The following is a 72,089-nucleotide window of genomic DNA, read 5'->3' as shown; positions in this document are numbered from 1 at the left end:
TTTTATCCAAAGCGACTTACAATTGCTATATATGTCAGAGGTCGCACGCCTCTGGAGCAACTAGGGGTTAAGTGTCTTGCTCAGGGACACATTGGTGTCTCACAGTGGATTCGAACCCGGGTCTCTCACACCAAAGGCATGTGTCTTATCCATTGCGCCACACCACCCCCTACACTATTTACTATAGTAAAAGCATGGTTCATTTTCATTGGGGTATTTTTGAGCATTATACATAAGTATAAAATACGTTAAACAATAGTTATACTATAAACTTTAAATATTTTAGCTTTCGTTACACACATTGCACATGAACGTCAGAACCAGCCGCCTCACAAACGACCTGCGTTTGGTTGATCTACGACGACAGCCTGCTTCACTCCTCAATTTGGTAGGACACATTGTAAATGTATTTTGGAAAAAACTATGAGGAAAAAAAGATGGGAATAGTAAATACAGTTATATTGGACATAAGAATGAATGAAATGTAAACTGTTTTCTTAACAGTCATGGTGTGCGTATGCGTAACTAGGCAACCACGTTCTCGTTCACGTTGCATGACGTCATCGAAGTATGTCCCAGAATGTGCATACTCTTTTGCTACACACTCAAAAGTATGTACTTTTTCCTCACAAAAAAAGTACATACTTTTAGGTCGTAGTATAAGTAGGCGAATTGGGACTCAGCCAGAGAGATCCCTTCCCGAAACAGCAGACTCGTAGAGCGTAAGATAGATACAATCTTAAAGCTCATTCACTCAGAGAGGACACAATCGGTCGGCTCCGAAGCTAAAAGCACTATGCATGCGTTGCTTCCGCCTTTATACCCGCGCTGGTAGGCGGGCTGCGGAATGCAAGTCCTGCATGCCAATTTTCATTGGCTCGTTTTAATTCACTCGTAGGCAATTGGTCTCCCTAGCGTGATCCCAATTCGTCAGGGAACTCCCCTGACGACGTAAGCCATTTCATTAACAATAAATACAATAACTATAAAAAACAATACATACAATAACTGTAAATAACATACCTGAGCAGCTTGCGGAATATAAATAACGGCGGAGATTGTGCTACGTGCGGTGATTGGTCTATGAAAAATGGACCTTGCCATTTCATTGGACGGGCAAAAATGGAGCTCGTAACGTAATTGGTTTTTAAAAGAAGGAACTCGTCATTGTATTGGATAGATTTTACAGACTTTTGGTTGTCAGGTACCGCCATCGAAGGCACACTGGTCGGGGACAGAACCTCAACCCATCAGGTTACTGAAGCTCCGCCGCTGGCTAAAAGTGCTAGTGGCACAGACAGACGTCCTGCTAGGCACTACGTGGTAGGATTTAAGTGGACCGCTATGCGCCGCCCCCTTTTTCGGGGCCCGGCCGACCACGACCAGCGCACGTGCCTCCCCCTGACCGCCTTTTTGCGAATTTCCCTGACCGCCCCCCTGACCACGCTCACTGACGCGAACGGCCTATTCGTTCCCCTGACTTAAACATTTAACAAAGTAGGAAAAAGCATCACAATTAAATCATTTTCATCTTACAGCAATGTATATTTCCATTACAAATTATTTTAGCAACTATAAATTGGGGAAAAAAATGAACATTTTAACCACTGAAAAGTAAACCCCTATTGATACTGCATCTACACATGGTTTACAACACTGAACATTTAATGAGGTAGACATGAAAGGAGACAAAATACAAGTTATCCAGACTGTATAGGCTTATCACAAGTTTTTTTTTTTTTTACATGAATGTTTGGTTTCTGTTACAGGTGTTTTTTGCCGGATGAAAACTGCGGCAGGTTCTTGTGAGGATTCATTTTCTTCAATTTGAAGAAGTTCCTCATCAGTATCGTGGTTGGGTGTTGTTTGCATTTGTAGAACCTGCATGTTGTGTGTAAATGTTACGGTTGAACTGTTCATGGCCAGGAACATCTGTTCGATGTCCTGGGCATCGGTGTGGTTCAGGTCAAGTAGTGGTGCTAAAAATCTCTTCAAAATGGAATCTGACACTGTTAAAGAGAGCTCCGTTTGGTTTCTTTAAACTCCAAAATGCCACCGAGTTTTGTGACGTAAGCGGTGCCGCTCCTGAACATTTTGCACTTTGTGCAGCGGTGGAAATTCTTGCTGAAGAGTGGCACACTTTGGCCAGTGTTTACTAATGTTTATTTGGACACCTTGCAAAGCAGAGGTGATGCTTTTGTGAGAAGTAATTTCGTCTTCAGACATTTGGTGAAGTGGTCCAGTAGATATTTGGATGGTTGGTGTAGTGTAATTGTCGTGTGTCTGGTTGATTGTAAAAAGGTTTTTTGTTGGTACCTTTTGTCGTCAAGTTCGTCAAGTCATTTACGGTTCCCTTGATAGACGTCATTAATAAAGTTGTCCCACAAGGCAATTTGAATTCCTCCTGTTTCATCGATTATCCAACAGTTCATTACCTCTCCTTCAGTCTAGTTAAAAAACACATTTTTAACAGATCTTTCTCACTGTGGCTTATAGTGTGGGTATCTGTACACAAAGAGAGAGCGAGAGAGAAATTAACAGTCATGACATTTGTTTTCAATGTACTTCAACTTTTTAATTTGTATGGAAAAATGTTGTGCAACTTACATGATGCCGTGCATCTAGGGTTTTCCTTTCGGCAATGGTTGAGGGGTGCACTTGCTTCGGGGGTTTATGGGGGAATGGTCCTTGAGTCACTGTGTTGTAGTAGAGCTGGTACTCTGGATGTCATATTTTGTGTCATTGCTGTCTGGAAAATGAAAGAAACATTTAAAAAAATTAGATGACAAGGAGGCACATGTGCAATCACTTACTTTTACTTAAAATACCATGTCATTTTTCTGTAATACTGATAATAACAACAAACAAAGCATTGTGAGTTTGTAATAAATAAATGTTGACCACGTCACAAAAGTGAACCGAAACTGTGTATACAAGTCTATAGTTGCCTTACAGACATGAGAAATGTATTAATGGAAAGTTTGAAATGTCTACTTTAAAAAACATGAACTGATTCAAATCAAACACTTTCAGATTATGTAATCTGCATGAAACGTTTTTTTCAAGACACATTCATTATTATGTTTGCCGGTGCACCACAGCAAGCTTTATGCGTTTGAGCACTGATTAGGCGGTTATGTATATAGGGGATTAAAGGCTTATTATGATTTATTAATATAAATGTGCTATCCAAAAATGGCTTTGGTCAGAGTGCCTAAAGATTAAATAATATTTGTATATGTGGGCTGAAAACAGAAATGAAATATGGCTCCTACAAAAAAAGATCAAACATAATAATTACAGTTGACAGTATATGCTTGAACACTCTTAACTATGGGTGCCAAATCCCAGAATCCCATTGTAGAGCAGTGTGCTGCATGCTGTTAATACAAACAGGGCTCAATCAACTTACAATCTACATGCCTGAGTATCTGCAGTTGCAAGAAACTACCGGTTTGAAACACATTTTACTTAACAATTCCCGTAATAATTTTTTTGCATCTACATTACATGTGACATGATATTATTGTGTTGGTAGAGACGTTACATAGAGGAGCCTACGATCATACAAGCATTCAGCAGCAGAAAAAAAGTGATGTATTCATTTCTCTAACATTTCTTCATAATGGTCCCATTTTGTTCAGCATTTATGTGTGACAATCATAATGTGTGACTGTCTCCAGTGTGCACGCTGATTACACTGAATGTAAAATTAAACACTGACTTAAACACTTGCTTACAATCATAGAAATACACAATGTTAGTAAACAAGAGCCAAACTGCAAAAGTGGTAAGCTGGAATTTGACATACATGTGTTGTGCCCTTCCCATCACTCTCAAAAGCTTGCTCTCTTTTGGGTATTGATTAAGGAAATTGTTTAATGGATGGTTCACCCTAAAACTACATTTCAGTTATCAATGACTCACCTCTTTGACAGGATAAACTTTAGCGCTTGCCATTTTCATTCAACACATTGAGTTGGCGTAACACTGCGTGAACGTTTTTACAAACAGAAGTAAAAGGTGGCCACTTCTTTCCAGATCAATAACAGTTACATGTCCTACAAGTCCCCCATGCAGTATTATCCATGTCTCATTAATCTACATGATCAATCACAAAATCAGTGGTTCGCTATTGCTATCAAAATAAACAGTAATATTTCCTCATCCCAAAACATTGTGCAATTGCTTTCAAACCTCCCAATACTACAGATAAAAACATTGGCAGTGGACAGGTTGGTAGAAAAGGTTTTAGAGTCAGTTGTAGTTTGCCAAATCTTACTAAATGGTTTGAGGGAGTGCTGTTTGGCTGTGTCTAAGGCTAGATAAATATTGAAATAATTTAATTGTTTTGAAAAGATCTAGTGTTGTGCTAACAAACTCTGTGTTGGTTATATAAAAATGGAAACCTCTCCCAAGTATCTACTGTCAAGGAGGTTAGGAGTTGATGACTGAATTTAAGTTTTAGGGGTGAGCCATCCCTTTAAGATTTAAACATTGATAAATTATTTTGCGCACTCAACACAAGATGTGAACTGTGACTTTAAAAATACAGTGCATGCATCTCATCTTCACAGAGGTATTCATAAAATGAACCCATCTTCTGAAGGTAGTCCTGGGCATAGGCGGAGAGTGTGCAGCGAGGGGTTAATATCTCACACTTGTTGTCTTTCTTTTTGGTCTCCTTTCCAAGAAGCAGAACTGGCGTGTATCCAATGGCATGGAGTTGCTCAAGCTGCAATGACAACATCATGTATTTTCTGTTTAATACAGAAAGTATAAAAGAGAATAAAGAAACAACATGAATTAAGATGTTTGTGACTGCTATCCAGATGTCACGCCAAAGGTGTGTAATCGCAATGGGTGCTCATAAAAATAGGTCTATTCACTATTTAAAGAACAATCTCGATGAGGCCAGTGCTTAGAGAGCTAAATGAACCGATCACACTGCACATACTCCGGCTGAGCCATAACATGAACTGTGGTCGAAAGCTGATGACGTACAGGTAGGCATGCCCTCAAAGAGGTGGCCAGGAAGAAAAGGAGTAAAGCAAGAAGAAGTGCTAGATTGTTCAATAAGAGTTTGATTCAGAATAAAAATGAAATTGAGTATTCCAAATTAGTGTCGGTGTGTTTTGATTTTCAGAATTTCATTTTACTTCATGTGTCTATAGGGGTGGGCCGGGGATGGCAGGGGTTGCTGGCAATGTATGTATTAGGGTGGTCCTTATCAAGTCCAATTTTTTTTTTGTGCAAAATGTTAGTGTCTTAACCTCTTAAACTGTTGCTTTTAACTTCAAAATTGGAAATATGCAAAAAAGTTGAAATTTTTTTTTTTATATTTAGAGGTAGCTCAATCATGTGGAAGATTGCCTGTGTTAAGCTGTGCGGCGTTATTGTGATATGCATGTAATATTAAAAGTTGCTGCAAATGAACTACATTTTATTGAAATCAGAGCAACACTGACATGACAACAATGACAACAATCTCAGAAAAAAGCACAAAGTTTTCAACAATCCCTCATTTCTGATGCTCAGCAGCCAGTCTGGATAGATCCGTCGGGGATCTTCCACCACATGAAGGAGACACTGCTGTTGTTCTTCAGAGTGTGTGAGATAGCCACTGTATTCTTGAATCAGAGCCACTCCTCTCTCGGCTACTTTCATTGCATGTATGGTTGCCTGTGCCTCCTGATAATCTGCTTGATTCGGCCAAAGTTCCGGGTCAATTTCAAGGAACGTAATGTAATTTTTTTAAACCAAAAAATGTGCTCTAAACCCAAACAATAACCAAGGTGATCATCAATAGAAATATGTATTGATTCCACCAGGAAAGGTACATCTGCTAAACCAGGTCATAGATGGATTAATTTGGATTTAGTTTCTACAATAAGTAATATGCATCTAAAATACATATTCAGGAATATATGGAGCATATGGAATATGTGGAGATTTCTTTGGAATTTTACTAGCCAGGTACAATACCAATACCAATACCAATACAAATGATCGTTTTTTACGAAAATCATCAAAATCTCAGAAAGTTTAAAGCTATTGAGCTACCAGTAATTATTATGTTACTGCCATACAAATTGGCATGCTGTATTTTCTTATATAAAGGAACAATTTGAAGGGTTAAGAGCATGACAATTGGAGACTTTAAAAATAAGGACCACCCTAGTATGTATCTGGATATTTTGCCGCGGGGCGAGGGCTTCGATTACCTCTCTCTTTTGACCATACATGTGTTTGCATCCCTGATTGATGATCGGCCAATTGATAAGCTTAAATCTGATTGGCTCAAGAGTACGACTGATTCGGGTGGGAGAAGAGCGCTGCCAGGAAAGTCTCGGCTGTGTCTGAAATCGCCCCTTAAATAGGGCATTATTTGAGTGAACAGCCATTTATAATGGTGTCCGAAAGCATAGTGGACGTTATTAAGTGCACTCATTCAATTTCACAATGCTCCGCAATAACGAGTGTATAATTGATGTACGCTTAACGGCTAAAGAATACCCATAATGCATTGTGAGAGTCGCTTGCTGAATGAATTCCCGTGTCTGACCAGAAGATGGCGCCGCAGCTGAATCATCTATCCATCCATTTTCCAAACCGCGCTGGTCCAGCGTAATATCATACAGGTATAAATTCCTTTTTAATTGATTAATAAATTGTTTAATTAAGGTTTATATGCTAGCTTCCATAGCAGAGTTCAGGATAAATCTTTTCATTACTACTGGAGCTGCCAGTGAATTCAGGTTGATTGGGACACTTTTGTCCAGTCATCTCAACCTGAATTCACCCTTATTATTAAACGGCACAATCTATGCAGAAACAGCAGCCCTTCCGGCTCTCAGTGTCTGAATTCACTCGCTTTCATCAACTCCTTCAGTGGACTATAGTAGTGGAGTAATGTAGGGGATAGTGGATGAGGGTATAGGGGGCGATTTCAGACACAGTAACACACACAAATCCAAGGCGATTCTCACGAAAAGCGACGATTTGCACATTCAAGAATCATTTTTATGTACAGTTGTATATCTAATAATTGTGTTTTGCATTTGTGAAATGTATTTAATGAATTTCATTTTGCGCACGTGAATTGCTTTTTTTCACGCACATGAATTTGGTTTCATGTATGTGAAATTGGCTACGCAAGTGTGCATCGTGTTTTTTGCGTGAATTATTAATGAAACTGTCAGGATTCATGGGAAGTAACAGGACCAGCAGTCAGTGGAGTCTCAGGGTTGGCCAGGACAGGAAGGGACGAGGAAGGAGGCAAATAAACATAATGGTAGTATTGAAAATGGTTTTAATTCTAATTCTAATAAATATTATATTAATATTAAATTATTATAATGGTGCCTCTGATCCCCCCATTGCCACAGCAAAGGCTAATACCCAGTTGCAGGGCCACCACCACATCTCCCCACCCCACGACGCCGCTCACATGCCAAGCTTCCCCTTTTCATTTTGATGTGTAGATGTGCAATTTAGAACCAGCCCAGGGCATAGGCCAGGCCAACACACAAGTCACACTTACCCTGTGTGTGTGTGTGTGTGTGTGTGTGTGTGTGTGTTCTTTTTTAAGGTTTTTTTTTAAGGAGCATATGTATCTCAACTAAAATGTGATGCATTGAGGCTATACAGATAAATGTGAAATGAGACTTGAATTAACATTGATTCTTGGGCTGAATGTCAAGCGTAGGGCATCTATCGAGTAGTGTAATGTCTGTGCATTCGCTTTATTAATGTCTATGGGCACATGAGCGTGGATAGAGTTTGAATTGTTCTTCATGAAAATCCACATCGTTGTTCTTCGAGGTTTGTGTATATGTGCATTAATGAGATAGCCTGGCTCCGCCCTCCTACGTACTTCCGCTCAATTTCATTTTCCTTCAGTACTACGTCTGGGACTGCTGTATATTAGGTTTCCAGAACCAAATTTTTTGTAGGACCAATCAGCGAATAGAGGGAGTGGCTGAGAACGATGACGTTGATGTGATCACACACATGACTAGCGTCGGCCAATAGTGAGCCTACGTGTGACGTACAACACACAGACGCGCTGCTTTATCAAGACTCGAAGAACAGAGAGAAGGAAATGAATAGTGGAATAAAGTCGTTTTTTTTTTTTTTTTCGCACAAAAAGTATTCTCGTCGCTTTATAAACTTTATAAAAGACAGACATCTTATTCTAAACATAATCCTCTGATCATTTGGACGACCACACGTTAGCGATTGGTTATGGCAGATCCTGAGTGACTCTGGGCAGATCCAATAGTTTTGAACTTTAACAGAGAACCCGCCTTCAAGGAAGTAAACGTTTCTCAATGGAGCGAGGCCAGACTCTCTGTACAAATGAAATGTACGAGAGTCTGGTAGAACCAGGCTATTAATGAGAGTCTACAGTCAAAAATGTCAGAGATTTGTCTAACTGAAAACAAAGTATTATATATATTCATAGATGTTTTTATTAAGCTTTTTGTTTTTGCATACATTTACTCAAGTAAAAATACATTTTAAGCTGCTGTTAATTTCAGAAGCACATATGAGAGAGTTTATTTTTTATGTTAGATAGTTTGTAGGTTAGTAAGAGCTCCAAGTACAATGACAATCATCTTTGCAAAGTCATACTTTAGTATTAATTGTAATAAACATTGTAAACCACCTACTGGCTACACTTTTTGCAACATTCAGCCCAGTTGTTGTTATCAACCGTATAGCACCACAGGTAATTGTAATTGTAGTAGCCACAGGGGTGATCAGACCTGCAGGTTTGGCCGTTCACAGCAGAGAAGCAGTCATCAGAAGTACAGCAATCAGCATAGTTGTCTTTCTCATCCGTGTAGCACCACATATAACTGTAACCATAGTTGGCACAGGCATGGTTGCTGCGGCAGTACTTCCCGCTTACGGCTTTACTTCTCCAGAGCGGAGGGCTGCAGTAATCCCAGCCGCCAGAGACGAGGTAACACCCGTATGTGCCGCAGGGGTGATCATCCTTGCACCTCTCTCCTTTAGCCGTGATGAGCACGGTATCTGTGTCTTCTCTGATTTACACCAGTAGCCCTTGAGTTTGTGCTCATACAGGCAGGGAGAGGAGCAGCAGGGCTTGGTTTGGCCTCCTGTCGTGCACTGACAGCTGTAAACAGAGTCACTGAAGCTTAAGCACTGCGATCCATCAGCTGCAGTCTTCTGATACTCTGGGACCAACAGGCATTCAACAGCATCCGACCCCACAGATACGTCCGTCTTTCTGAGCTCATAACGCCCAATATTAATTTCTTGTGGTGTGGCATTAATTATAAGACAAGCACTTCCAGCAAAACCCTTCAGATCCTCTGTCATAGTATAGTAACTGTCCATGCTTTCAAAGGCTAATTCTGCTCTCAACTTGCTCACCTTGAGTTTATTTTCAGATGAGGTGATGTCACTGCTGGTGGCCCTTTTCAATGCACCAAGTGTGTTCTGCGCATCTGCGGTCATCTGGACTCCTGGGAGATTAACTCATTTCTTAAATGCTTCCATGTTTAGTTGATTATCGTCACCAAAACAGTCATCCTCAAAAATCTTAATTGACCTTTGTGTATATGAGAGCTCAGTATAGCGTTCACTGAGCCGATCGTTCAGGTCCGAGACACTCATCAGGCTTATGCCAGTCTCTTCTGGCTTGTTTTCCCCCATATAGCCGAAGGAGAAAGACTTTATGTCATCAGTGTGGTGTTTATAACAGATAGCCGTCCAGATGTGTATGACCGTTAACTCCGTGTTGCCTCCTTTTGTATCAACAGTCATCAGATTGGTTAGATTAGATTCAACTTTATTGTCAATGAACAAAGTAACAGGTTCTTGGACAACAAAATGTAATTCATCTTCTGTAAATTATTTACAAATGGCCATCTCTAACATATCTGGTTGCACGCCTGTCTGAACTTTCATAAACCAATATAAGTCATCAATAAATAATAATAAAACAAGCTTCACATCAAGAGAAAAAAAGAAAAAAAGAAAAAAAAGAAAGAAGGTAAAACCAAAAAGTCCAAAATATCCAGATTATTTACAGAGGTCCTGAAAATACTTAGAAAGTAAAGATATAAAAAAAGAAAGAGAGGGAAATCTTTGAAGTACTTCCCCTGAATCCCCATTTGGCTCTACTTTAGGAGAGTTCATCTATGTCGCCGCACTTTGAGGGTGGCAAACCTGTCAATGACCCTCCTCAATAGACATCACAGCTAGGTGCTGGAGTCTGCTTTGGCCTGTGGTCCTCCTGAGCCATGTATGGAGCCGACGCAAGGCACTAAAAGACCGCTCACATGTACAGCTGCTAACTGGTATTGTCAAGGCAACCTGCATAACAGCTTTCAGTGAAGGGAACATTTCTGAATCTAGGAGTCTGTACACTGCTACACAGTAAAAAATGGGGTGTTAATATTTCAGAGTAAAGTTATTTTAACCCAGATAGAGTATTTTCAACATTTTGGAGAGTAAAGTTGCTCTATTAGTGGAGTTAAAAGTGAGTGTAAAAATCTGCAGAAACGCAGTGACAATTTCAACTCTAAAGCAGTGATGATCAGATGCCCGCCATTCTGCTGTGCTTTTCAAACGTTTGGCACGCATTTCGTCGGAGGAAGATTTCGAAGGAGTAAAATCAGGAGGCCACTGATATTACTAGGTAAGTAACGTTAACATCCTGTGTTGTCAACACCAAAATGCTATTTTTTATCTTTAGATAATTTTAGAGGTGTGCTGATATTAGTTGAGGTCATATTACAAGTTATAGCAATCCGTATCGGTAACTGCGTTTCTCTGTTGTGTTGCAATATTTTCACGACACGAATGTTCGAAGTAGCCTATGCGTAAAATAAGGTTAACTCGGTCACTATTTAACAACAAAAGATTTAATACAGTTAATAGCTATTCTTAACTAACGTATTTTTTAGCTTCCCATGCAACGTTAATCTAGTTTTATATATATATATATATACACATACACACACTGGTAATGTTAGCTTGCATCTGATAGTTAATGTTGGTCTTATAAAACGATTAACGTTACTTAGATCACCGATTGGATGACGTGTTTGTTTAACATAGCTTAACAATTTTAACGGGTTAAGTTACTGTTCGAACTAGAATAGCTAACGTAATGAGCTAGCTAACTTTGGCATAGTTATTTGGTAGCTAATGGGAGACAGTGCGTCTTAACTTTAACTAACGTTAGCCTAATTTACTGCAGAAAATAGCCTAACGTTATATTCAAACAGCACAACTTTGTCTTCTGCCGCCAGTGTAACATCTAAGTATTAGCATAGTGCATTGCCACTACTGAGATAGTTAAGTTAAAGTTAACTCTTAGTTGAACCAGCCCTAAATTATGATTTTTAATGTATATTTTCTTTGTTAACAGAGACAAAATGCTGTTGCGTGTTCAATTTGGAGAAGAGCAGAAATACGTCAAGCTGTCTGAACTGACATACGATGCTTTCTTGAAAGAAGGTGGGTACATTAGGTTAAACTACAATATACATCACACAATGACAAAATAATACAGCTTTAACCTATTATGTTATGATATCTAGTTAGGTCAATAATCATTTCTGTTGTGCTTTATATTTTCAGTTAGGCCTACATAAAATCGGCTGCAGATACTTGTCTTTTATCATTTAGTAACCCAACCCTTCACCTACAGATCAACTCTTCGACTGTCCTGCACAGTTCATCTCCAACCCTAATCAAACGCAGCTGCCTTTAATTTTCAAGTGATGCTGAAGACCTTAATTGTTTGCTTCAGGGGTGTTTAATTAGGGTTCGAGATGAATTGTGCAGGACAGTCGATCGGCAGGAGCAGGGTTGGGCACAACATGATATAAAAATATGAACTTTGATTCTTGTGTGAAGGGAATGCATTTTTTATTTTATTTTTTCTAAACAGCGTGTCTAAAATTCAACATACCAGAAAGCAGGCAGCCAGACATTAAAGTGTATGACCAGTCAGACACGGAAGTTGACTCAGAGGTTTTTGAAGAAATAGTGAAGGAGTCACCTGGAACTTTGAGAATCATGCTGGGCAATGGAGGACTTGGTATTCATTCAGACAATTCACAAACTAGTTTGTTTAGTTTAAAGACTGGACTGAGAACATTTATTGTCTTAAAAAAAAAAAACTTGTAATATGTTTCTAATTTTATAATGAACAGGTGTCTCTCAATCATCATCATCATCATGCTCGGGTACATCTGATGACACCATCATCCTGAATTTTACGATGTGTGACACTGTTGAAGAAGAAGCCGCTGCTGAAGGAAGCCAGCCTAAAAGGCCATGCCACATAAATTATGAGGCAAAAGTGGTAAGTGGTGGAAATTGCTGTTAAGTCCAATCTGAATGTTGTTTCACCATGAGAAGTGCTCTTTAGATTTAAAGGTATTTAAATCATTATTACGTATGGTTTTACAATAACGGAAAGCACGTTTTATTCCACCTATAGTTGATTGAGAAAATCCTAACTTCCAAGCCTGGTGGTGAACGCATTATGCAAGAGTATGGAAAAACCAAATCGCTGACAGATGCCACCAGAAGACAGATGATTAACATACTTGCTGCTGAGATGACAGAAACGCATGGGTAAGTATTAAAGGAGAACTCCGGTCAATTTTAACATTGAGCTCATTTTTTTTTGTAAATTTGGAGTGCTGTCAATACAGAGAACATCGACAAAAATCTGTGTTGCCTACACCGTGTTATCCTATTTTTTTAAATTTGCACCCTGTTGACTTCAATGGGGCAAATTTTAAACCTGCTTTTAGCCTCTTAACATCCTTGATGTGTCATTACAAGTGCCCAGCCATGTGAGTGATTCCTTCAAGAGTGAACACGAGTGAATCTGACTGCAGTAGATGTGAAAGATCTGAATAAAAGTGATGTTATTTCAGCCAGCTTACATGCCTGTATTTTCTTCCTGTTTTCGGTCGAAGTCCACAGTAGTCGATTGTTGAGCGTGACTAAGCAACGGTGGAGACTCAGACGCGCACAAACTCGACAATCGACTACTGTGGACTTCGACTGAAAACAGGATGTAAATACAGGCATGTACGCTGGCTGAATTAACATCACTTTTATTCAGATCTTTCACATCTACTGCAGTCAGATTCACCATGTTCACTCTTGAAGGAATCACTCACATGGCTGGGCACTTGTAATGACACATCAAGGATATTAAGAGGCTAAAAGCAGGTTTAAAATTTGCCCCATTGAAGTCATCAGGGTGCAAATTTTAAAAAGAGGATAACACGGTGTAGGCAACACCGATTTTTGTCATTGTTCTCTGTATTGACAGCACTCCAAATGTACAAAAAAATGAGCTCAATGTTAAAATTGACCGGAGTTCTCCTTAAGCATATAGATGGGCTGTAAAGAAACATTATTACTTTACAAATATTATGTAAATTGTGTTGTGCAATGTCAATTGAGTGTGATGTTAACTTTGAATTTATATGCTAGGACATCTCCCCCCAAAAGTGTCAGAGTGATGTATGCACAGGGGATAGTAGCTTTGTTTCCCTATCTAGAAGACCCATACTCACAACATGGATATGTAAGTAAATGGGTTACTGCAACATTATGCACATATATTCACTCTATGAAATGTTAATAGTACTCCTTTATAATTGATTTATAATCACTTAGGAACATTACTACGATCCAGAGAGTGGTTCGGGATACCTTGCATGGCGATTGAAGACCATACAAAGAAAAACAGCAGAGGAAAGAGGTGCCTCAGTCAGCAAATCTCCTAAAGGTATGTTTACTGATCAGTGACGTGATTATAATGGTGACCTGTGAATTGTACAGAAATGAGTTTTTAACATTGTATTTTGTCTTAAGTTGGTGGGCCAGGTCGTGGTCGTCAGCCCTTCACCTTTGACAAAGAGCCATCTGATGAGGATGTGGAAGCAGCTATTGCTGTTTTGAGACACACTGCTGATGAAAAGACTGTCCGTGAGAAGATGAAAGTGACCTTCATGTATCGGCAAGCCATGGTCAACGATGAAGCCAAATCATCAGATGTCTTCTTGGTCTTCCCACGATTTCTGGACACACCAGGACTGGTATGACATCTTAATTCACTGCATCACCAAAATATCCAATGTCGCATATTAGGTATCACTCATCACTTCTGTCTATGTGTGTTACATTGCAGATAGAACAAGATTTCAGATTTCTGTTTGGTGAGGCCACAGCCAACAAATTCTTGGAGAAGTGGCCAACCACTTTTAAAGCAAAAGTAATAAAGGAAAGCCATGGACTTGTACCCACTACAGAACTCTTGGATTTGATGCGCAATGCTGAGTCAGCTGCTGAAGTTGAGAATGGTATGAATGTAACTGTTTTACTTTTTATTGTGGGTTATATAGGTGTGTACATTTTGGTAATGGTGCAAGTTGTCATTTTGAATGCTATGCTATGGAATAATGTTAACCAGGTTTTTATTTACTTATTTGTAGGCTGGGACAGTGACATGTCTGCCATCTTGCTGCTGCTACATTTGCTACCACCATCTTCACAAGGTAGAAAAAGGCCGGGAAAGCTTTCTGCGTATCAAGCTGTAGATCAGCTCATCAGATTTCAAAAGGTATGCTTAAAGGCTTAGTTCACTTGTATATAAAAAAAAAATGCTGCTTATTTACTAACCCCCATGTCATCCAAGAGGTCCATATCTTTCTGTCTTCAGTCAAAAAAAAAAAAAGAATTTTTTGAGGAAAACATTGTCATGGTATTGGAATGGAAGCTGCATTGAGACAGACTTTGAACCCTCAAACCGTTGGTCACAATGGAAGTCCATTATATTGAGAAAATCATGGAATGTTTTCCTCAAAAACCTTTTTCTTTTTGACTGAAGAAAGACATGAACATCTTGGATGACATGGGGGTGAGTAAATTATCAGCAAAAACATTTTTCAAAGTGAACTAATCCTTTAACAGTAAACAGTATAGTTTAAAATATATCTTCCATCACCTCAATCTTGAGCACAGCTGGAGGTGATCTGATCTATTGTCAGAAGTTAGTCACTAAAACAATTCTGTTGAATGTGTTTTTGTTGTAGGTTGGAACCAGTGTGCAGCAGCATCTAGACAACATCACCCAAAGCAGTCAGCCCTACCTTCTCGCCCAGGGATCCACACAGAGCACCATTCACTCCTACTTCATTGTGGTTGACAAGCATGCACTTCCATGCAAGGCAACAGGTTCAGTTGGAGCTTTTGACGAACTCTTTAAAGCCCATTACGTCTTTGGTACGTCATACAGTTCTGCCCTGAGCAGCTTTTTCACTTTTGTGCAAACAACCATCTATAACATCGACATGGGGGAAACAAAGGAGACTCCTAGAGTTGCAGAGTTGCGGGCGAGAATGGTGAGATGAGACTATGAAGTGTTTTCTTTGCAAAAGTGACCATGGAAGTCCAAACAACCTTGTTAAGCACTTTAAGGTAATTCATGGGCTATGTACTGGCAAGACTCTTTTTCTGAAGTGTGGTCAAGAAGGATGCTCACGTTCTTTTGGTAGTTTTTCTGGTTTAAGAAAGCTTCTTAATAAGTGCCATGGAAGTAGTTTAGTTGATTCTGTAGAATATGATCTTTCCTCAAAGTACTGTCAATACAAGTAATGTTTCTCATGTTGAAGAGTCGACTGAATATTTAGTGGCTGAGTCACAGTTATCTTTGCCATACATTGTAAATAGTTGTTCAGCTGTAATTTCTGATCTAAAGGCAGCAGGTGTTGGTCAAAGTACACTGAATTCTGTAGTGATTTCCATGGAAGAGATTGTTCAAGATATCCATCAGCATGCTAAAGAGACAGTAATAAAGCATGTATTTAGTAATGAAAGAGAAACGGAAATGTGCAAGAAAGTTGAGGCGTGTTTTGAGGGGTTAGAGAATCCTTTCACAATTCTAAATTCGGAGTACAAGAGATCCAAATTTATGACTGACAAGTGGGAAATAGTAGAACCAGTTGAATGTGTGATTGGTTCAAGATTTGACACAAGACGAAATAAAAAGACTGGAACATACGATCAGGTAGTAGTTCAAGATAAATTCATGTATATTCCAATTTTATCTACACTGCAGTCAATATTTAAAAGTCAGTATGTTGCAGAAATGTTGCAAAGCTCAGCTGCCAGCGACTCTAGACTGAGAGATATTTGTGATGGATGTTTTTTAAAAACTCACCCCCTGTTCTCAACTGAGAAGCAGACAATACAGATCCAGATGTTCTATGATGACTTTGAGGTCGCCAACCCTCTGGGTCCTAAGCGAGGTATTCATAAATTGGGTGGAGTATATTTTACTTTAAGGTGATCAGATCAAAGCAGGATTTTGTTTTTTTTCATGTCGACAACCTGCATTACCCTAGGCCTTTTGACATACAAATGTCATATGGAGGGACTGACACAACTCTCCTTGTCGTGCCATATTGCTTTCTCTGGTAAGAGAAAAATGTTTGTAAAAAAAAACATTGTTGTACATGTTTCTGTCAGATACAAGGCATTGTAAATTCAATGTTCAACTCAATTCAATGTTATAATGCTTTTTCACAATAAATTGTGAGTTCTGTGATCTAGTGTTATTGTGCTTGTTTTTATTTGGATAGTATTGATAGTTCTATATAATTCAGTAACACTGCATCTTATGATTTATATATATATATATTTTAAAACACTGTAGAGAAATAAAGTAAACATTACACTTAAAGTGTCACTTTTTTAAGTAAAATTGTAGATAAATTAACTCTATACTGTGTAATCATATTACTCTTAACAGTGTGATTAAACTACAGTGTTAAATACTTTTACACAATTCATTGTTATTTTTTACTCAATATTGAGTAGAATTAACTCTAAAAACTTGACACTGACCAAAGAGTAAATTTTACACTGATTTCGAGTGGGACCAAATGTTATCTGAAACAGAGTCAAATTCAACTCTTTAGGAGTTAAATTAACACTTCTGTTTTTACTGTGTAGCATGTCCTTAACTGTACCAGCCTCACTCTTGCGCTTCAGAAAGTTTTTTGCAACTATCACTTCCTCTGACTTAAGTTCAATATGGTAATGCAGAGCCAGTGCTGTCAGATGAGGCTCAGGTTGGACTGCATGCCTGAATTCCATTGAGCACATCCTCATTCACACCAGAAAACACCTCTCAAGTTCACAGATCATTCGGTCCAGACAAGGAAACAAAAGTTTCCTCTTGAGATCTTCAGACTCTGAAGAGCCACAGGTTTCACTGCCCACACCACAAGTTGACTCAACAACATATTCATCCATTCTCTTTGTCTTCCGCCTCTGTCCTGAGGATGATTCTACTGCTATCTGGTTTGCCTCACACATAGCTATTGTTCTGGAGTACAGATCTGCAGCAGTGGTATCACTGCGTTTCTGCTTCATGGTGTCAGTCACTGCATTTTTGTATGTCACTGCTTGGGCAATGTCAATGGTCTCCTTCTGTAGGTATCTGTGTAAACCTGCTGTTACAGACAGGAGAGTGTGGAAAACCATCAGCAAATACACTGAGGAGAATTTACTGAGTTTTGCCCTCAATCCAACTGCTGTAGGTGTCTTGATTGTGGAGAGGCACTCAATGATAGCAGGGAAATTATCAATCACTGCAGTCACTGAATGAAGCTGGCATGCCCAGCGTGTAGTTGACAACTGCACAAGTTCTCTTGGCTGCAACCCTAACTTCTTTTGAGTGTCCACAAACTTATGGTGGTTTACAAGGGAGACACTAAAGAAAGAATGGAGACTTTCCAGCATGTTGAAGAACTCTGTGGCTTCAGAGACAGCTTTGCATTTAACTCATGTGCATAGCAATGCACATAAATTGCCTCAGGGTGCTTTTTTTTTTAAATGGGCTTGTACACCCCCAACATCCCCACTCATGACAGCTGCCCCATCGTAGGTCTGTGCCACACATTTCAACTGATCAATTCCCTTCTTTACCAACTGATTTTCAATTGCAGCTGTTATCGAAGTAGCATCAAACTGTGACACCTCTGTAAGGGCTAGGAACCTTTCTTTGACGGCACCCTCAACAGACACGTATCTAACACAGTGTGCCAACTGTTCTGTCTTTCCATCCCTGGCCTCATCAGCCATAATGGCATACATATTTACTCCCTTTATCTCACTGATGATATTTCCTGTTAGTTCTTGTGAACAGCACTCTATCATCTCATTTTGGCTATCAGATGAGAGGTACGTGGTGTTTGAAGGGGCTGTGTATCTCTGCAAGAAGGGATCAAATTTGGTCAAAAGTGACATGCACTCTAGGAAATTGCCTTTGTTGTGACTCTCATCTGTTTCATCATGACCTCTGAATGCTATGCCTTGCTTCCCCAAGAAGCAGGTTACTGCCATAATACGCTCTAGGTACTGCCTTCTTTCACTAATTTCAGTGGTACTTGCTGCCTCTATCTGCTCTACAACATTCCCTTTTGACAGGCTTGCTTTGTAGCTGTTCCAACAAACCACACTGTCCTTATGTGATTGTTTCATGTTTTTGAAACTTGCTAAGTGCCTTTTGCCAGTTATTAACTCCATCATTAACAAGTGCATCCTTTCTGACATTTTTGCCAAATACCCTATCAAGGAAAGCAGAAAGCAGCATTTTGTCTAGCTGAGTATTCCAACCATCTGAAACTTTTGAACCACTGTTCTTGAAAGGCTCTTTTTTGTGTGCCAAACTGAGTATGAGGGTATTGAGACAGCTTTAACTGTTTAGGACCAGTGTCCTTATCCCCTAAGTCTGAACAGCTCTCTGTCTCTGCTGCTTTGGCTTGGTGGTCTCTATGATGGACTCCATCTGTCTCTTCATTTCTTTCACTAGTCAATTCCCTCTCATCCCTTATGGACTCTCCCTGTTGTTTTCCTCCTCCTTTATTATGAAAAAATGTGGTGTAAAATAATGTTACAAAAAGTAAATGTAATATAGGCTACTTAATGCTAATAAGTTAGTATAGGAGTATGAGTAGTTACTGTTTTGCTTGCCACTATTCACTATATGTCAATTTATTGTTGTTGTTTCCTCACCTGGTTCTTCCTGCATGCTCTCCCTTTCCCTTTCTCCTTCTCCATCTCTTTCCCTAGGCACTGACAATCATACACAAATATATTGTAGGCAGGAGAGTTGAGGTCAGTTTGTCATGCCACAAAAATGTTATGGAGACCATTTACAGATTCTAAGGATATTATCAAAAGGCATTTTAAATGTCTTTATTATTATTATTATTGGGCTTAGAACCTTTTTTAAATCACAAATTCCTTTCACAAGAGAAGCTGTATTCTCCATTGTGGATTTGAAAAAAATAAAATAAAATAAAAGCAGGGGACCATTGCCTAGATAAGTAATTAGACCCGCTGGTCTAAAATAGTCCGAAAATAAACACTTATTATAGGTGTCCCATGGTGATTCAGGATACTGACTCCAGTACTCACCGATATGGTTTTGGAATCGGAACAACTCTAGGTAAAAGGAAAGAAGTGTGAGACACAGCTTTGGAGCAACTTAGTTGATTCACAACACTACATAACGGGTTCTCACTCTGCGTGTGTTTCGCGCTGGATGACGGTCGTGCTGAGCGGTGCAGGTACAGAGGAGAAGTAGAAGAAGAGAAGAGGATGACACCATTTGCTAAGCGGAGATGTTTTCATTTTCATCCTTAACACATACATTTTAAACCACAAACTACTGAGTATGTTTTGGACATTATTTAACCTTGTCAAAGACGAACAAAATTTTTAGAATAACATTTCTTACTCCAAGTTTTAGGGGTGCTGAGCTCCTTTTTAGGGGTGCTGAAGCTCCCCTGAAAAGAGGCTAGCCTCGCCCATGCTGTTTAGGCTTTTTAAAAATCTTTTCTACCTTTTCACTGCAATCTACCCAACTAACATGAATGTCCTCCTCCTGCGTTTAGACACTGAGACTGTGTTAAAGTGCCCCTATTATGCCATTTTAAAGTTGGTTTGGAGTCTCCTACAACAGGTTTACATGCATCATGCAAGGTAAAAAAAAACTGTTTTTCTCATAATATACATTTGCACATCATCACATTTTCAATGATTCTCAAACGACTCGTCTGATGAATCAATCTCTCTAAATCCCTCCTTTCCGCGAGCTTCTCTGCTCTGGTTGGCCAGACGGCTCAGTCTGTTGTGATCGGTTTACCGCGTACAGCGCGCGTCGAAAACAAAAATGCCCATTGCCATAACAACGTCAGCTGTCCTGAGGCTTCCTACAGCGTAAACTAAAGACAGTAACGAACAATGACGCCGATTTTACCATATCAATCCGAGAGCGAGTCCGATGATGAAACACTGGAAGATCTAGTTCCCTTTCGAGAACGGTCACTTCGTATTGCGTAGCTATATGCAGTGGGGAACTCCTCTCCTCAGACTATTGAAGCCTATATGTAAAATGCAGTGCAGCTGCACAGCGAGCACAGAGAGTGTCTAGCTCACTCATTGGCTGTGCTGCAGCAACTGCACACCCAATGGCGAGGCGCCTCAGAGAATGCCAAAATGGGCGTGGCTATGCCTATAAAAGAGCCCGTAATTCGCCATTATAGCAGATTTTCTCTCCTTCAGTGACACCGCCGTGGAAACAAGCCTTTTGCAGCTAGAACGAGCCATCTGTGAACAGCAGACAGCACCTTCACTCACCCAGAAGCCGTTTCTCTTCTGTCGCCGTTCTCCTGTGGCCATCCGGCGATCTACGCATATCCTTTTCTGCTTTTCTGCTACTGTGTGCTCGCCGCTGCGACACTCAGTCTAAAAGAGAAATTTCGCGAGCGTTGTTCCAAATGCCTCGCTCTTCATGCACCTCGTGCGGATGCCAACTGCACGAGGCCGATGGGCACACGAAGTGCGTCACATGCCTGGGAACGGCCCATGCTGAGGCTGCTCTCTCTGCTAGAGTATGCCTGTTTCTGTGCTGCGGATGCGGCTAGCTCTCTGCAAAGATGGCGACGCCGCTTCTCCTGCTCTTCCTTTTCCCGCACTACTGCAGCCGAGGAAAAAGAAGCGCTGCAGCCAACGGCAGCCCGAACACATGGAGGTAAGCGAGCCCATGCCGGCCACGTCCCCGCGTGCCTCGCTTTCTCCGGCACAAACTCTGTCACTGGTCCTGTTCACGCAGGCGGACCAGCGCCCCTCTAGTCAAGCGGCGGGCCTCGTCTCCTTTGGTAGATCGGATGACCAACACGACGACAGCCTCTCCATTGCTGCATCTGAAGAGGAATGGTCGGGCTCCGTCGACCCCGCCCTTCTCTCTCAGTCAGGTGCCAGTGCTATCGCTAGAGTTACTGCACATCCTCACCGCGGCTGTCGCTGACCTTGGGCTCGAGTGGGCCTTGCCCGAAGAGCCCCCCAGAGATGGCTGGATGGCTGGTTTCTGCCTGGGTGTGTGGCAGGTCTTCCAGGCCAAGCTCCTCCAGTCCATGGACGAGACCCTGAGGCCTTCAGCGACCTTCGAAGAGCCACGGACCTAGCACTTTGTGCTACTAAGGCAACAGCGCAGGCTATTGTTAGGGCCATGGCCAACCTACCAGCAACCCCGACCCAGCATTGTGTTGGACCCTAGTCCTCCGAAGACCTCCTAGCAACAGGGGAAAAAAGAGAGGGCTCGAGTCTCGCGCTAGCCAGACCACCCTCAAAGAAAGCTCTTATAAATCTCGCAGCTCCCTGTTTAGCTCAGGCGGCTGGAGATTTCTATATTGTAGAAACTGAGTGCGCCCTTACAAATAAACGCTGTTTTCACAGCGATCCAAATAGAGCACATAAAGAGTATGTTTCAAACACACAACACGCGGGTTCCCGGTCCCCCTCCATTAGGTGGCCCTTTCCCAGTTGTCACTCTGACTTTGCCCAAGGCGCAAGCCTGTCCAGTCAGCCCCACATTAAATATGAGCACAAATCACAACATCAGGTCCCCCTGTGTTAGGCGGCCAATCCCCAAAAATGTGTCAAACCCTAGCCACAAAGGCCCAGGCCTGGAAAGCCATCCCTGGTGTGTTGAGTTGGGTCATGAACACTATAAAACGAGGTTACTTGCTCCAATTCGCTCGCAGACCCCCAGGGTTTCAGGCGGTCGTCGAGACTTCGGTGAGAAACAGCGTGGCTCACATGCTTCGCAACGAAATACAAAATCTACTAGCAAAGGGGGCGACAGAATTAGTCCACCCCAAGTCATTCGGGGTTTTAAAGCCGCTATTTTCTAGTACCGAAAAAAGACGGCGGCAACAGACCCATTTTAGACTTGAGACATCTGAAAAAAGTCCTCATGAGACGACCATTCAGAATGCTAACAACCAGACATATCCTCACGCAAGTTTGTCCGGGGTATTGTTTTTTTTTTTTATGGTGGATCTGAAAGACGCCTACTTTCATATTCAGATAGCACACCATCACAGGCCATTCTTGAGATTCACCTTCGAGGGGCAGGCTTATCAATACACAGTCCTATCGTTCGGTCTGTCTCTGGCACCTTGTACATTTACGAAGTGCATGGATGCGGCGCTTTCTCTCCTGAGGCATCTGAGGACATCTGGCTCATTCTGGCGCAGTCGAGGACCAAACTATTGGCACACAGATCTTTGCTCCTCAGCCATTTGGAATGTCTGGGGCTCAGAATCAATTTACCCAAGAGCAAACTGTTACCCAGCCAGAATGTAATCTTTCTGGGCACAGTTATCGACTCTACAACTATGAGAGGCCGGCTCACACCAGAGCGCGCTCTTTCTATGCAACGGCTGATAGCCTCCTTCAGGGCAGGCACGCACACACCCCTCAGGAAGTTTCAGAAACTTCTAGGTCTCATGGCAGCTGCATCACCAGTACTCTGTCTGGGATTACTGCACATGCGACTGTTCCAACACTGGCTCAAGCGCCGTGTGCTACGCAATACAAAGTGACCATTCTCGAAAGGGAACGTACTCGGTTACTAACGTAACCGGTTCCCAGAGAGTAGGGAACGAGTATTGCGTAGTCTGCTGCACTATTGTAACCTGTCAGGGTTTTGTCGCTTCAGTCGATTTAAACCTGCAATATTGGCGAATTATGGGCTCTTTTATAGGCATAGCCACGCCCATTTTGGCGGTCTCTGATTGGCGCGTACATCAGAGGCGCCTCGCCATTGGGTATGCAGTTGCTGCAGCACAGCCAATGAGTGAGCTAGACACTCTGTGCTCGCTGTGCAGCTGCACTGTGTTTTACATATAGGCTTCAATCTATAATAAAGGAGTTCTCCACTGCGTATAGCTACGCAATACTCGTTCCCTACTCTCAGGGAACCAAGGTTATGTTAGTAACCGAGTACGTTATTCAACCCGAACCTCCATCGCAAGGACGACTCGAGCAGGATGTTTCTCAGTGATACACTACTCAGTTTGAGGGACATTATGAGATGTTGCAACTGTAATTCCTCACCTTCAGCATTAACAAGTGCATGTCCGTCAACAAACCAATTATTTTACTTGTAGTAATTTATTTACCGAGTATTTTTGTAATATATTGCAGTGAACAAGTGGAAACTGTATCAATAACAGTACATGTGTACAATACATTAGAATGACTGATGTAACAAACGTTGGTAAAACAAATCTTGCTCCATGCTTAATCTTTCCTCTAAGTAGTGAGAACGACAGACAATCTGCATTAATAGACACAGTTTCAGGTAATAGTGGCCCACAAATGATTAGCAGAAGTATTAATAATGTTAGTTAGCCAGGTAGCAGGAGACCTACACAATATAAAACTCAAAACTACGTTTTTTGAACACCATCTTTCAAGAGCAAGCGGTTTGTGAACCCTGTATTGAACTTTTAGTAAAATAAAGGGAACACAGCAAAAGTTGCTGTGATATCATGGTAAAGATGAACTTTAACCACTGATTCTCCACATGCTCGTCCTTGGGCAGTAAACAGAAACTGGCTTTACCTTCACATTGTAGAGCACAGCTTCTCCTGGACATGATGCTGTCCAGTATCTACAGGAATCAGCTGCAGTGTTTGAGGTTCAAGTTTTCCCTGGTGTCTGCGTGGGCAATATGATAATGTTTCGTCTTGACGTCACAACGAAACGGCTTATGACTCGTTTGAAAAACTATTCATTTCACTGACTCAGAGCAAGGTTATTTTCGTAAACGAAAACTGAAAGTAAGACTAAAACTATTGGTCAAAAAACATTTTCGTAAACTGAAATAAAATGAAAAATTCATAATAAATGAAAAACTAAAACGAAACTAACAACAGTTACTGAAAAATTAACTGAAATAAAATGAAAAATTCATAATAAATGAAAAACTAAAACGAAACTAACAACAGTTACTGAAAAATTAACTGAAATAAAATGAAAAATTCATAATAAATGAAAAACTAAAACGAAACTAACAACAGTTACTGAAAAATTAACTGAAATAAAATAATAATTAGCAAAAATAAATAATCGTTTTCATATTTAATAAGCTCTTTACTTTGGTGGAAAGTCTGACCTGTGGCTGTTTAGGGAAATGCCTGTATATTGCGCTTCACACGCGTGCAGTTGCTGAGGCGATTAACCGCTGCCTGTGACGCGCTCAATGAAGGACCAGCGAACACGTCCTAAGCGGCTGTTCATAAAGTATGCGTCTGTGGCAGTGGAATGGGAAATAATAACTCAAGGTAATGAGACGCAAGTTGAACTTCTTTTAACTTGAGCGCAGCGTTTTTAGAATGTCCTTTCATTTGCGAGACGCGGGTGCAACAGCAAAACAAGTCCGTCAAGCACAAACATACCTTTAATGTAGGCCTACTACTGTATGCTTCATGCTTTCATGAAGGTTGACAGGCTGAAAGGTGCTGTTGTTATCTTTGTTTTTACAAAAGATTTTCTGCTAATAATTTTATTATCCATGTGGAGACATGTCCCGGGACACTACACACACACACACAAGCGCGCATACACAAACAGACACACAAGGTGCGTTCCATTTGACCGTAAGTGGACTGCGAAGTGGACTTCACAGGGTATTCCGCCATCTTAAGTGAGATTCCAATCCGAAGGGAGCGAACATGTTCAGTTCGAAGGGCACTGCGCACGGCATAGGGAATAAGGGAACATCGATACATCACTTCACAGGAAGTGGAGAGCGATGAACGCCCAACTGTCATTTCGCGCACGTCATCACCAGTCAGAACGGTCATAACTAACGATGGAGGAGTTTACGTATGTGTGTAAGTTCATACATTTCGCCATTGTTATACAAATGACAGTATTTTTAACGGTTATTGTTGTGAATATTAGGCTACATATACTATTTTTGATGATTATAATTTACCTCAGTGAATGCAGCCAGCTTAGCTAGTTTGTGAAGTAAAGTGATTTTATTTTAGGTAGTTGTAAAATAGTGCAATATAATTGTAAATATATAATATAATAATAAAAATTAAAATATGAATATAGTCCTATATATATTTATGTTATATCATAATCTGCGCGACCCCGTCGTTGACTTTCTTTGATGACGTTTGCAGGGCGTTTCAAATGAGCGGTTATTGTCCGTGAAGTCCACTTCAACTGATATACTGTGCTCAGGGAGTAGGGGAGCAGTGAACACTGCGTATGGACCCTGTCGAATGGAACGCACCTACACACTCTGGTCCACTATCTTTGTGGGGACTCTCCATAGACGTAATGGTTTTTATACTGTACAAACTGTATATTCTGTCTCCTTACACTAACCCTACCCATCACACACACACACACACACACACTAAACTGACCCCTAAACCTACCCATCACACACACACACACACTAAACCGATACCTAAACCTACACACACACTAACCGATACCTAAACCTACACACACACACACACACACACTAAACCGACCCCTAAACCTACCCATCACACACACACACACACACACACACACACACACACACACACACACTAAACCAACTCCTAAACCTACCCATCACACACACACACACACACACACACTAACCTGACCCCTAAACCTACCCATCACACACACACACACACACACTAACCTGACCCATAAACCTATCCATCACACACACACACACACACACACACACACACACACTAACCTGACCCATAAACCTATCCATCACACACAACTTTCTGCATTTTTACATTTTCAAAAAAACTCATTCTGTATGATTTATAAGCTTGTTTCCTCAGTTTAGGTCCCCACAGTGACACGAGTCCTCATGAGTGTGTGTGCATTCAGGTTTAAGTCCCCACCGGGATAGAAAAACATGTACACACTCACACACACACACACTCATACACTGCATAGATACTTCATTATTTAATCACACTGGCTTCACAGTAGGTTGTGTTGGCTGTAGTCAGATGAATTGAGCTGTTTTTTTTTTTACGTACCAGTGTCACTCACACACACTAAACTATGTTTAACAAGATTTCATATTTAATATGAATTAGTTTGTCTGAAATTTTCATCGTTTTTTCTTTTCTTGTATAGCCTACTTTTAAGTTCCATTTATTTGGTGCGTTGTTCAATCTCAAACCATTGTTTTTATTTTTACTACTAAGATGTCTGCACAAGAGTTAACTGTAATCTCGGCAAACATTAAACTTTTCTGAAATTATGCGTCTCGCTTTGGTCTACCCTGGAAGTGTTCTGTTTGCTCTGCTAAACTATAATTACTAAACCTAAAACTGAAACTAAATAAAATAAAAACTAAATAGAAATGTGTTTGCAAAATAAAAACTAAACTAAAACTAACAAAACCATTAATGAAACTAACTAGAACTAAACTTAAATTTAAAGCAAAATTGAAACCGATATTAAAATAAAAACTAATTAAAAAAAGCAAAACTACAATAACCTTGACTCAGAGTCGACTCTTACTTTTGAAAGACAATAACTTTATATACGGTGCACTTTAAGACTTTAAACTTTGCAGGATGTTTTCATTCACTAAGAGCTATGTTACACACTACATGAAAGGTCATTTTCAAAAATCCATAATAGGGGAACTTTAAGTTTTTGGGTGGAAAATAGTTGTTCGCATGATCATTTGATTCCAATTTATATACACACTGTGAAGTACGTGATACAGATTGGTATGGATGGCACTTTCCCTATGGTTCATGATCTGTTGTTTATAGCATCCAGTTTTGCATAATGACCCTATGGCAGGTTTGATTTGTACATGCATCTACTTTTCATAAGAATGTTTTTATACTTCGCATCTTTGTCGATCCCTGGTACAAACAATATTCTTACAAACTGTAATGGTACAAATGACTTTCTTTAGGTGTAGTTCTCCACCCCGGTGACAATGGACTTTTGTTGAACTGACCACAATGTCTTTGTGCAACTGAAACTGTTAGGAAATATGTTTCAGGGTAGCGAGACACACCCGTTTTTGTGCTGCTTCACTTCTCACTGATTCTTGAGATAAGGGACAAAACATGTCCTACACACAAAAGCCCCCTTTATGTTAAAAATATAGAAATTCATCAAAATAAAAATACTTAAAAAGTTTCATCTAAAGGAAATCTGGATACTCGGGACATTTATTACTTTTTGAATAATTATTTACATTTTAAATAATTTTTTTAGTTTTTATTTTAAATACATGCTTTATTCTTGGAAAATACATGTAATTTAACCTGTCCTCAGCATGAGGTCACAATGTAAAACTGCTAAATAATGTGTTTAAAATTGCAACAAATTCAAAAATATGCATTTAAATTTAAAGGCAGAGATCTGTCATGACAGTTTCCCACTGCTTAAGTCATGCAGGTCGACACGAATAAATGTACGTAACTGATGCAGTTTAAAGACAGGCTACAGATCCTTTGGATTCACATTGGGAATATTTCTGTTGCTGATACAGGGCGGCACATAATAATGTGAGCACCATTACACTCAACCTAGCATGCGCTTCTTGTGTTCTGTGAGCTACTGGAGACCCAGAATGAGACGCACTATACCGCTAAAAAAAAAGAAAAAAACAAACCACTAGAAGAATTGTTTAATTAAATGAAATATTAGTTTAGAAATTAGTTATTAACCTCAGTTGGACCTTTGTCGATTCCCTCAGTATTTAACACCGTCAGGAGAAGGTTTCTGTTAATTTTGAAAGAAATGTTTTATTATTTTTTCCATTTATTGTGTTAAAATACTAAAACATCAGCTGAACGACATGGTATTATGTCTGATTTACCGCAGAAAATTGGTTATATGTTTATTATTAAAAAGGAGGGTAGAAAATTAAGGAATTTAGGAACTTGGATTGTTCGTAATAACCCTTAACCCAGGAAATCTTTTTTTATAGAATGTATTTTTTTCACTTAGCTACTTTACTAAACACCATTACTAAATAATTGAAGACTTTACACCGTTATTGGATGGGTCAAATTAAAATAGCATGCTTTTTAATGTGTCTGACGAAGTACGTTTTTAGAACAAAAATATTTTCCATGTTTCGTCCCTTATCTCAAGAATCAGTGTTCTGTTCGGAGTTTGATCCAAAATGGGAATAACTGATCTCACATCTTTTTACAATATATTACTTGTCATCTCTTCACAGGTGTTGGGTCGTCTCTTCACAGGTGTTGGGTCATCTCTTCACAGGAGTTGGGTCATCTCTTTGCAGGAGTTAGAGTCATCTCTTCACAGGTGTTGGGTCATCTCTTCACAGGTGTTGGGTCATCTCTTCACAGGTGTTGGGTCATCTCTTCACAGGTGTTGGGTCATCTCTTCACAGGTGTTGGGGTCCATCTCTTCACAGGTGTTGGGTCATCTCTTCACAGGAGTTGGGCCATCTCTTTGCAGGTGTTGGGTCAGTCTCTTCACAGGTGTTGGGGTCCATCTCTTCACAGGTGTTGGGTCAGTCTCTTCACAGGTGTTGGGGTCCATCTCTTCACAGGTGTTGGGTCATCTCTTTGCAGGTGTTGGGTCAGTCTCTTCACAGGTGTTGGGGTCCATCTCTTCACAGGTGTTGGGTCAGTCTCTTCACAGGTGTTGGGGTCCATCTCTTCACAGGTGTTGGGTCATCTCTTTGCAGGTGTTGGGTCATCTCTTCACAGGTGTTGGGTCATCTCTTCACAGGTGTTGGGTCATCTCTTCACAGGTGTTCGAAAGTCGAAAGTCTATGGAAAGTGGAGACTATCGAAAGTCTATGGAGAGTTGCTAGACTGCAAAAATACATTTTGCTGCCGCTAGGGTGCGTCTAGATTTCTAGGCTAGGAAAATGGTTGTCCATGTGCAGGATTGAAAATCCCTGCTGTCAAAAAATAAAAATTCTGTACAGATACCTTGAATTTTAAAGCATTTTAACACTTTTATTATAAGCATTGGTTAAATAAATGGACACTCACATTTAAAACAACCATCTAGGTTAAGATGATGAAAACAAATCTCATAATGCTAAATCCCAAAAAATACATTCAATGTGTGTTGTGTAAATTAACACTCTTCATTTCACTGAAGGCATGATGTCAAACAAACTTGACACTTTTCATAACAGCGCAACCAGCTAACCAATGCAACTCAATTTGTTGCAGTAGGCATTAACCTTAAAGCCTAAACACAGCAAAGGGGGAATCTCAGAGAAATGGCCAGGACATATTGAACCTCAAAGACCTTTTGGATACAGGAAATAAAACCCATTTTAAAGACCAAAATATGAAATAAGACCCAGACTTTTCTTGAGAGTTTTCCATGAGATTCTTACTAAATCCAGATCTGTAATTTGATCATGTTTAGCAGGAAGCCTCTGTGGTGAAGGTGCTGTGGTCCAACAGATGCTCTGGCGGCACAATAAGCTTGAGTGCTTGATCTAAGGCCACTGCCGTCAGACCCCAGATTCGATACTTCGGACTGTGAAACACAGGGAGTGTGTACCCATAACGGTCACCAGTACGGAAGTGTGTGTAGCCTCTGTTTTGGGCTTGACATAAATGCTCAAGTGTCAGGGTAAAAATCTCTTCCACCTGTCAATCAAAGAAGTGCAGTGTTACTCAACCCTTTCCTGAGGACAAACACTCTGCCATGATGTGGTAAAACTGAATAGATTGTGACTGATGTAAATTGTCTGGGGAAATGTGCAGTGGTCTGCCTGTACCTCGCCTGGATTAGGTCGAAAAGAGAGTGTCTCCAATGCTCCAAGATTGGCTATTACAGGCGCAATCATCATTCCAGACTGTAAATTAGGAAACATAAAATTAGATGAAGAATTGCACTGATCTTTACTTCAGAAATAGTTCAAAGCTTTCTGACACTCAACTGTGCATTCATACCCTTAAAGTGCCCCTATTGTGCTATTTTAAAGTTTCTTCATTTTGTTTTGGAGTCTCCTACAACAGGTTTACATAAAGCGAAGGTAAAAAGCACTTTTATTTTCTCATAATATACATTGCACATCACCACATTGTTCAATGATTCTCAAACAACTCGATGGATGAATCAGTCTTTCTAAATCCCTCCTTCCGTGAGTCTACTCTGCTCTGATTGGTCAGATGGCCCAGTCTGTTGTGATTGGTCTACTCTGCTCTGATTGGTCAGATGGCCCAGTCTGTTGTGATTGGTCTACTCTGCTCTGATTGGTCAGATGGCCCAGAGGTTAGATGGCCCCGAGTTTTGGTTCATTGTGACGGGGTCCAAAGTTCACAGAAAGGAAACAGACGGCAGAAAACGGCATCCTGCTTGTTTTCTGTATTTTAAAAAAGCTTTACAGTTTTGAATAATTTCTTGTTTCTATCTGTATGACCATAAACTATGGAGGAACAGGTTCCACAGAAAGACAAATAATATGAAAAGCATAATATGAAACGATAAGACTTTTTATTTTGTCCATCCGATATATATTGTTGTACCTGCTCGGTTCTGTCTTTCAGCGCGTTGTCAGTGTCCTCTATTTTAGGTTAAACATTCAGAATACGATTCCATATAAGGTTATATTTCAGCACTTCGCGAATGGACAGCAACTCTCAGCATGAACGCGTTCTCGCGCATTCATGTTAAGCGCATTTTTGGGAAACGCGCGTGGAATTGCGGCGAGCGTTCGTAACCTTGCACATAGAGAGCGCTCTTAAGAGCTAAGATACATCGTTATCGGGAAACTCGGCCCTGGTCTCCGCACTAGCCTAACTGAAAACTATGAAAGCCGTGTGACCGGCCAACCGGTAAAAAAAAAATAAAAAAAATACTTTAACCCTCTGAGGTCGGCAAACGCGCCGGCGCGTTTTGCTGGATTTTCTTAACATTGTAGCACTATAAACTTAAATTACTCCGTCATTTATGGTCATACAGAAAAAAGAAATATAAAAAATTAATCTGTGATATTTCTACTTTTGTATGTGTCCACTTACAATCAAATCAAAACATTGTGTTTTTGTAAAATAAAGAAAATAAACAGGGTGTGCGTTCTGCCTCTCCGTCGCGGTGAACTTTTTTTTCTTGGACACGTCTATAAACTGAAACCAAACTCAGCGAATACTTGTCACACATTTATGAGCCATATACCTTTATAAACATTTAAGTGTGTACTTTTAAATGATCAGATTCAAACTGAAAACAAATATTCTCTGTTTAAGTCATTTGTATAAAACCAACAAGATGTCCAGCTTCTCAAATGCTTCCTAATTATTTTTTAATTTGACCACGCCTACTCGCGCAAAAGACATTCACATGCAAATCTCCACATGGAACGCGAACACGCTCATTACCTCAAAAACAAAACACCAAAACACTTCACAAGTCTCTGCTTTTCGTCGAGTTTGAAAGACGTGCCGTGAGCTTACATTGGATTTAGGCTACCTCAGAAGAAGAAGAACGCGATTTGAAGACAAGAAAGATGTAAGGTAAGAAATTCTTAAATATTAGTTTGCTATTGTTGCATAAATTTCCCATTGCAGTTGACCTGTTGCTAGATATATGGTGAATATTATAATATTTAGACCCGTGTTTACTGTTACTGTGTTTGTGGATATCTGCTCAAACGTAGATATGTATAATATGGTAACCATAATGTTTCATATTTTGGAGCGAGCTCTGGTTTTGAATGTATCATATTTGGAGCGCGATCGCGTTTGAATGTATCATATTTGGAGCGTGATCGCGTTTGAATGTATCATATTTGGAGCGCGATCGCGTTTGAATGTATCATATTTGGAGCGTGATCACGTTTGAATGTATCATATTTGGAGCGCGATCGCGTTTGAATGTATCATATTTGGAGCGCGATCGCGTTTGAAACGCACTGTGCATAGCCTACTGCTTACAAGGCACAACAAACCTGGTGTTCATTATATTATATATTGTTGGAAACATTTGTGTGTGTGTGTGTGTGTGTGTGTGTGTGTATTCTGTGAATTTTAAAAAGCAATTTTAACCAGAAAAATCTAAAATTTATTCCCAATACATTTTAAAACTATATTCCCTATTTCTCTTGATATCAGTATGTTCACTTTTTTTTTCAGGGACCAGATGCCACTGACATGAGTCTCTGTACATGAAAATCAAACACCTTGGAAATGAAAGGTATGTACAATGTTTTTAGGAATGGCACAAAGGTCTCTGTCTTTGGATCATTGTTTTCAATAAGTGCTTTTTTGTCATTTGTTGTGTATATTTGGATTATGTTATGTTGTAAATAAATCCAATCAAAAAGCCATTCTTTTTTAAATCTCCTCATTCTTTGTGCAAGGTTGCTCAGAATGACAGGGCCTGTTAGCTCCTAATAGGGCCATTAGGGAGTGTCTTTGTCTTTCTCAGGTGTGAAAAGCTTGCATATTAATGAGATGATCCGTCCCTTTGCATATTGCTTTTTCACACAAAACACGTCTTAGAAATTTTAAATCAATATATTGTCTTCTCTGAATGAGCAGTCAGGGTGATTTTCATAGTTTTGGAGCAAATATTCTAGGCTACGTCATACAATTTTCAAAAGTCTTGTGAAGAAATAATCAGTATGGGTTTCATGACCTTATTTCAGTGACAATTTTTTTTTGTATTTTCACAAACCACGCATAAGTGTTATTATCTCAAAACTACAAACTTTTACATACATGCTGCTGATATATTATTGTAGCAGAGTTTGTGCTGAATACAGTGTAATCAGACTTTAGCCATGAAAATGTCACAAGTAACAGAAATAAGCACAAATGTCAGAGCACGTCAGAACTCCTCCAGGCCCAGAAAACAGCTCAGACCCCAGAGGGTTAAAGAAACTATTCCCTCTGATTTTGTTTCATTAATAAAGTTTGACTAATCGCAGCAGTCTCGCATTCGTTTAGAACTCGTGTGAAATGCACGTATAAAATGAAGTTAACGAACAACCTCGTTCCATCAGGAAACGCCACATGAATTTCACTGCGCTTTATGAAGAGTTTTGCGTGAAGAAGCCGTTCGCCGGAGATGTGGTAAAAGATTAATTCAGCACACAAGAGAGTCATGATTATTAGGCTACCGGTATACTAATCCTCCTGGCGCCGGGTCTGAGTGAGTAGGCCTAATTTACTCTCTTACCTTTGTTCTTTGATTAACATTAATGACACTCCATCTGACACACGTCCCATTTTCTCACAAATCTCTACATTCATTTATGATATTATTTAAATCATTTGTTCTTATGAGGACACTTGACAAAACGGACATTTTGGCATAATTTGTGTGTGTTATGTTTTGTTCAAGGCCGAAAAGAGAACTCGATACTGACGCGCGTCTTTTCCGTGTGTTTGTGTGTGTGTGTAATAGGCAGGACTTACAGGTCTCTTGTTTTGTCGCGCTTGAATGGTTGAGCGTGATCATATAACGCTAGTCAACTAGTGACAGAAAATACGGATACTGCGTAATGCTTAAAAAAAAAAAATATGTGCGGTGCTGCGGTGGGCAAGTGATGAAACCGGTGTTGCGACTGAACACCGTGTAACACCGGTAACACCGATTATCGTGCCAAGCCTAATGACGGCAATTTCAAACCAATTCAAGCCCGATTCAGACCCTGACAGTGTTGTTGTTAAACAAAAGGATCATCCTGAACGGATTTCATGCATGGACTTTGCAAGCACAGATTTCACAGGACGTTTCAGAGTGGTATGTTTTTCTTATACATTATAGGTACAATGTTATCCACCATTTAACCCCCTGGGGTCGGCGGTATCGCCAGCGATACCAGCTCGCTTTTTTTATCAGTGTAAAAGAGACTCATAAATACTCTGTTGACTTTAATTTTCCATAGGAGTTTCATACATCAATCGATCCTGTTAAGTGTGTATTATTTTTGTATACTCACAATAAAAACAAAGTGTTGTGCTTTTTGCCAAATAAAGAAAAATAAACATGATGCGAGTTCTGCTTTCTCTCTGTCAGTGAAGTCAATTCTGAAACGCGTCCGAAAATGAACCATAACTCAGCGAATACTCAGTCAAACAGGCATACAGACACACAGGCATGAAGCTTGAATTCTCTTCTTTTGAATGAAGTAATTTATATAAAAAAACAAATATTCTCAGTTTATGTAATCTGTATGAAAAGAGAGAGATGTCAGTCGTTCTCATCTCAGCTCATTATTTTTAATTTGACCCCGCCCACGGAGAGCGCGCGCTATTCAAACGCAAATGATCTGAGGCAAACCTGTGAACGCCCCCATATCAGCTCGAGAAAACACATTGTACTTGTTTACACCGTCTCACAGCGCTGTGAGGAATAATACTATCGTAATAATAATAATAATGGAAAATGTACCTCAGAAGTGCTGGTATTTCGAGGAGCAACGGATGCCGCTGAGCTGAGGAATACTGTAGTAAGTTTTTTTCATTCTCAAGTAAATCACATTTCTGTGTGTGAATGAATGAACGGCAGAGATGCGCGCTGTTTGCCACAACTCGCAAAAAGACGGTTTAAATTTGAATCGCGTTTCTGTGTGTGAATGAATGATTAGCTTTTATATTCCTTATAATAAAAACGAAAGACCTATGTTACAGACATATGAAAGACAACATTTCGTTGATAAGTTTTGGATAGATTATACATTTTTACAGTAAAATATTAGTGACAAATTTGGGGAGAGGATACATATTCCAAAACTGAAAATACAGTATGAGAATTAACTGCACAATTACTAGACATGTTTTCCTTGGATATTTTGCAAACACAATTTGTGATGCTTCTAACTGTGAACCAATTTGGTAGAATATATATATCATTCTGATATGATTTTTTTTTTTAAATCAATGTTGGAAACCGTTGTGCTGCTTAATATATTTTTATAACCAATGATACATTTTTTTTTTCAGGATTCTTTGAATACAATTTTGATTGCAATCAATAATTTTGATTATTTATTTTGCTCACATTTGATTTGCTTAGAGCCCGCATCAATGGGGTACAGCTGCAATTCATACTAGCCCTGTATGAATTGATATAATTATTTTATAAAAGGTATTTTAGTTTTACAATATAACTGTATAAAAAGTGCAACAAATAAATCTAGGAATCTAAAAAATTATATTTGAATAATAACGGTCCACAAAAATCACGGTTTGGTTCGATAAGATACACTGGTGTCATGGTTCAGTACGTTTTCAATACAGCAAAAAGAAATGCCAGAGAAATTTCCTTGATTTACATTTTTTATTAAAACTAACATCATAAAGTATGATCATTTTTTACTTTGAGCAATGATGGAGCTATACTTTAACTTATAAAACATAAACAGCTCCTTATAAAATTTTTTTTAATGTAATATTGTAGTAGTTATAAGCAAAGGTTTATTTTATTTCAGATTAACATCTGAGGGCAGCAATTTTATTCATAATGTCAAAATAAAACCAAGGTAACGTTACTTGAAAGCACAATGTTCCTGGTTTCCACGTCAGCGCTGTTTGATCCGTTATTAACGGAGAATGTGAATGCTTTTCACTAGATCTCGCAGCGATGTTATTACTTCTGTGGCGAATTCAAATTTCTTTACTTCTGTGGCTTTCTTTACTGGATCTCTTAGCGCTGTGTAGTAACAGTGTAGCTTGATCTAGATCGCCTCGCGCTGCATTGTTCCAAACTGTCTAATGGTCCGTGAAGCACAAAATAACGAGTAGCGCAGTTTTGTTCCGTTTTCATTACGTTTGCCATTTGATGTTGGGCGCCAGCGTCTCTTAACGTCACATAATACGCTTGCTGCGCGACTACATTTGAAAATATGCGTTTTCATTTCTTCTTCGCTGCTCTAAACAGTGGTTGCTTGTGGCAACACAGGAAGTTGTGCTGTTGCCACAAGCAACCACTGTTTAGAGCAGCGAAGAAGAATTGGTCTCTGATTTGCAGCGTTAAGCAAAGCTAGCGTGCATAACTAGGTATTGTTTAATAAAATGGTATCGGATCGGTACATGGGTAGATGTACTCGCCGATACCGATGCCAACATTTTTATTGGTATCAGCGGCATTTCCGATACTAGTATCGGAATCGGAACAACCCTATCAATAACCATGCATAAACATTATTCTCTCAAAAATACAAACATGAACATATATGTTGCTCACATATTATGGTAGCCCTGTTTGTGCTTAATAGAGTGTAATTACACCTTTGCCATTAATATGTTTATAAGCAACTGAAAAAAGCACAAATGTCAGGGCATGTCAAAACATCTCAAGGACCCCAAAAACACCTCAGACCCCAGAGGGTTAATAATGATATTTTTCGGAAAACTATGGTTATACAAACAGTAATCGCTCTTGTTGTGATCCAACAAGACAAGTTGTGATCCAATAACAGATTGTCCCGACAAAGTGGGAACTGCTCCTTTTCAGGAGAAGCCTGCATTGGACTCATCTTAGATTCTGGAAGCTGTTTTCCATAAAATGTGCAGAGCACAGACAAACGTTGGGATTATAATGTTCATGAACAGTATTTTAAATAAATGTTACCCATTCTAAGTTCGTCAGCCTTAGGAATGTCAAACAAATGAGTTAAAGGAATAGTTCACTTACAAATGAAAATTTGGTCATAATTTACTCACCCTGCCTGTATGAATTTCTTTGTTCTGCTGAACACAAAAGTAACCATACAGCTGATGTACCCCATTGACTTAACAACTTGAAGGTGAGTAAATTAATTTTAATTTTTAAGTGAACTATTCCTTTAAGGAATTTTAACAGCGTCTCTTTGACATAGCAGCAGCTTATCCAGCGTATTCAGTGGGCTGGGATAATTCAAATGAGCAACATTGTGACTTCATAAAGCTAAGAAAAATTGTGTTGCAGTCCAAACGAGCTGTTCGTAGTGGATTCTGTTAACTAAAATAACTCCCTTTGGAGTGGACTTTGAGTCGCTGAAGAACGGGTCGCTCTCACGAGCTCAGTGAACTTAAGCGTAGTACCGTGATCGGTTGCCACCTGTGCAATAAGTCCAGTCGTGAAATTTCCTCATTGCTAAATATTCCACAGTCAACTGTTAGTGGATTTTTTGACGGGATGCCCCCAGGTGGTTAAACTGGGAAACTACACCTCCTCTACACTCATCCTCAACACTGGAGCCCCTCAGGGCTGTATCCTCAGTCCCCTGCTTTACTCCCTCTAAACCAGCAACTGTAAGGCTAGACACAGTTCTAACAAACTGGCGAAGTTAGCCGATGACACAGTGGTCTTAGTAAAAACGATGAGAAGGCCTACCTAGAGGAAGTGGGTGCTCTTTCCACATGGTATCATACTAATAATCTCTCTTTGAATGTCATTAAGATTAAGGAGATGATCATCAACTATGGGAGGAAGGAAGTGAGGAATTATAGCCCTTTGATGATCGATGAGGCCACAGCTGAAAGGGGGAGCAGTTTTAAATATCTTGGGGTATATCTTACAGAAGATCTTTCCTGGAAAATGCATTCACATCACCTCGTAATGAGGGCAAATCAACGCATCTATCATTTACGAAGGCTGGCCAGGTTTAAGGTTTTCTCAAAAAGTGCTGAGGACTTTCTATACTGGAGCTGTGGAGAGCCTACTCACTGGAAGTATTATTTTCTGGTTTGGAAATACAACGGACCAAGATCAGAAAGCGTTGTCCAGAGTGGTAAGGTCAGCACAGAAAGCCATCAGGACTTCATGGCATCAAAAACATTTACCTTCAGGGATGCAGGACAAGAGCCAAAAGAGTTATTAAAGACGTTCATCCTGCTGGACATAACTTATTGTCATTGGTCCCATTAGGGAAGCGTTACCGGATCCTGAGAACTAATACAGAGAGACTGAGGAGGAGTTTTTATCGTCAGGCAATCCGGCTATTTAATGAGGACACTATTTCTGCATTGTGGGATGAGAAACTAGGGGAAAACTATTTCACTACATTGCATCGTATGTGACATAATAAAGAACCTTGAACCTATTATAACAAACTGGGAGCAACAGCAACTCAGCCAGGAAGTGGTAGGCCATGTAAAAATCACAGTCAGCGGATGCTGAGGCGCACAGTGCAAGAGTCAATAGCCACAGACCTCCAAACTTCATGTGGCCTTCAGATTAGCTCAAGAACAGTGCGTAGAGACCCTCATGGAGTGGGTTTCAATGGCCGAGCAGCTGCATCCAAGCCTTAGGCCTACATCACCAAGTGCAATGCAAAGCTTTGGATGCAGTGCTGAAAAGTGTCGGATGCAGTGGCCAGTCCAGTTCCTCCACACCAAACTCCTCATCCATGTCTTTATGGACCTGCTTTGTGCACTGGTGCGCAGTCATGTTGGAACAGGAACATCCCCAAACTCTTCCCACTAAGTTGGGAGCATGAAATGGTCCAAAATGTCAATTCCTTTGACTGGAACTTAGGGGCCAAGCCCAACCCTGAAAACAACCCCACACCATAATCCCCCCTCCACCAAACTTTACACTTGGCACAATGCAGTCAGGCAAGTACAGTTCTCCTGGCAACCGCCAAAACCCAGACTCGTCCATCAGATTGCCAGACAGAGAAGTGTGATTCGTCACTCCAGAGAACACGTCTTCACTGCTCTAGAGTCCAGTAGCGGCACGCTTTACACCACTGCATCCCACTCTTCTGGGAAGGCTTTCCACAAGGTTTAGTGTGTTTATGGGAATTGTTACTGGGAAAAATAAGAGCGGAGACTGAGAGCCAGACCTTCTCGTCCAACATCAATGCCTGACCTCACAAATGCGCTTCTAGAAGAATGGTAAAAAATTCCCATAAACACTCTAAACCTTGTGGAAAGCCTTCCCAGAAGAGTTGAAGCTGTTATAGCTGCAAAGGGTGGACCAACTCCATATTAAACCCTAAAGATCAGGAATGGGATGTCATTAATGTTCATGTGCATGAAAAGGCAGACGTCCCAAAACTATTGACAATATAGTGTATGTTCAGTCGGACCACAGGGTGGCAGCGCACTGGCCAAACTTGTGATGCATTCACATAACTAAGCAAAGTATGTTTCTAGCCCAATACCTTATACATTCAAAGCGTCCCTATTGTGCTTTTTCGGATATGACCTTTCATGTAGTGTGTAATATAGCAGTTTGTGAATGTTATTGTCTCGTAAATTCTCTAAGATCATTATTCATGTCGGCACTAATGATGTTCGACTCCGCCAGTCGGAGATCACCAAAATTAATATTAATATTAAAGAGGTGTGTGAACTTGCAAGTACGATGTCAGGCACTGTAATTTGCTCTGGCCCCCTTCCTGTTTGCAGGAGTGATGAGATAGTTAGTAGATTGTGTTCACTGAATCGCTGGCTGTCTGAGTGGTGTCCGTGTAATAATATAGAATTCATAGACAATTGGAAAAGTTTTTGGGGCAAACCTGACCTGTGGAAAAGAGATGGTATTCATCCCTCCTGGGATGGTGCTGCTCTTCTCTCTAGTAATATGGCTCATAGTCTTAGAGCTCAAACATGACAATCTGGGGCTCAGGTCAGGAAGCAGACAGACTGGCTAAACCAACCGTCTGCTAGCGGCCTCGCGTCACCAAGGTCAGATAAATCCCATCACATAGAGCCTCTTTCACCTAGCTATCATCATATAGAGACTGTGTCTGTTCCCCGATTTTGGAAATCCAAAAAATGTTTAAACCCATCTAAGGTTAAAAATTTAATTGATGTTCAACAAATAAAAAACAGCTATAATATAGATGAGCAAATGCTAAAGCTTGGGTTGCTGAATATTCGATCGCTTACTTCAAAAGCACTCATTGTTAATGATATGATTTCAGATAATAACCTAGATGTGCTGTGTTTGACAGAAACCTGGCTAAAACCAAGCGATTACATTACTTTAAATGAATCCACCCCGCAAGACTACTGTTATAAACATGAACCTCGTCTGAAACGCAAAGGGGGTGGTGTTGCTGTAATTTATAGTAATATTTTCAAAACCACTAAGAAATCAAGTTTCGAATATAATTCTTTTGAAGTGTTAGTGCTTAATGTAAAAATATATAGTATAAATGATAAATCACGCTTGAGATTTGTGCTGGCTACTGTATACAGGCCACCAGGGCACCATACAGACTTTATCAAAGAATTTGCGGACTTTCTATCAGAGTTAGTATTGGCTGCAGATAAAGTACTAATTGTTGGTGATTTTAATATACACATCGATAATGAAAAAGATGCATTGGGTTTGGCATTTAAAGACATTGTAAACTCAATTGGAGTTAGACAACACGTGTCAGGACCTACTCATCGTCGTAATCATACTCTAGATCTAATATTATCACATGGAATAGATGTGGATGCCGTTGAAATTCTGCAGCAGAGCGATGACATCTCAGATCATTATCTAGTCTCGTGTAAATTACATTTAGCCAAGGCTGCAAAGTCGACTCCGTGTTTCAAATATGTTAGACCTATCACTTCTGCTACTAAAGATTGCTTTATTAATAATCTTCCTGATCAGTTTCATCATCTTAGCATCCCGGATAGCTTAGAAGAACTTGATATTGCAACAGAAACTTTTAACTCTCTCCTTTCCAGCACTTTAGACACAGTTGCTCCTTTGTGCTTAAAGAAGATTAAAGAAAATAATCCAACGCCGTGGTACAACGAGCACACTCGGGCCCTTAAGAGAGCAGCCAGAAAAATGGAGCGCAACTGGAAGAAAACAAAATTAGAGGTATTTCGCATTTCATGGAAAGAGAGCTCGATTGCTTACAGAGAGGCTTTAAAAGCTGCTAGATCTGCTTATTTTTCAAACCTATTAGAAGAAAATAAACATAATCCTAGGTATTTATTTGAAACGGTGGCTAAACTAACGAAAAATAAAGCTTCAAACACAGAAGGTTCCAAGCAACACAGCAGTAATGACTTTATGAACTTCTTCACTTATAAGATTGATAATATCAGGGACAAAATTATAACTATGCAACCGTCTACTACAGTATCACATCAGGCAGTGCATTGTAGTCTCCCTGAGGAAAAATTTGATTCATTCGTTGCTATAGGAGAGGAAGAATTTACTAAACTTGTTAAATCATCTAAATCGACAACATGTATGTTAGACCCTATACCGACTAAGCTACTGAAAGAGATGCTTCCAGAGGTCATAGATCCTCTTCTTAATATCATTAATTCATCTTTGTCTCTAGGATACGTACCAAAAAACTTTAAGCTGGCTATGATTAAACCGCTTGTTAAAAAAATGCAACTTGATCCTTCAGAATTAGTCAATTACAGGCCGATCTCGAATCTACCTTTTCTGTCAAAGATACTAGAAAAGGCAGTATCTTCACAACTATGTTCCTTTCTAGAAAGAAATGATATCTGCGAGGATTTTCAGTCTGGATTTAGACCATACCATAGTACTGAGACAGCTCTCGTTAGAGTCACAAATGATTTGCTCTTATCATCCGATCGTGGTTGTGTCTCTCTATTAGTGTTACTCGATCTTAGTGCTGCGTTTGACACCATTGACCACAACATTCTTTTAAATAGACTAGAAAACTATGTTGGCATTAGTGGAATTGCACTAGCATGGTTTAAATCATACTTATCTGACCGTTATCAGTTTGTAGCAGTAAATGAAGAGATGTCTTATCAATCACAAGTTCAGTATGGCGTACCACAGGGCTCAGTACTAGGACCGCTGCTGTTCACTCTGCACATGCTGCCATTAGGAGATATCATTAGGAAACATGGAATTAGCTTCCACTGTTATGCCGACGATACTCAGCTCTATATTTCTTCAAAACCTAACGAAACTTACCAATTCACTAAATTAACAGAATGCATAGCTGATATAAAAAATTGGATGACTCGTAATTTCCTACTTCTAAATTCTGAAAAAACAGAGATTCTAATTATTGGACAAAAAACTTCCTCACGTAATAATCTAGAATACTGTCTAACACTTGATGGCTGCTCTGTTAAGTCTTTGTCGTCGGTTAGGAACCTGGGTGTGTGTGTGTGTGTGTGTGTGTGAGTGTGCTCTTTGATACCAATCTTTCATTTGAAAGTCACGTGTCTAGTATCTGTAAAACCGCATTTTTCCATCTTAAAAATATATCTAAATTACGTCATATGCTCTCATTGACAAATGCGGAACAATTAGTCCATGCGTTCATGACCTCAAGGCTAGATTATTGTAATGCTCTACTGGGTGGTTGCCCTGCACGCTTAATAAACAAACTACAGCTAGTTCAAAACGCAGCAGCTCGAGTTCTTACCAGAACCAGGAAGTATGACCATATTAGCCCGGTTCTGTCAAAACTGCACTGGCTCCCTATTAAACATCGCATCAATTTTAAAATATTGCTGATTACTTACAAAGCACTAAATGGTTTAGCTCCGCAGTACTTGAGCGAGCTCTTAACGCATTATAGTCCTTCACGTCTATTGCGATCTCAAAATTCCGGCCAGTTGATAATACCTAGAATATCTAAATCGACTGCTGGCGGTAGATCCTTTTCCTATTTAGCACCAAAACTCTGGAACAGTCTTCCTACCATTGTCCGGGAAGCAGACACACTCTGTCAGTTCAAATCTAGATTAAAGACACATCTCTTTTACATAGCGTTCACATAATACATTATAGACTTCTATAATTCAATATTAGGCTGCATAGATTAGGTCAGCTGGAACCGGGAACACTTCCCATAAATCCTGATGTACTTGTTACATCATGAGAAGAATGGCATCTACGCTAATTTTAGTGTCTTTGTTTATCCCAAGGTTTTCCCGCAGCCTGCCGGATCCAGGCCGTTTCCAGATCTGATGAAGGACCTTCGCCTGGACCCGGTGTCAACGCAGTGCTGAAGGGCCAACTAGTCTCTCCCTATGGAGGATCCCTTTCCCACTCTACAGATAACGCGTCGTCGGGAAAACTCAATTTGCGTATCTACCCCGAATTGATAAAATAAAATAAAATTCTGAATCAAAACTATAAGGAAACACCAGTAATTTGTTTAGGCTTGGTTTGTAGGGAATTCCAAACCTGCACACATATATTCAAACGCACATAACTATAGAACCCGTTCTTAATGCGCATCTGAACGCCATCAGCGTTTCTCACAGGTTCGCTAAAGTCTGTGTAGAGAGAATGGTGTCGTCTTGGCGGCCCCTAATTTAAAAACAAATTATCGTTGCGACGGAAGCGAATCAATCAAAACTAACTTTAGCTGGAAAATAAAATAACTTTATTAAAGAACCGCTATAAATCCAAAACAATCTTACGTTAAATTATACATTTATCTCTGTAAAGCTGCTTTGAGACAATCTACATTGTTAAAAGCGCTATATAAATGAAAATGACTTGACTTGACTTGACTTGACTAAAAGAAAGAACAGATTAAGGACTGCCTGAAACCAGTCGTCAGTAATTCCAGTCTCACTTCCTGCACAAAGCTATGTAGATTTTTAACACATTTGCATACTAGCAGCCTCTGGTCTTGATTAGCTGAGCAGCGTCTCTTAGCCCCGTCCTCAAACACTGTAGTTTATCTGAGACAGGAAGAGTTTGGTTCGTGTTGTTCATGTGGAGAAGACGCTGTTTTCTGCAAATCCTGCAAAAATTCAACAAATTTCCATTCAAATCCACGGATGAGATCGATACGGTAAAACCCACGCCATTGTTACTGTTCGTATCACTGTGTATCAAGTGCTGAGATTGAGATATGATAATGAGCGTTTGGTTTCTGACCAATCCCAGCAGACTGGGCCATCTGACCTATTAGAGCAGAGCAGTTCTCGGGAAGGAGGGGTTTAGAGAGACTGAATCCTTGAACAAACCGAGGAAAGAGCTGATGCTGCAGTGGATATTATGAGAAAATTACAGTGTTTTTTGATCTTGGATGCATGTAAATCTATTGTAGAAGACTCCAAAACAACATTAGGAATCTTTACATTAGCATAATAGGGTCCCTTTAATAGTGAAATGCCTAACCTTATACTGAACAGCACATTTGTGACCTCACCATATCCCGCAGAGGCTTCATCACACCCCACACTTTATCTTCTGTGACGTGGATTCCCAGCTCCTCGCCAGCTTCTCTGAGAGCCGTCTCTACCACAGATCTGTCCGACGGGTCTTTCTTTCCCCCTGCAAAACTGACACAACAGGGATGAGGAGGACATTCAGCAGAGGGTCGACACGTGAGCCACACTATACAGCTTTCAGCATTAGAAACAAGCTTTAGGTGACCTTTTACCTGACATCCCCTTTGTGCCGCCCCTTCAGCTGGGCCGATCTGAGGGTGAACAGTAGTGCGGGATCCCCGCTCACAGCACACAGACACACCAGCACTGCCGCCCAGCTCTTCCCCTCCCGCTCGTACAGAGCAGCGCTGGCCTGCAGCGAGCGTCGGCAGCGGGCCTCGTTCCCCGAAGACAAACACCGGCCCGTAACACCGCCAGCCTCGCTCCCTGTGGACAAACACCGGCCCGTAACACCGCCAGCCTCGCTCCCTGTGGACAAACACCGGCCCGTAACACCGCCAGCCTCGCTCCCTGTGGACAAACACCGGCCCGTAACACCGCCAGCCTCGCTCCCTGTGGACAAACACCGGCCCGTAACACTGCGCTGCTGGCCGTCTCTGTGCAGCCCGCGGGTCTGACCCGTTCGGCCCGCGGGTTTACAACGCCTCGTCCACAGGCCTGAGCCAATGTCGGCCAACAACCGGGAGCTGCCTGTGCTGTGTGTGCTGCATGCTTGTCTTTTAATATGGCTTTCAGGAGAATGTAGGCATTTCTCCAGTTTACTGTAGGTCAGAAGGCACTTGCTCCGGTTAGTGGAGCACTGGCATGGAGATCCATTCAGAGAGGCGTGTGAACACAGGACAAGAGTCTGAGGTGCGTGTACCCAGTCAATCCTGCTAAAATCCCTGTGCGGTAACAGAAAATGAGAGCTGATGCACATCCGTGGACACACGTGTTCGGAAGAGTCCAGGACGACAGAGAATCCTCTAGAAACGGAGCAGCGGGAGTGTTTTTCCCGCAGGACATGTGAAGCGCGGCTGCAGACGTGTTCATGTTGGACACGAGCATCTCTGAGCATCAACTGCAGCCTGTGAAACCTCAGCTGATTTACACAAGCCTTCATGTGTGGGTTCCTGAACATCCTGTGGTAACACAGTCCAACATTAAAGGGATAGTTCATCCAAAAATGAAAATTAGCCCATGATTTACTCACCCTAAAGCCATCCTAGGTGTTTATGACATTCTTTTTTCAGAGTTATATTAACCAAATGTCCTGGCTCTTCCAAGCTTTATAATGGCAGTGAATGGCCATTTCTGTTTTGAAGTCCATAAAAGTGCATTCATCCATTGTAAAAGTAATCCATACGGCTCCAGGGAGTTAATAAAGGCCTTCTGAAGTGAGGCCATGCGCTTGTGTAAGGAACAAATCCACATTTAAAACTTCATAAATTATGAATACTGGCTTCCAACAGACGGCCGTATGCATTGATTTACGGTGGAAGACTAACCCGACCCGAAGCACAGCGTAATGACGATCGTGGAACCTGGTCAAAACAACACTGGTCGTAAATCAGAGATTTTGAAGAGAAATGTTGGAGGATATCTATAATAGAAGAGGAGCTTCAGTTTGTTGCACAGACCTTTTTGTTTAAACCACGAGAGGCATCTAAGCTTCCGATACTCCTACATCATACATGCGCCACGGGTTACTCGTGTGACACAAGTCGACTTGCGTAGTGTGCGTATGGTCATCTGGTGGAAGCTAGTTATTTTAGATTATAAAGTTATAAATATAGGTATTTGTATTTGGATAGATGCATGTTTATGATGGACAGATGCACACAGATGCACGTTTATGATGGACAGATGCACGTTTATGATGGACAGATGCACGTTTATGATGGACAGATGCACGTTTATGATGGACAGATGCACGTTTATGATGGACAGATGCACGTTTATGATGGATAGATGCACGTTTATGATGGATAGATGCACTTTTATGATGGATAGATGCACGTTTATGATGACAGATGCACGTTTATAATGACAGATGCACATTTATGCCGGATAGATGCACTTTTATGATGACAGATGCACGTTTATGATGGATAGATGCACGTTTATGATGGATAGATGCACTTTTATGATGGACAGATGCACGTTTATGATGGACAGATGCACGTTTATGATGGACAGATGCACGTTTATGATGGATAGATGCACGTTTATGATGGATAGATGCACTTTTATGATGGATAGATGCACGTTTATGATGGACAGATGCACGTTTATGATGGACAGATGCACGTTTATGATGGACAGATGCACTTTTATGATGGACAGATGCACGTTTATGATGGACAGATGCACGTTTATGATGGACAGATGCACGTTTATGATGGACAGATGCACGTTTATGATGGACAGATGCACGTTTATGATGGATAGATGCACGTTTATGATGGATAGATGCACTTTTATGATGGATAGATGCACTTTTATGATGACAGATGCACGTTTATAATGACAGATGCACATTTATGATGGATAGATGCATGTTTATGATGGACAGATGCACACAGATGCACGTTTATGATGGACAGATGCACACAGATGCACGTTTATGATGGATAGATGCACTTTTATGATGGATAGATGCACGTTTATGATGACAGATGCACGTTTATAATGACAGATGCACATTTATGCCGGATAGATGCACTTTTATGATGACAGATGCACGTTTATGATGGATAGATGCACTTTTATGATGGATAGATGCACGTTTATGATGGACAGATGCACTTTTATGATGGACAGATGCACTTTTATGATGGATAGATGCACTTTTATGATGACAGATGCACGTTTATGATGGATAGATGCACGTTTATGATGGATAGATGCACTTTTATGATGGATAGATGCACGTTTATGATGGACAGATGCACTTTTATGATGGATAGATGCACGTTTATGATGGACAGATGCACTTTTATGATGGATAGATGCACTTTTATGATGACAGATGCACATTTATGATGGATAGATGCACGTTTATGATGGATAGATGCACTTTTATGATGGATAGATGCACGTTTATGATGACAGATGCACGTTTATAATGACAGATGCACTTTTATGACGGATAGATGCACTTTTATGATGACAGATGCACGTTTATGATGGATAGATGCACGTTTATGATGGATAGATGCACTTTTATGATGGACAGATGCACTTTTATGATGGATAGATGCACTTTTATGATGGATAGATGCACATTTATGATGGATAGATGCACTTATATGATGGATAGTTGCACTTTTATGATGGACAGATGCACTTTTATGACGGATAGATGCACTTTTATGATGACAGATGCACGTTTATGATGGATAGATGCACGTTTATGATGGATAGATGCACTTTTATGATGGACAGATGCACTTTTATGATGGATAGATGCACTTTTATGATGGATAGATGCACATTTATGATGGATAGATGCACTTATATGATGGATAGTTGCACTTTTATGATGGACAGATGCACATTTATAATGACAGATGCACATTTATGATGGATAGATGCACTTTTATGATGGACAGATGCACTTTTATGATGGACAGATGCACTTTTATGATGGACAGATGCACGTTTATGATGGATAGATGCACTTTTATGATGGACAGATGCACTTTTATGATGGACAGATGCACTTTTATGATGGATAGATGCACTTTTATAATGGATAGATGCGCTTTTATGATGGACAGATGCACTTATATGATGGATAGTTGCACTTATATGATGGATAGTTGCACTTTTATGACGGATAGATGCACTTTTATGATGACAGATGCACGTTTATGATGGATAGATGCACGTTTATGATGGACAGATGCACTTTTATGATGGACAGATGCACTTTTATGATGGATAGATGCACTTTTATGATGGACAGATGCACTTTTATGATGGACAGATGCACTTTTATGATGGATAGATGCACTTTTATAATGGATAGATGCGCTTTTATGATGGATAGATGCACTTATATGATGGATAGTTGCACTTATATGATGGATAGTTGCACTTTTATGACGGATAGATGCACTTTTATGATGACAGATGCACGTTTATGATGGATAGATGCACGTTTATGATGGATAGATGCACTTTTATGATGGACAGATGCACTTTTATGATGGATAGATGCACTTTTATGATGGATAGATGCACATTTATGATGGATAGATGCACTTATATGATGGATAGTTGCACTTTTATGATGGACAGATGCACATTTATAATGACAGATGCACATTTATGATGGATAGATGCACTTTTATGATGGACAGATGCACTTTTATGATGGACAGATGCACTTTTATGATGGACAGATGCACGTTTATGATGGATAGATGCACTTTTATGATGGACAGATGCACTTTTATGATGGACAGATGCACTTTTATGATGGATAGATGCACTTTTATAATGGATAGATGCGCTTTTATGATGGACAGATGCACTTTTATGATGGACAGATGCACTTTTATGATGGATAGATGCACTTTTATGATGGACAGATGCACTTTTATGATGGATAGATGCACATTTATAATGGATAGATGCGCTTTTATGATGGACAGATGCAAGTTTATGATGGACAGATGCACTTTTATGATGGACAGATGCACTTTTATGATGGATAGATGCACTTTTATAATGGATAGATGCGCTTTTATGATGGACAGATGCACTTTTATGATGGACAGATGCACTTTTATGATGGATAGATGCACTTTTATGATGGACAGATGCACTTTTATGATGGATAGATGCACATTTATAATGGATAGATGCGCTTTTATGATGGACAGATGCACATTTATAATGGACAGATGCACTTTTATGATGGACAGATGCACTTTTATGATGGACAGATGCACTTTTATGATGGATAGATGCACTTTTATGATGGACAGATGCACGTTTATGATGGATAGATGCACTTTTATGATGGACAGATGCACGTTTATGATGGACAGATGCACATTTATAATGGATAGATGCGCTTTTATGATGGACAGATGCAAGTTTATGATGGACAGATGCACGTTTATGATGGACAGATGCACGTTTATGATGGACAGATGCACATTTATGATGGACAGATGCACGTTTATGATGGACAGATGCACTTTTATGATGGACAGATGCACTTTTATGATGGACAGATGCACATTTATGATGGACAGATGCACTTTTATGATGGATAGATGCACTTTTATGATGGACAGATGCACGTTTATGATGGATAGATGCACATTTATAATGGATAGATGCGCTTTTATGATGGACAGATGCAAGTTTATGATGGACAGATGCACGTTTATGATGGACAGATGCACGTTTATGATGGACAGATGCACGTTTATGATGGACAGATGCACTTTTATGATGGACAGATGCACGTTTATGATGGACAGATGCACTTTTATGATGGACAGATGCACTTTTATGATGGACAGATGCACATTTATAATGGACAGATGCACTTTTATAATGGACAGATGCACTTTTATGATGGACAGATGCACGTTTATGATGGACAGATGCACTTTTATGATGGATAGATGCACTTTTATGATGGACAGATGCACATTTATAATGGATAGATGCACTTTTATGATGGATAGATGCGCTTTTATGATGGACAGATGCACTTTTATGATGGACAGATGCACGTTTATGATGGATAGATGCACATTTATAATGGATAGATGCGCTTTTATGATGGACAGATGCAAGTTTATGATGGACAGATGCACGTTTATGATGGACAGATGCACGTTTATGATGGACAGATGCACGTTTATGATGGACAGATGCACTTTTATGATGGACAGATGCACGTTTATGATGGACAGATGCACTTTTATGATGGACAGATGCACTTTTATGATGGACAGATGCACATTTATAATGGACAGATGCACTTTTATAATGGACAGATGCACTTTTATGATGGACAGATGCACGTTTATGATGGACAGATGCACTTTTATGATGGATAGATGCACTTTTATGATGGACAGATGCACATTTATAATGGATAGATGCACTTTTATGATGGATAGATGCGCTTTTATGATGGACAGATGCACTTTTATGATGGACAGATGCACTTTTATGATGGACAGATGCACTTTTATGATGGATAGATGCACTTTTATGATGGACAGATGCACATTTATAATGGACAGATGCACTTTTATGATGGACAGATGCACTTTTATGATGGACAGATGCACATTTATAATGGATAGATGCACTTTTATGATGGACAGATGCACATTTATAATGGATAGATGCGCTTTTATGATGGATAGATGCACTTTTATGATGGACAGATGCACATTTATAATGGACAGATGCACTTTTATGATGGACAGATGCACTTTTATGATGGATAGATGCACTTTTATGATGGACAGATGCACTTTTATGACGGACAGATGCACTTTTATGATGGATAGATGCACTTTAATGATGGACAGATGCACGTTTATGATGGACAGATGCACGTTTATGATGGATAGATGCACGTTTATGATGGATAGATGCACGTTTATGATGGATAGATGCACGTTTATGATGGATAGATGCACGTTTATGATGGATAGATGCACGTTTATGATGGACAGATGCACGTTTATGATGGATAGATGCACGTTTATGATGGACAGATGCACGTTTATGATGGACAGATGCACATTTATGATGGATAGATGCACATTTATAATGGATAGATGCACTTTTATGATGGATAGATGCACGTTTATGATGGATAGATGCACGTTTATGATGGATAGATGCACTTTTATGATGGACAGATGCACATTTATAATGGATAGATGCACGTTTATGATGGATAGATGCACGTTTATGATAGACAGATGCACGTTTATGATGGACAGATGCACGTTTATGATGGACAGATGCACGTTTATGATGGACAGATGCACGTTTATGATGGACAGATGCACGTTTATGATGGATTGATGCACATTTATAATGGATAGATGCACTTTTATGATGGACAGATGCACGTTTATGATGGACAGATGCACGTTTATGATGGATTGATGCACATTTATAATGGATAGATGCACTTTTATGATGGATAGATGCACGTTTATGATGGACAGATGCACGTTTATGATAGACAGATGCACGTTTATGATGGACAGATGCACGTTTATGATGGACAGATGCACGTTTATGATGGACAGATGCACGTTTATGATGGATTGATGCACATTTATAATGGATAGATGCACGTTTATGATGGACAGATGCACGTTTATGATGGACAGATGCACGTTTATGATGGATTGATGCACATTTATAATGGATAGATGCACTTTTATGATGGATAGATGCACGTTTATGATGGACAGATGCACGTTTATGATAGACAGATGCACGTTTATGATGGACAGATGCACGTTTATGATGGATTGATGCACATTTATAATGGATAGATGCACGTTTATGATGGACAGATGCACGTTTATGATGGACAGATGCACGTTTATGATGGACAGATGCACGTTTATGATGGATTGATGCACATTTATAATGGATAGATGCACGTTTATGATGGATAGATGCACGTTTATGATAGACAGATGCACGTTTATGATGGACAGATGCACGTTTATGATGGATTGATGCACGTTTATGATGTAGTGCTGTAGCGGTGCGTCAAAATTACGTCGACGTCATATTTTTTGCGTCGACGCTTCTTTATTTTTTTTATTTTTTTTATTTTTTTGCACCATTCCCGGAGGTACAGCTCGCCACACACACACCGCCCGCCGTGTTATTCTGCCATGTTTTCTCCCTTTCTTTCCAAACCGCGACAAACGCCAGTCTCCTTTCTCTGCAGAATGCCATAAATCCGCTCAACCAATCACAGCGCACCATTCCACGCATTGTAAACAGTAACGGTGGCGCTCTGACACCCGGCGATATTTTTTTTCACAGGATGGTAGGGGAAGACTCATGAATATTAATTAGGGAAGTCATCCCTGATTGGTCTGATGCCCTACCCCTAACCCCACCCCTAAACCTACCCGCCACTGGGGGTCTGATGATCTACCCCTAACCCCGCCCTAAACCTACCCGTCACTGGGGTTAAGACCAATCAGGGATGACTTCCCTAATTAATATTCATGAGTCTTCCCCTACCATCCTGTGAAAAAAAAAATATCGCCACCCGGCATCCTAGTTTTCCTTATCTACTTTGCACTTTTTGATCAACAAACAAACAAAAAAAGTAATACATTTGACGGCATTGATGAACCTGTGGTGGATTCTGCCGTAGGGAAGAAACGTAAGCCATCGAAATCTAATCATTTACGTGAGGAGATTAAGAAGATGAGGCACGCGGGAGGAAGAGAAATGCCGACTGTTGCTTGTTCTCACACGACAGCGTCAAACTTCTGTCGAATGCTGACACGTTAACCCCAGGGGATCTTTTAAACAACTTTCAATTCTTGTACTCAAAGTCAACGAAAACCGAGCAGGACCTAAGCCATTTTACAGCTGATCGCCGTCAAAAAAGAAGGTCGCCGTCGTTCAGAAGGTATAATAGCGATGGCTGATTGAATGTAGCCTATGTTTAGTCCAGATTAGTATTGACCGAGTTCAGAGGCTGTCATATGTGGATCAACTTACTTTGTTGTGTATTTTCAACAGTTTCAATGTGAAAAATAACTTTTATATTGATTCAATGGATTAATTGCATAAAAAAAAGGATTTATCACATTTATACTATATTATTCAGAAGTAAACATTGTAGCTGACAGTGTGTTAATGTCAGAATGTTTATTTTTAAACCACAACCTTCTAAGTGCTTCTTTTACCAATATATTTAACATATATCTTTTGCATTTCTCATCCAAACAAAATCAAACTTGGCACTGCACTTACTCGTGCCCAGACAGCTGCCGAGTTTGAACTCCATCGGAGTAACGGTTCGACAGAGATATGCGAATAACAGACAGGATAAATAATTCCAATTAGTCGTTAGATTAGTCGACTAATCGATAAAATAATCGCCCGACTAATCGTTTAATTAATAATCGTTTACCCCAGCCCTATTATGATGGACAGATGCACATTTATAATGGATAGATGCACTTTTATGATGATAGATGCACGTTTATGATGACAGATGCACGTTTATGATGGACAGATGCACGTTTATGATGACAGATGCACGTTTATGATGACAGATGCACGTTTATGATGGATAGATGCACGTTTATGATGGATAGATGCACTTATGATGGATAGATGGACTGTTTTGGGCTTCAAATTTTCACTTGCCATTCACTCCTATTATAAAGTCTGGATTAGGCAGGACATTTTTTAATGTAACTCTGATTGTATTCGTCTGAAAGAAGAATGTTATGTACACCTAGGATTGCTTGAGGGTGAGTCTGCCTAATGCATAAATGTAAATGAGTAGGCTAAATCATGGGGTAATTTTATAATAATCCATATACAATCTTCATCAAGCTGTTTAGAGCCAGAACTAATTAAAAAAGTAATTGTGTGCACATCCCGCCTTCTGGCAGGTGCAGGACAGAAGAAACTAATGAAGTGAATAAATCATTAGTTTGCCTGAAGAAGGCAAAACGTTGCATTTTTTATTAAATATGTGAGCAAAGAGCAGTGTTGCGGACATCATATTTTTAGAGCCAGAACTAAAGCACTTCTGCTGATGAAATGAGGAGGAACAGTTCAATACTGTGCCTTGATGCATTTACAAGTTATTCAACATTCTGCATTATTATATTAGACTAAAAGGTCCCTAACTGAGACCTTGTGGCATGTGATCCAAATACTTCAAAATGATTTATTTATTGCCACAGATTAACACTCTTTATAATAAGGTGTTAGTTGATAACATAAAGGGGCAAAAACACCACCAAGCCAGTTCTTAAATAAGTGTTGAACAATAATCAGTCATTTATATTCGTTTAAATATTCGTGGGAACTGAATCATTAATCCACAGCGATATAACCAAACATCGGTTTTAACTGGAATACATGTTAATAAAACACATTTAAAAACTCACCTCAAAATAACCCAAAATCAGTAGCCTACTATGACGCTGAGCGGATGTTGTGACAGAGACACCTTCTTCTTCGGTGTGTGTTTAAAATGTCGTTGAACAGGCGCATTTCGCCACCTAGTGGACACACACACACACACACACACACACACACACACAAGCAGCGAATAAACAAACACATTCATTAATTATATTATGGTAAATTATTAAAAAGAACATGTTTGTGATGTTTGACTCACAGCAAACGTTCACATAAAGCAAGGCTTGTGTAAGGAAATAGCATGACAATGATATAGTTTCATTATTGTCAAATCCGTTATTTAAGCATTTGCATGAAGAAGAGCGTGATATTATAATACAAAGCTATGAAAATAAACGGATGCTGCATTAATTGCGTTAAATATGTTGAACTGTTAAACTGAAACACAGTCGCATGCGTTACTGTGGACAGCAGGACAGAACCGAGGTGTTTATGTGATTATACTGCAAGAAGAACGCTGTGACAATAGTGTCGTGTGTATTTGACCATAGCAGGGTAGACGGAGTACAGCTGAGACACTTCTTGCGCTTTGATTCTGAACAATTTCCCACGATCAAAGAGGACACTAATACACATGTGCACAGCAAAAATCACAACTTGTGCTTGCTGCGCATGCGCACGCAAGTTATTTAAGGCGTCTCAACTGTACACAGTCTATAAGCAAAAGATGCAGCTTTATGTGCACGCGCTGGGAATGAAATCATGCACATTCCCCGCAATTCAACGTAATTTTTTTTATTTTATTTTTTATTATATGATTTGCATTTTTATTATAAATTAGTGTGCATTATTTGTTGTTGTTGGAGACATCCGAGATTGATGAGTTTTTACTAGTCGTCGACCGATATATCGCAAATGCGCATCATTTAAAGATGAAATCTCTGAATATCTAATAAACATTTAATAAACATTTTAACAGAGCTTGCAAATGTAATGGAATCCAGCTGTGATATCTTGTGTGAAGTGTGTATTTGTATAGCCTGCATGCTGCGAGTGACGGTCGGTCCTGGGGCCCGTTCTTCGTACGTCGCTAACTCACTTAGCTGGATTTGATTGTTGGCGATTTGGCATGATCTTGGATTGTTTGGTTCTTCAACGCTCATCCTGGGGCCTGTTTCAGAAAGGAGGTTCAACCAACTCTGAGTTAAAACTTGAACTCTGAGTTGACTTACCCTGAGATGGGAAACTCTGAGTTTTTGGTTTCAGAACAGCTGAATTGAGTTAGTTCAATCAACTCTGAGTTGACCTACTCTGAGTTAAGCGCGTGCACCACAACTATAAAAAGCCATTATCAATGGAGCGCAGATATTATGAGTCACCATGGCAACAGCGCCAGACAAAAAGAGGTCTTCATATTTCTCACCAGTATTACTGTAATTTTACAGTATTAGAACATTAATACTGTAATTTAATTAAAGGGATTACTCTTAATTCTCCTGTAATTTAAAGTAAAATCTGATGTAATTGCATTAGACTATATTTAACATACATTTTTAAAAGGTATATTTTTAATGTAACCTTCTCCCTCTACACACTTTGGTCAGTTCATGAATAATTCATGCAGTTGTATATTGTTTATTTGAAAGCATTAAAAGTGCAGTTTCTTGTCTCTCCTTGTATTGTTCAAGTGGTTGAGGTTGATATGGGATTTGGTCATTAGTAATCAGTAGACCAATAATTTCTAAAGATAGTCATTATTACATTAATCTAATTACACTGTTGAAGATGTCATTTGTAGTTAGTAATACAAGTAACTTACCCAACTGTTATAGTATCTGAGGTGAAACTGGAAGAACAGTGTGTTATTCAGTCTAATGTTCATGTGGAGCAATCCTGCAGGTATTAGAAGAACATGGCAGCAGCTGAAAATTAAATATAAAAACATAATTCAGTCAAGTAAGGCTTGAGCATATCATGGGTGTAGGCTACCTGACTTCACAAACATGTGACATATTAAATAACTAAATAGCATCCAGTGTCTAGCAGTGCAGCAGCATTTACAGCTGAGGGAATTCCTGGAGGGACTTCAGAGCCAGTCACTCCCGAAGATACAAGGCCTTCATAAAATGGGTTTACATATGTGTTATTTTTTATATAGGCTATTTTTTATATTTCCATATATTTTACTTTGGGTTAGGATTTTTGATCACATTTTTATGTGGATAATCTAAGTTTAAATCTAAGTATAAACAGGTATTATTATCTCTCCCTCCGCCCCCAGAGTGAGGAAGAACAGCAGGAGGACGGTCCATCAGCTTCTGGTGCACAGATCAACACAGGTCAGTGATTTCCCACAGTTTAATTCTGTAGAATTTGTTCAGAACTGCATTGTGTAACTCTAATCTACTACTGTATTTTCAGTTGCCAGTTAAGGAGTTATATAGACTTCATCTTATTAAAAAATAGAAAAAAACTGCAGTAAAAATAGCAATATTTTATTTATTAATAAAAGATTAATTTTATTAATAAAAATGTACTGAAAGAATGAATGAGGTGTTTAAACACTGCTTCCTCTTTAAAAAAAAGGGGAGGAGACCAATAGAAACTCTGGGTTTACCGAAGAAAACCTGCTCCCGACCAGGTTAGGTTCACAGAGTAAGTCACCATGGTAACTGACTCTGAGTATAAGTTACCTCTCTTTCTGAAACAGGCTTGACTTACTCTGCTTTCTCAGGTTTAACATACCTCCCATTCTGAAACAGAAAACCCAGAGTTTCCCTCATTTCAGGGTTAACAAACTCAGAGTTTTCACTTAACCTCCTTTCTGAAACAGGCCCCTGGACTTGCTGTCATAGCAACATGTGCACAAACTTAAACCTGCTCGGGAGCTTATTTCATGTTAACAGGATTAGATCCCGGCTTTATAAGCGGAGCTGAAACGGGAAGTCCAGCGCAGCGCGATAGTGCACTTTCTTTCTGAGATATTTTTTCCCGTGATTCGTGAGATTGTCGTTTTTTGTCGCTTTTATGTTTAAAAAACAGTTTTAGGTTTTTTTTGTGGCATTTCCAAGCCACTGAAGACCCAATGTTGTAGGCTAAAGCAGTTTATTTTTTTTATTTTTTTTGGCTATCATAATTTTTTATGAAGATCATACAATCATGACCATGCCGATTACAGATATGTCACTCAGGCTTCACTAACGTGATTGGTACCATAGACTATAGGCTACCATAGACTGACATCAAGGCCTCAATGAAGGGGATTATGTGAACAGAAAGAGGGTTCACAATGTATAAATGTGCAGCCCAGTTACTATTGGGATTCTTAATATTCCAGATTAGTAATATTATATCAAATAAAAAAAGGCAGTTGACTAAAATCTTCCATATCACAAATGTGAAAGCAAAATGGCCAGGGTCTGTGCATGACTTAAGCATTTTCAGAGATTCACATTTATGCACATTATTTGAAAGTGGTAAGAAAAGTTCCACAATTAAATATCAAGCTCACTGTATTACATACACTTATGCTGATCCTAACAGAACTGCATTTGTTCATAGGTGATTATGACATGTTCCTGCAGACAGGTGTTTTATGACCCCATTGACCCAAACCAGTTACAATGCAGCTCCAGGACAAGGGCACACAATGAAATGAACTTTGGCTAACTAAAGGGAAGATGTCAGTGTCTGAAAACTCTGAGGGGTTGCACACCTGACAGGGCCTGGGACATTGTTGCATGTGCCATATTACACAACACTGCCCAAAAAAACATTTTCATTAAATGTTTTATAAAAGACAAATATGCTTAGTTCCTTGAGTTTTATTTCAATTGTTCTTTGTAAAGAAAAGCCAGTGGTCAAGTGCCTGCAACAAGAGATATTAGACACATGCCTCATGCAACAAATAAAAAGGAGAAGTTGGCTCTACACTGCCCACCTGTAGGCCTATGTCTCTGTGCAGACTCTTCTGTAGGCCTTTCTGTAGATGTGGAATCATGCAACTTTATAACTTTTATATTGCAGCCATAAAGCATACAAGTATAAATTAAGTAAAGTTATTTATGCGCTTGCAGGCTAGCTCCTCCATATGACAGTTATCTGAGAGGGTTTATTCACTGTCCAGTGCAATGGAAACAAATGGACATTACAAAGTCTTATACTTTCTTTCCTTTGGAAAGTTAGAAAATGTCCACTTACTGCACATATTTCAGCCACCACTTTCTTGGGAACAGATACAAGTGTTGGTGTATTGTGTAAAAGTGCACAAAAGAGGAAAACACAATGTCATTACAATGAACTACACTCGGGAAAAATGTGATCAATAACTCATGGCAAAATATTTTTACATTAACATAAGTTTATCAGTTTTCACTTTCACAAGTCAAAGCAATTCATCATTACTCAAGATTTAACAGTTGAAATGACTATACAGCCTTAAAGGGATAGTTCACCCAAAAATGAAAATTCTGTCATCATTTACTCACCCTCAAGTTGTTCCAAACCTGTATGAGTTTCTTTGTTCTGTTTGTAACCAGACAGATCTCGGTCCCCATTGACTACCATAGTATATTTTTTTCCTACTATGGAAGTCAATGGGGACCGAGATCTGTTGATATTGTAATAGTTAAGCTAACAGCTGTACACGTGTAAACACAGCAGGTCAAGGGTCATGTTGAATATCTGTAGTGTGCTATCAGCGAAATGTACATATTCATCCCTATGTGCTTTTAATATGAGATGGACAAGTTTTGTGAAGAAAGGTTTGCATCAGGCCTGGCTCCAGATATGAGATCAGTGTGGGTCAGACATTGCTGGTGGTGTTTGTTTTAATTATTTATTATTGCACCTATTTAGTAACTTTATTCACTAGCAATTTCGCATCGGAATGGATAAAGAAAACAAAAAAGAAAGCCTAATTGGACAGAGGAGGAGCAATGCATTCTTTTTAGAAAAACAATTTTGACAAGCAAACTAAATCCCACTGTAACTGCGGGAACTTGACCGTTGCGTTTAAATGACGGGAAAGAGCCCCGCAACCCGGTGAAGCACTCTGCTGACAGCCGATTTATGTACGTTGAAAACATCTCCCACTACCGTCTGAAAACTCCCAGTGACAAAAAAACACAGTGCTATTTATAAGCAGTTGTAACACTGCAGGTAAAGAGTGGCTGCGATGTGTGACATGGTCAAGGTCGCCATCTAGTTTAGTCATGTCAAATTTTGCGTGTCGATCAAATTGGTATTCTTGCAACAATTTTTCATCGCTAAGATGGTCCAAAGGGTTCTCCCTATCCCTAAAAATTCTTCTTGGCACATAATGATCTTCAGCTGGTTCCATAAATTAAGCCATGCCGTCTTATTTTTGTCCGCGTTACTCTTAAGGTTACGATTTTCGAACCTTAAGTTATACCTATGGAAATTACCGCTAAGGGGTTTTATGCAACACTTAACGCTTTTTAAGGGATTACTTAAGTGAAAAAACAGCATTTAAGGGAAATTCTAAGTGTTTATGACGTTTCACTTAAAGAAACCCTAAAGTAACACTTAAGGGTTTTTTTCTGCAACACCCTTAGGTTTAAAGGAGTCATAACCTGCAAATTTAACTTTTCCACGAGAATCAATGGATGTTATGATTGCATAATGATTATACACTGGCCGGGAAGCCGATATTTAAAAGTGAAGCGTTTGTTTACCTCAGGGTTTGTAAAATAGCCCCCGTGCACGCGCACTAAAAAAACGAGATTTTGATTTCATAAAAATATACCATATATGGACACCGCAGCAGGAAGCCCGCCCCTCTCCCCCTCATATTCAGTCGCGAAAGATGGAGAAACCGAGTGCATACTTGAGTTGCTCTGTGGTTGACTGCCAGAAACAACATGCAAATGTGTTTTCTATACCAAAAACGGACCAAACTATCAGGGACCAGTGGATAAAATTCATTTTTAATGACGCTGTCCCAGCAACACTTTCAACTGGCTTATTGTTCGGTGTCTGCGCTAAACATTTTACGCCGGAATCATTCACAAATTTGGCCAATATGAGGCGAAGTTGGCCACGAAGCTCCGTTTGAAAAAAGGTGCCATTCTAACCATCCGGGACTTGCCTAAAATTGAAACGGTAAGACTGTTTTTATTGCTCTACTGTGTGTAACAAACAGCAGCTAACTACTAATGCGGCTATTGTATGTAACGTTAGCTTCGAGGTAATTCTTTTTTTATAGAATAGATAAGGATAGATAAATAAAACAAACAGTCAAGTAATAAGAAACTTATAGAAAAACATCACGTTACATGTCTGTAGAAGAAAAATATTAAATGTCTAAAAAAACAGAACGTGAAACAAGGCAAAAACACCACATGATAGCAAACGTTGATCTCAATAACCACTGTAAGCTGATAAAAAAATTCGACTACATCTCCGTTAATGTAATCTACATTAAATAAAAGGTAAACCTATTTGGGAGAAATTAGCAACAAATGTTTTAGCTCGTTAGTCAAAATGATTGTCTTTACCATTCAGAGGCATCTTGATGTAGACGTCCTTCCATCGACTCTAGATCTTCCCTTTCCAGCTCAGGTTCAGAGTCTGGCTCAAACATATACGGTTGAATCCCGTAGTGTAACGGTCACTTTGTGTTTTTGGGTTAATATGGGGTGAAATGGGAACTGCGCATGTGCGTAGAGCGTCAGTTGTAGGTTTGACGGGTGATGAGAGGAGATAACCGCTCTACCGCTACTCTTTCTTTTATTTCCTTTTTATATTTTGTGACCAGAGTTGGATGTTTGTTTGTATGTTACTTTTTCTCACTCGATCCCCATGTATGCGGACGAGTGTGACGTTTAAGTAATTGTATTAAACACGGGGAAGATACGCAATCTCTAGTCTCTCGTGCATCTTTTCCTCCGACACCTATTGTTTTTTTTATCTTTCTGGGCCACATCCCAACTTTGCGTTACAGTAGGTCGCGGCCAGGTCGGGTTCCATGATGTCAGTTTGTAATGATGCTGAAGTTACCTGCGGTGTCAACCCCCTTCCTTCCTGCAACCAATCAACGCGCCCCTCATTTGCATTATTAAAATGAGCGTCCACGACAGCCAAAACATCGCATCAGATCTCGCGAGACAATAATGCCTTCAGAAATAAAGGTTTTAGGAGCTCTGGTTTTATTTTTTTTTCCACTTTTATTTTTTAGAAGGGCATGAAAGACTATAATACAGCAGTAGGTATCCAAATTAAGACTAGGTTATGACTCCTTTAAGGGAAACATAAGGGCGAACTTAAAGGGGTCATATAATGCCATTTTTGTACAAGCTAATATGATTCTTTAGGGTCTAAATTAAAAGTTTGTAATATACTTTAATTAAAAATTCTCATTAGTATTGAAAGAAAACACTAATTTTACCTGGTCAAAAACAGCTCTGTTTTCAGCACGCCGTTTCAGTGCATGTGTCTTTAAATGATAATGAGCTGTGCTGACCCCGCCCCTCTGTTGTGTGGGGACACCGTAATACCATAACACAATAACCATAACGCTTTGTTCATTTTAAACGTGGTATTATGAATTATATTGAGAACGTCATACATAGAAAACATGCCATAATGTACCCTGAGTGTAAACAGCCGCATTCATCGTGAAGCCTGCAGTTTGCAAATTTGCAAAGATTAATATAAATATTAATATAAAGGTTAATAAAACATTACACTCACTTCTTCTGGAGGTTCAGCAGGAACACGTTGGTACGTCTGTAAAGCTGTCTGGTGTGAAATGATTCGTGCAAACATGAAAGCATGGAGGATCGTGGGGAATCCCCGTGAGGGAATCCCCGCATCAATCATTTGGGCATATTGCTTCAAAAACAAAACTCAGCCACTGCATCTTCAACGGTTCGGATTTAGGAACATCCAAATGACTTCTGTGTTCCTTATTACACCGAAGAACTCAACACCACAATCGCAGACGCCATTCTGCTCCAGTGAGGGTTTCAACAGTGACGCGCGAACTATGATGTCACGAGCGAGGGCGGGTCTGTGTTTAAACACTGCTGTCAATCACCCATCGTGGGAGGGGCGTCGATTTAGTGACGTCACAAAATCGAACGGCTTGATTTCAGAGAGGGTCAAACATATAAGGAGATTAAAAAAAGACCACTGGATGGATTTTTATCATGATAGGATGGTTGTGTACAGGCACTGCCAACACACATTTCAGTACAATCAACTTGTAAAAGTGTATGTACCATTATATGACCCCTTTAAGGGAAAATTACACTTAAGGTGCTTTATGCAACCGGGCACAGAAGCTCTGAGGTGTGAGCTCATTATCATAACCAATCAGCTTTAGTCACGTGTGTAACAGACCGCTGCCATGAAAAACAGAGCGTTGCTATGGATGCAACCGTAGAGACGGAACGGACTATTTTCATTAGCGGAAGCAATACTTTTAAATCAATATTTTGTGTCAAATTATTGATTTATTTTGTAGGTAGCCATGTAATAAGCGAGATAATGTAGAGCGAAGCGGTCGAATAACAACCCCTTCAGGCTAATTCAAGCTCCGCTTCGCCTCGGGGTCCCGTTCAGCCTGTCGGGGGTGTTAGTCGCTATAACAACCGCCTCCCTATACATTATCCCTTACTTAGCAGCATACATGTCATGACTGTTGGGTCTGTTGTTTTTCCATTACTCTACTACACCTACTAGTAAATTATTTGCCATGTAGAAATATAATTTCTACCAAAAACAGTGATTGATCTGGTTAGTGATGTTGGACTGCTATTATATTGAACACAACTGTAGCCTACTACTTGAAATATATTTAATACTACGTCTTTTTCACCTGGTGTTGAGGTTCATGTGTGTGTGTGTGTGTGTGTGTATGTGTGTTCATGTTTTTCTATCCCGGTGGGGACTTCAGCCTGAATGCACACACACTCATGGGGACTCGTGTCACTGTGAAACAAGCTTATAAATCATACATAAGAGTTTTTTTGGAAATGTAAAAATGCAGAAAGTTTTCTGTGATGGGTAGGTTTAGGGGTAGGGTTAGTGTAAGGAGATAGAGTGTGTGTGTGTGTGTGTGGGCTTGAATAAAGGGTTTAAACACATTAAGACACATTTGCACACAGTCTTTATTAAATGTAACTGATTACACATCCAGCATTTATTACACATGTTAATCCAGTAACAGTGAAACAGTGAAGTGGACAAAGATGGCTGGAGATCTTCAGGATTATGAAGTCATGATCTAGAGTATGAAGATCTGATTCCAGATATTACCAACTCCAGTCAGAGATGTAGATGCCAGATCATCCACTTTAGCTCATAGGCTAAAGGCTAAACTAGTAACAACCACCTTCTACCCGGGGTCTTTTGTACCCTGAGGGTTTTGGTACGCCTGGGAAAATTTCAATATTATTCACACTGTAATATTTGGCCAGCCGTGTCTGTAAGACTGTAATTGATAATTTCTCCACTACATTATTGTTATCAGGTCCAAAGTAACCCTGCCCTATGAACGCATTGTTCTTCACACAACAGGTGGCTCTCCAGTAATACTTTGAGACAGTAACTCTATCTTTCAGTATTATGTTGTTATCAGGAACTACACCAGTCACCACATAAGCCTCAGCATTACTATTACATTCTTTCAGATCATCAATAACTTTGCCCTCATGAACCCTCCATGCACCCTGATTGAAAGTTGCGTCCTGTGGAGCGGCGTTGGTCAGGGTGAAGGTGGCCAGCATGGAGAGAGGATTGTCTGTGTGCTGAACTGGGTAGAGGTGACCTCTGTCATACTTTTTAGGGTACTGATCTTCATAGTCACTTTTCACAGCCTGATTATCACCAATATTCTGTATGTTACCTTCAGGTGCCATACATGCCTCAGCATTAGCCTCATCCAGCTAAAGGACATGAGAGAGAAAAACAACAACTCAGACTTTCAGTCAAAATTCACATTAATTATGATCATTTTAAATGAATATACTGGTCCCACTTTAATTTAGCTGTCTTTAACTACTATGTTCGGTAACACTTTATTTTACAGTGTCCTTGTTACATGTACTTACCATAGTAATAACAGTAAATTATGCATAGTTACATGCAACTAACCCTCAACCAAACCCTAATCCTACCCTAACCCTATAGTAAAAGTACATGTAGGTAATTAATATTACTCAGTACTTACATTTATAATTACACTGTAACAATGACACCTTAAAAATAAAGTGTAACGCTATGTTATAACATTTTAATAAATAAATTGTATTTTAACATGATCTGCATGTAATTACATCTATAATGACACTGTTAACCCCTTAAACCAGTAAACCTGTGCTAATATTACCCATATCCTCCTCAATAACAGCACAAGTGTTTACAGTACAATATCAACATAATAAGCCTATATTGTACTTATTTTTTAAAGTAAGTACATAGTAGTTAAGGACACCTAATATAAAGTGTGGCCAATATACTATAATAATATACAGTTGAATAATTACCTGAGGTTCGATGTACCAATAATTACACCTCCCAACACTTATGCTCCTCCTGAACACATACGCAGAGTAGATGGGGATCTTCCAGTCTGTGTTGTACAAAGTTGCATAAAGAGAGTTTTTCTGATTCTTGTCGCCCCGAACACACTGGCAGATTTGCTTGGCTGATTGTAGTAGTGGTGTGAATTTAGGAGGATGTTTATTTAAAAAGTACTGTTTGCAATCACCAAAACCCGGCGCAAGCTCACTCAGAGAGAGGCAAGGCAACAGAAGAAGAACAAGCAGTTTCATGATGAACTCAAACTGTGAGAGCAGAAACTGAATCTGTGGATTTCTCTGTGTCAGAAGAGGCGAGAGTGGAGAATGTAGATGTGCTCTCTCTTTATAGAGTTTAACACACACGGGGAGGGGATAGAAACACACGTTTGTAGGTTTCACTACACAAGAAAGAGTTAAAAGCTGAAGAGGTTCACACTGCACTGCTGATGATCTAGTTTTAGCACATTAAAGGCTTTATTGCTGTTTACACTCAAACGCTCTATCTTATGAACTTTACACACATTTAGTGCTTGATCAGCTAATTAGTCATTATATGCGCAGTCACATTTTTTTAAATTTAATAATCAGGTTCAACAATTACAGAGTGAATCTGTCTTTGAAAAAGCATATTATGACTGACAGAAAACTGAACATTACAACATCACATGATTACATGTGTATCTCAACAGAAATACGACAAACCCAATCAACATCATGAATAGCACATCACATCGTGCACGTAAAGTAATATAAAACAACTTTATAAACATTATGAAATATTAAGGTAAATTACTGCGTGCGCCTCTCAAACCATGCAGATTAGGCCATTGTTTTTCAGACTATATGTCTGAAGTCTAAAAAGTTTACTGTTTAATGTTCTGTATCTGTATTATTTTTCTTTATTCATTTTCATAATAATTTCATATTGTATTTTGTCAAGACAGAGTTTTATGTGCATGCGTTGAGTGCATGAGGAGACTATAGATAGCACGGAAACATGTGAGGATCGCATGAGACAGGTGGATGAGCTATATTTTGTAGAGGGGTATGTGCAATGTAACATGTTCCAACTGATGCAGATGTAAACAACAAAGATAGTTCTTAATATGGAAGTGGTTTGTGCCATGTGTTAGCATGACATACTGTATATGTTCCATTTTTAAAGCTCAAGCAACATAGTTTGTTACCATAAAAGGAAGCCGCTCTGTAATGTATATAAGCTCAACCTTACTCTACCACTGCAGAGAAACATAAAGGCAGAGAAACATAAAGTCATGAGGGCGTGAGAGGAAACATAGAGATGATGGGGTGAGAAGACAGAGAAAGGGGGAACAGAGAAATCTAGAATGAAGACCACCTCTCCAGGGTTGCCAACTTTGAGACTTTGGCTGGAGTGAGACTCTGTAAAACTTCAGTGCGCGCGTGCGCATGGGGACAAATTTTGGCAACCCTAACCCTAATTTAAAAAAAATTTGTCCTTGTTTACTTAGTATAAACCCTGATTTATGGTAAAAAAAAAAAAACCTAATAGAATGGAAACGTGTTTTCAAACAGTAAAATTAATTTATTGATTGATCGACTGACATAAAAAAAATGACGATAGAGGTGATTAAATAACAAACATGTAAAACAACAACATCAAAACAATAAGAAATCTCAAAACAAAAGGGACCCATAATAGTTCCTCCACCTCCCCAGAAAACCACAACTCAAGTTCCCCACATTAGGCCTGTTGTGCCACAGTGGCAGAGTTGGCCACCACCTCTGCAGGAGCTCGTATCTGAAGCAGGGTTCAGTCCCTTCATGAACCGTAATGTGTCTGTCACGTGACGTGACAAATGAACGAAAGACTCGGAAGGTAAAGTATTTATGTTCCCTGTAAATTATTTTTGACTGCATTATAATGATTTCTTAATTCAGAATATGATAAAGACTGCGTAGGTGGATGTGTTCGTGGAATTTGGCTGTTAAAAGTATAACATTTAAAGCCCCTTAAATGAACGAAATGACTCGAAAAAAAGATTCGTTTATTTTAATGAACGAGGTAGAACAAGCGAGTCAGTAAAATTATCCGAACTTCCCATCACTCACAGGGTGCCGTCAAGTGCCAGTCTCTTCCTGGTGTCAGTCTTGTTTAGGCCAATAACAAGGTTCGCTCAGCATCTGCATTTGACTGTGGCAGCTCAACACAATCTGGGCAACCTTTCATAATTTGGGGAATTTTAAAATGCCACTTGCCCGATTTGACAAAACATAATTTGTACCATGAGCCCATTTTTATTGAGCAAATAGCTAGCCCACATAACGCACGTCAGGTCAACGTTTGCAACTATAGATGAAGTCAACACTTTCAAACGCGCATCAGTGGGCTCCGACCATAGACAGTATATAAATGGCTCCGACTCCGAACCTATGCTCCGAACTCTCTCTGAACTTTTCACACGCAACTGACGTATCAGGTTTCAACGAATCAACGATCAGAGAATACTGCAGTGAGAACATTGTAGGCAGATGTTACAGCTGTGGGCCTTAAACTCCTCTCCTGTCATTACTACGCTGTGGTCTAGTCATCAACAGAAAATTAACGGATTGAGAGGGGAGAAACGTGGATTTTGGCGTGACATTTCTTGTGTGTGTGAGAGCGTGAGATTGATGCTGAAAGCGTGAGAGTCACGCCAGATGCGTGAGAGTTGGCAACCCTGCCTCTCATGTAGCCTTATTCTTATATGCCTGTTTCTCTCATTTGCTGGCATATGGTTTAAAGGACAAGTTCGGTATTTTACACTTAAAGGAGTCATAATGTTGTGTTACCTTGGATACCCAAATGCTCTATTATAGTATTTTAGGCACTTCTAAAAAAGAAAAGTGGAAAAAAAATCAACACAGAGCCCCTCAGACCCTTATTTCTAAAGGCATTATTGTCTCGCGAGATCTGATGCGATGTTTTGGCTGTCGTGGACGTCATTATAATAATGCAAATGAGGGGCGCGTTGATTGGTTGCAGGAAGGAGGGGGGTTGACACCGCAGGTAACTTGAATGTTAAAATGACTCATATGCAAAAAAAAATGTATTTTACTACTTCCAAGCGGTACAAAAACATAGACAAAATACTGCAATAGCTCAATAAATGTGACGGTACTTATTGTTAGTGAAATTGTAATCACAACCAAAGAAAAAAGAACAAATACACCATTGCCAGATACATTCTTACAGAAGCCCCACTAACTGAAAGCTATTTTCAAACTGCATGTTTTGCATGAGTTTGGCTAATAATGTTTAGTGGTATATTGTTTTCATACTTGCATTTAAACAGTTTTAGCCACTGAGCATGGACTCCTGTACCGTCACTACTGTAGCTGCTAGTGTAAAACAAAGTCGAAAGATGTGGCTAGCATTCGTAGAGTCCATTCCCCGTGTTTACCTCGAAGGTAACGTTACATACAATAGCCGCATTAGCAGTTAGCTGCTATTTGTTAACCACAGTAGAGCAATAAAAACACAGTCTTACCTTTTCAATTTCTGGCAAGTCCCTGATGGTTGGGATGGCACCTTTTCCCAAACGGAGCTTCGAGGCCAAGTTCGCCTGATACTGCCCCAAATTTGTAAATGATTCCGGTGTAAAATGTTTAGCACACACACCTAACGATACGCCACTTGAAAGAGTTGTTGGGACAGCGTCATTAAAAATGAATTTCATCCACTGTTCCCTGATAGTTTCGTCCGTTTTTGGTAGATAAAACACATTTGCATGTTGTTTGTGGCAGTCACCCACAGAGCATCTCAAGTGTAGGCTACACTCGGTTTCTCCATCTTTCTCGAGTCGACTAAACTGAATCTGAGGGGGAGAGGGGGAGAGGGGCGGGCTTCCCGCGGCATAGGTTTGCGGTGTCCATATTTGGTATATCCTCCCCCGTCTTGACGTCAAGAAGGGGAAGAAATCAAAATCTCGTTTTTTCGTGCGCGTGCACGTGGCCTATTTTACAAACCCTGAGGTAAACAAACACTTCACTTTTAAATATTGGCTTCCCGGCCAGTGTATAATCATTATGCAATCATAACATACATTGATTCTCGTGGAAAAGTGAAATTTCTACATTATGACTCCTTTAAAGCCCTGTTTACAGATCGTTTCTGATGAAATAGAACGGTTAAGATAAAAATTTTGGACACATGCTGCTGTCCTGAGAATTTTAGGTTTCTTTTGCTTTCCCCCCCACCAGTAGACTGGCTGCATAGGTGCACTGGAACAATTCTTCCTAAAACGTATTAAACTTTCGTTTACAAAGACGTGAAACTCACCGAGTGGTCAGGGGTGTTCACTGATATGGCTCACACAAAAATCGCTGCAAAAGATGCTTTCCAACAGGTGTTTTATCGTAGTTTTTGTCCAACTCCATTGACTTGTATTGGATGTGCTGTGAGGCACGGTATTACTCCGCCGCCGGAAACTGAAATGGGGTTCATGGGTTGTTTTCTTCTTCTTCTTGTTTTTTTTTTTATGGCGGATCGCAAACTGTCTATGATCGCAAACAATGAAATGCCAGTGGTTTGCTTGAAAAGGTGCATTATCGCCACCAACTGGGCTGGAGTGTCTATTATTCAAGCTCTCAACGGGAGAATGTACGGGTGTGAGGCGTTTGGAAAAATAGGTCCACAGTTTTACAACGAATGGTAAAACACCTGTTGGAAAGCATCTTTTGCAGCGATTTTTGTGTGAGCTTATCAGTGAACACCCCTGACCACTCGGTGAGTTTCACGTCTTTGTAAACGAAAGTGTAATACGTTTTAGGAGAATTGTTCCAGTGCACCTATGCAGCCAGTCTACTGGTGGGGGGGAAAGCAAAAGAAACCTAAAATTCTCAGGACAGCAGCATGTGTCCAAAATTTTTATCTTAACCGTTCTATTTCATCAGAAACGATCTGTAAACAGGGCTTTAAGTGTAAAATACCGAACTTGTCCTTTAATAATAAATCTCTTGGCAATAGTAACTGGTGTAGCTTCCGAGGTTCAACCATAATGGGGGTAGGGGTCCCTTATCGAGTCGGTCCCTTGACAGTAAGTATGAGGAAATCCCTCTTTTGCTTGCAAATAGGCAATGGTGCCCGCACCCTCACCTGATCAAAAACCTCTGAATCTTTCTTCTTCACCTGGAGCCTGGTTTCGCCGTGGATTCACGCAAACAGAGTCGACAAAGTGGATTGACTGCTGGCGGTAGATCCTTTTCCTATTTAGCACCAAAACTCTGGAACAGTCTTCCTAACATTGTCCGGGAAGCAGACACACTCTGTCAGTTCAAAGCCAGACTAAAGACACATCTCTTTGACCTAGCATTCACATAATACATTATAGACTTCTATAATTCAATGTTAGGCTGCATAGATTAGGTCAGCCGGAACCGGGAACACTTCCCATAACTCCTGATGTACTCGTTACATCATGAGAAGAATGGCATCTACGCTAATTTTAGTGTCTTTGTTTATCCCGAGGTCTTCCCGCACCCTGCCGGATCCAGGCCGTATCCAGATCTGATGAAGGACCTTCGCCTGGACCCGATGTCAACGCAGTGCTGAAGTGCCAACTAGTCTCTCCCTATGGAGGATCCCTTTCCCACTCTACAGATAAAGCGTTGGCGGGATAATTTCGGTTTCGCGTACCTACCCCGAAGTGACAAATAAAATTCTGGATCAAAATTTATAAGGAAAGACCAGTATTTTGTTTAGGCTTGGTTTGTAGGGAATTACTGCGCACATATATTCAAACGCACATAACTATAGAACCCGTTCTTAATGCGCATGTGAACTCCATCAGCGTTTCTCACAGGTTCACGTTTAAAGTCTGTGTAGAGAGAATGGTGTCGTCTTGGCGGCCCTAATTTAAAAACAAATGATCGTTGCGACGGAAGCGAATCAATCAAAACTAACTTTAGCTGGAAAATAACTTTATTAAAGAACCGCTATCTTACCTTAAATTATACTTTTATCTCTGTAAAGCTTCTTTGAAACAATCTAAATTGTTAAAAGCGCTATATAAATGAAGATGACTTGACTTGACTTGATTATCCCCTCTCGCGTTCCGGCGGATTTTTTGCTTTAAAATGACTTTGCTGCACGTGTGGTGGTCCTATCGACTTCCCGGATGCACACGAGCAGTGTGTGCTGTGTCTGGGTCGAGCCCACACGGAGGCGGCACTCAAAGGATCAAGCTGTCGAGCCTGTGAGGAACTCCCCTTTACCATTACCCGTAACGGCGGCCTTCCGACTCCTGCCTCTCCCCCTCCCGCCGCCGTCGACTCGCGGGCCGGGAGACTGCAGAGAGTTGGCGTCGGCCCAATGCCCACGCCGCCCTCACGTGTCAGAACCTCTCACCTACGCTGAGGCCAGTTACCGCCGGGAAATGGTATCTTTCGGGTATAGTGAGGACGACACCATGTCCACGAGCGCCTCCAACCCGGGAGCGTGGTCTGAGGGTCCTTCAGAAGCCACCCCGACCTCGCTGGACGCGGAGCTCATGGCTATTCTTACGGAGGTGGTAGCGGACTTGGAGCTGGACTGGGCAGCCTCCAAAGAACAGCCGTCTAGGAAGTGGATGGACGGGTCCTTCGTCGGCGCGGGCATCATTTGGGACATCATCCACAACAATTGTTCTCTCCAGAACGATTGCCCATATTGCATCCACGTTGAGGGCATTTGGACGTTTGGAAGTGATTCCTTCAGGTAAAATTGTGAGCAGGCCAAAATCTACTTCACTGAAGTCTGCCTCTACATCCACATCCTAAGTAGAGAAGGAAAAATTAGAATAGTTTCAAAAGAGACATATATAGTACCTACTGCAAAACTACAAAAAGTATACCCAGAATTAATATTTTTCCTAACATGAGCTATACTCTCATGGAATAAAACAAAATGGCAATTTAAGAGAGCAGAAACACAAATAACATTACTTACAAA

At 40.0% G+C, this 72,089-nt stretch overlaps 2 protein-coding genes across 3 annotated transcripts; one reads left to right on the top strand and one right to left on the bottom strand.

The window, feature by feature from the left end:
- Positions 1 to 14,314: 14,314 nt before the first annotated feature.
- On the top strand, positions 14,315 to 15,533 carry LOC311296356 (uncharacterized protein). Its single transcript, XM_084418059.1, has 3 exons — positions 14,315 to 14,375; positions 14,508 to 14,635; positions 15,108 to 15,533. The coding sequence occupies exons 1-3, from the start codon at positions 14,339 to 14,341 to the stop codon at positions 15,423 to 15,425; spliced, it is 483 nt and encodes a 160-aa protein (XP_084274185.1). The 5' UTR covers positions 14,315 to 14,338; the 3' UTR covers positions 15,426 to 15,533.
- Positions 15,534 to 29,359: 13,826 nt separating this feature from the next.
- nudt8 (nudix hydrolase 8) lies at positions 29,360 to 54,688 on the bottom strand. 2 transcript variants are annotated; one of them, XM_084418832.1, is made up of 6 exons: positions 54,617 to 54,679; positions 45,016 to 45,592; positions 44,684 to 44,889; positions 44,450 to 44,582; positions 30,167 to 30,244; positions 29,360 to 30,035 (listed from the first exon to the last, which is right to left on the bottom strand). In XM_084418832.1, the coding sequence occupies exons 2-6, from the start codon at positions 45,589 to 45,591 to the stop codon at positions 29,805 to 29,807; spliced, it is 1,224 nt and encodes a 407-aa protein (XP_084274958.1). In that variant the 5' UTR covers position 45,592; positions 54,617 to 54,679; the 3' UTR covers positions 29,360 to 29,804. The 2 variants fall into 2 exon arrangements, with proteins under 2 accessions (XP_084274958.1, XP_084274957.1); XM_084418831.1 differs by having other exon boundaries at positions 29,361 to 30,035; positions 44,684 to 45,592; positions 54,617 to 54,688.
- Positions 54,689 to 72,089: the final 17,401 nt, after the last annotated feature.

Source organism: Rutilus rutilus (assembly GCF_951802725.1).
Source record: "Rutilus rutilus genome assembly, chromosome: 9".
NCBI classification, from domain to species: Eukaryota; Metazoa; Chordata; class Actinopteri; order Cypriniformes; family Leuciscidae; genus Rutilus; species Rutilus rutilus.
Note: the sequence above shows the minus strand (reverse complement) of the source record. Positions and strands in the feature narration are given on the sequence as shown.

Coding starts and splice junctions, on each gene's coding strand:
- nudt8 (XM_084418831.1), bottom strand. CDS start 45,591: ATGTTCAGGAACCCACACATGAAGGCTTGTGTAAATCAGCTGAGGTTT. Junction 30,245..44,449: donor TGAAGCCTCTGCGGGATATG/GTGAGGTCACAA, acceptor CCTAATTTACAG/TCTGGAATGATGATTGCGCC. Junction 30,036..30,166: donor TTCGACCTAATCCAGGCGAG/GTACAGGCAGAC, acceptor TTTGATTGACAG/GTGGAAGAGATTTTTACCCT.
- LOC311296356 (XM_084418059.1), top strand. CDS start 14,339: ATGCGCAATGCTGAGTCAGCTGCTGAAGTTGAGAATG. Junction 14,376..14,507: donor AGCTGCTGAAGTTGAGAATG/GTATGAATGTAA, acceptor ACTTATTTGTAG/GCTGGGACAGTGACATGTCT. Junction 14,636..15,107: donor AGCTCATCAGATTTCAAAAG/GTATGCTTAAAG, acceptor TTTTTGTTGTAG/GTTGGAACCAGTGTGCAGCA.